The sequence below is a fragment of the Pagrus major genome, chromosome 4, assembly GCF_040436345.1.
Source record: "Pagrus major chromosome 4, Pma_NU_1.0".
NCBI lineage: Eukaryota > Metazoa > Chordata > Actinopteri > Spariformes > Sparidae > Pagrus > Pagrus major.
The window spans coordinates 20,207,625-20,279,713 of record NC_133218.1 but is presented as its reverse complement, the minus strand read 5'-3'; the positions used below and the strand labels follow the sequence as shown (position 1 = coordinate 20,279,713).

At 39.7% G+C, this 72,089-nt stretch overlaps 2 protein-coding genes across 6 annotated transcripts; one reads left to right on the top strand and one right to left on the bottom strand.

Moving 5' to 3' along the window:
- Positions 1-5,335: 5,335 nt before the first annotated feature.
- LOC140994574 (BTB/POZ domain-containing protein KCTD12-like) lies at positions 5,336-6,893 on the top strand. Its single transcript, XM_073464281.1, has one exon. It carries the CDS (start codon positions 5,439-5,441, stop codon positions 6,234-6,236), a length of 798 nt encoding a protein of 265 aa, XP_073320382.1. The 5' UTR covers positions 5,336-5,438; the 3' UTR covers positions 6,237-6,893.
- An 11,118-nt stretch (positions 6,894-18,011) lies between these two features.
- Positions 18,012-50,106, bottom strand: lmo7b (LIM domain 7b). Of its 5 annotated transcripts, XM_073465214.1 has the most exons (30): positions 49,995-50,096; positions 49,802-49,905; positions 45,556-45,626; positions 44,927-44,996; positions 42,839-42,945; positions 42,421-42,451; positions 38,826-38,927; positions 38,595-38,742; positions 37,814-37,967; positions 34,571-34,630; positions 33,507-33,660; positions 32,507-32,643; positions 32,128-32,305; positions 31,403-31,999; positions 30,061-30,405; positions 28,161-28,275; positions 27,344-27,505; positions 27,034-27,209; positions 26,880-26,943; positions 24,364-24,389; positions 24,139-24,246; positions 23,905-23,994; positions 23,392-23,579; positions 23,106-23,150; positions 22,532-22,584; positions 22,276-22,447; positions 22,006-22,188; positions 21,779-21,887; positions 20,051-20,153; positions 18,012-19,163 (listed from the first exon to the last, which is right to left on the bottom strand). In XM_073465214.1, exons 2-30 carry the CDS (start codon positions 49,868-49,870, stop codon positions 19,141-19,143), a joined length of 3,840 nt encoding a protein of 1,279 aa, XP_073321315.1. In that variant the 5' UTR covers positions 49,871-49,905; positions 49,995-50,096; the 3' UTR covers positions 18,012-19,140. The 5 variants fall into 5 exon arrangements, with proteins under 5 accessions (XP_073321315.1, XP_073321317.1, XP_073321318.1 ...); XM_073465216.1 differs by lacking the exon at positions 34,571-34,630 and having other exon boundaries at positions 50,017-50,087; XM_073465217.1 differs by lacking the exon at positions 34,571-34,630 and having other exon boundaries at positions 50,034-50,062.
- Positions 50,107-72,089: the final 21,983 nt, after the last annotated feature.

Below are 72,089 nucleotides of genomic sequence, written 5' to 3'. Positions count from 1 at the left end.
AGTAGATATATGTCATATTATATTTAGATTGAATGCTGAGGTTTTTGCTACACTTTTTTTTATCTATTTTGGTATTTTAATTTTATCTTTGTGTTTTGATTTAACCTCATTGTGAAAAAAGAAAACAAGAACACGTAAACTGCCCCCTGCTATTATCTTCTGACCACAAGGTGGAGCCACATGGACTAAAAATAGGTACAACTTCCCATAACTTTGACATTTGTGTTGTTTTCTTCTCTGAAACCTATTTTACATAAAACATGATAATCTTAAACAAGATTAGGACTGTGACCCCTTACATAAAAAACAAAGTGTCATTTCAGAAATCGCGTTCCAGCAGCTCCATCCCACTCTTTCCCCTCCAAACTTCTCAGATGGTTCATTTAAACTGACTGAGGCCCACAGAGTTCAAATTATACAATATTTTGTGAAAAAAGGACAAATTTAGTCATTTACAAAGTGTTTTAGCAGAATTGTCTCCAACATTGCGAACAACTGGACTAAACTACGATACAGCACATAAGGTTCAAACTAGCACCTGCACCATGCCATGTCATGTCTGGGGGATTATAAAACAGAAATGCATTTCTTCCTTTGTCAAGGGGTTCACTTAGGATAAGAAACCTGCAGGCCCACAGCTATTATAAAGCAAGCCATCGTCTTGCACAAATAGCACTGCGCTCAGCCCTGATGCAGGTGACCTAATTGAACAGGACTTTTGATAGTCACACAAGTAGGTAGGAACACTCAAAGCTTCCCTCAATCTAAAAGAACAAGACAGCAAAGAAATCTCTATGGGCCGAGACTGACCAGAGTTTCTGGCTGCCACACTGTTAGGATGAGATCTGCTCTCTGAGATCTGATTTTGACACTACAAGTAAATGTTTCTGATGATTTCCTTTCCTTCCCTGTCCTTCCCTTTCCTTCCCTTTCCTTCCAACAAACAGTCTATGATGTCTTCTTTCAGGGTCGACAACACTCAACACAACATAATGCAGGCCTCAGAATTATGAGCTAAAAACTGCTGATAAATACATGAACTGATGTATAAAAACCATATGATGAGTAAATGAGCTGTCATATCTCTTCACCTTCAGACTCTCTTGGAAACGCCTGGGGAGCTAAATGTTACAACTTCCTCCACCCAATTATCTTCTGCCAGACTCTGAGAAAAACTGTAACATTTAAGACACAGACACAAGGTCCAGACTGGACAGAGGAGGACAATTTAGATATGGTGTGCACAGAGAGATACAATATATATATTTTATTCCAACCTGATTTTTTTTTAGTGTTATTAATATGAAAAAACACATCTCTAATAAACAAACATACTTCTGTTAATGGGCAGGATAAAGTAAAAGCTTTAGCAGAGGAAACGAGCCAAAGCACTGACAAACAGAAGAGCCTCACAATTCATGTTTGCTTAATTGCTTTTCTAATGGTGTTTCCACTTTTTGGACACGATAAGGTTTAATGCTACAGTAAACATCTCAATTACAGTAACACAAGAAACAACAACCTGCATCTTCAGTTATTGTCCACTAGATGTCACTGTAATCCAAAGATTATCTAGGCTGGGTTATATGTTTGTGCTCTGGAAGATCTTCAAGTGCCAAGAAAGCAACAAGTTTATGTGCTTTCACTTGAAAAGTTAACCACAAAATCATTATAGTGTGAAATGTAGCCGTACTAGTGGTGTGACTTTGTTTACTGTGTGTTTTGTGTTTATTTTGGCAAATAAATTACCCTCAAAATATGAGTATAGGGAGGTGGAGACAGTCTGTAACCATAACTTTTTTAAAAAGTGTACAAAAAAGAACAATTACACTCAGTTGCTTGTAATAATACTACCAGATAAACTAATGAACAAAAGATGCACAAAGCCGAGGATCTCTGGTGGATTATTCACGCAATATTATGTATTATTAAAACAATATCAATATTTTAATTTTAGTATCACAGTTATCATGAATATTGAGATATTGTGACACCCCTAGTTGGATTAAAATCCATCAAAATAAAAAAATAAAAAACTTCCTAATTACATAGAAAAGTTGATTTGGAAGTATGTTTTCTGCTAAAGTGAGCTTCTTTGTATTCATCGAGTTTAATTAAACCAACATTATTCCAGGATTTGGATCGACTCCCCAGAGGTTTTTGCTTCATCAAAATCTTAATCAACATTTCCACTGTTGCACAATGTGTCTTATCCATGAATTAACACTTGCTTTTTCATATCAGATTGGGCTAAGTCTCTAAATTTATTCCACAATGATGTTTATTTTAATTAATGTCACACCCATCTGATTGACTTTTACTCACTGCGTCGTTTCTGCAGGCTGCAGATGTATTTCTGAATGTTTCTGCCCTCGTTTGTTCCTGAGCAATATCATGACAAGTATAACTCCATAACTCAAATGGATCTTAATCAGCAATCTCTCTTACAAACAGCTCAGCATCTTCGACAACAAGCCTATTACATCTCACTCAGATTATGAGTGATAATGTCAGCGTCCCTTCTCAGCAGAGATACTGGTGTGTGGACTGAAATATGAATACAGCCTACACTGCGCTTCAAGACTAGATCAAAGAAATTTGTGGTGTTAAGATCAAATCGATCCTGTTTTAAGGCTTGCGTGGGTTTGAGGGAAAGTGTGGCCTCTTTTCAAGGGATTCTGGAGACACCACAGATCAGTCAGACTAGCTTTATCTTTAAAGCAGAGGTTTTTGGTACATCATGCATACTGAACTCTGTTACTCTGTTTTCAGTGGGTGTTCGCATAAAGACCCCAGGCACACATTCTGCCTCCCCTCTCAGCTGAACAGGAAAACTGGGGGTTCATTCGTGGAGTCCTCTTGCATTTCATGTTGGTAGGAAATGATTGACTCCTAGCCAAGGGGATGTTTTCAACCCCCATTACATGAATTTGATCGTTCCTGTCAAACCCAGTGCAGCTTTGCCTCTTTATGCAGTGTTCAAATTCCAACACTAAAACGTGGGAGGCCTAGGGATACGTTTAATTCCTGGGGGGCCCTGATGATAAAATACTCCGGGACAACTATGACAATTAATGTAACACTCCCCCGAACTTTAGCATGCACCCTTTTTGCATGGTTCCCAAAATAAAACCACAGCCACAGCAACACTTTGACGCCAATCATGCACAACAGCACATATATAATGCCTATAACAGCCATAGGACATTATATATACTGTATGTGTACAAAACAATCTCACTTCCGGGTCCATTTAGCAGGAGCTTTCCATTATATCATAGATGCAGTTTGTCCAGTTGTCATGAAATTGAAGATGTAAGTAAATGTAAACATCTATAATTCAGTGACAACCTGATGAGGATCATGTGATAGGATCAAAAGCTCCAGAATACCCACTGTGCTAAATAGATCCTAAAAAAAAGCTGTTTCCAAAGAAATAACAAATGATATGAGTCTGACCTACAACTGTTTAGAATCCCTCTACTCATTTCATGTGACAGATTATACAATGTATTATCAACATCCTGGAGCTTTATGTAAACATAATGGATGGAGAGTTGTTATGGTTGCCTTATTAATAACAGCTTGTCTGCTTCTAGTGAGTGTATTAATGTTATCTGAGAAAACTACACTGTATCACAGTTTCCGCAGCTGTATAGAGTAGATCTAGATGGAAATATCAAACATCTTTGCAGCATGCTGCAGGATGACACAAACATCCTGTCACACAGAACGCCACAACCTGACTTCACTTGAAGCTGTCACTGAGTTTGTCTGAAGGTAATACAGCAGATGGTAAAAACATTTACCATCCATCAAGGTTATAAAGGTTCGCAAATCTTTACCAATTGTTATGAAAAATGTTCGTTAAACTGAGTAAGTGTAGTACTTGATTGGCTGATATGTGCATTATGAAGGTTTATTAAGTCTTAGTGTGCGCTATAGCTACAGGACTCATTACATAAGTGGGTTTTGGTGGGAAAGTGTTGCCTCTACTTTTATTAAACATACAATTTTAAACTCCATTACAAGTAAAAGTCTTGCGCTTACAATGTTACTTCAGCAGAAGTACAAAAGTAACCTACGGGCAGTTAACAATTCAATTAAAACTTTATCACAGACTAAAAAAAGACTTAAAACAGCTTGGAGCGTACTGAAACCTGCAGCCACAAACAATTAACTTGGGTCGTTAACGTGGGGTCAAAGTGCCGGTGGAGTGCTGGTGAAATTTTATATGTCATTTATATGTTTTGTATTTAAAATCTTACTGTGTAAGGTAGGCTAACTAGCTATCAAAAGATGTAGTAGAGTAAAACGTACACTAGCTCATGTTACAATAACTTCCATTGTGAAGTAGAAGTAATAAATGGAGTGGTGTAGTTTGTAGTCCTGGTTAGCATTTTTTGCACATCCGGTTCCCGCGTCCAGAGTCAATGAGTTTTTTAATTGTTTTTTGGTTAAATGCCTGAAATGATTATTTAAGGTCCATGGTTTGAGATATTTACACAAATTTACATGTTCTACGACATAAAACATATCATGTTGTGTACCACAATTTAATTATAAAACGCTTACATGTCTTAAAAAAAACGGCGGATGCTAACAAGTGGCTAAATGAGACTACAGAAGTTGTCACGGACATTAAACATCATCACACCGAACACGGAGACTCATCTACTCACTAGTCCGTCTTTACAGGCCGACTGTAGATTTATCAATTTATAGAAAACGTGTATAGTAATCATGTAGTAGGACGCTTATAGTGGTGGTGACGTTTAAGTCATGCGACCGCAGTGTAGTTTTATAGCCTAACATTAGCTTTTTACTTGTAGCAATTTAATTAAGAACCAGGGCGATGCTAACATCCGGGTCGGCCTTCAAAAATGTGTAATCGCTACATAACTCTCTAAGCTACCATAAAATTGAAGTAGGCTTACTAAGGTAAAGCAAAAGGACCACAAAATTGTGCTGAATCTAGTTTTGTTCAGTAAAAAGTAGAAATACTGAAGGGTAAAAAACTTTCTTGGGGGTTGGACGAAGCTAAGCTAACTGGCAACTAATGTTACATTAGCTTTCTACTTTCTGTAAATCTGTTAGTGGTTCAGTCAATTTGTCTAACTCTTGGCAAGAAGAATAAACATATTTCCCAGAATGTTCCTTGTAGCAGTCGACAGCACCCTGATGATCGTAATGTCGACATGATTCAGTCTACAAGTGTTAAACAAGGAAGCTGAGGCTTACAGGAGCCCGTGAAGGCAGCACTGTGGTTCCTCAGAGCTGTCCAGTGAACAGTTAAGTCTCTGCTGGCCGTCCTTCTCCTTCTCCTCCCACACAGCCAAACCAATACAAACATTTCTGTACAGCGAGGAGAGAGACTCACCAACTACTCTTCCTTGTTAGGGCACCCACAGGGAGGGACACTACTGGAAGAAGAAGATATGGCACAACCCGACAAAACTTTCCCTGAGATCGTGGAGCTAAACGTGGGCGGGCAGGTGTATGTCACCCGACTTGAAACTCTCACCGCGGTCCCCAACTCCCTCCTGTGGACCCGGTTCACCCAGGGCTCCCCGCAAGAGCTGCCCAAAGACAGCAAGGGCCGCTTCTTCTTCGACCGGGACGGCTTTCTGTTCCGCTACATTTTGGATTACTTACGGGACTCTGAGCTTTTCCTGCCCGAGTTTTTCAAGGAGAGGAGGCGGCTGCAGAAAGAAGCGGACTTCTTCCAGCTGCCGGAGCTCTCCAGGCGCCTGGCGGCGGTCAGCAAGGACAGCTTGTGCGCGGAGGACAGCGGGGAGCCGGAGGAGGCTGAGCTGACGAGCCCGGTCACCTCCTCCTCCTCCTCCTCGGACAGGACCACCGTGCGCTCCCCCGGGGCCACCTCCGGCTACATCACCATCGGGTACAGAGGCAGCTACACCATCGGGAGGGACATCCAGGCGGACGCGAAGTTCCGCAGGGTCGCCAGAATAACCGTGTGCAGCAAGATCTGTCTGGCGAAAGAGGTTTTTGGGGAAACCCTGAACGAGAGCCGTGACCCGGACCGACCACCTGACAAATACACCGCCAGGTATTACCTCAAGTATAACTTTCTGGAGCAGGCGTTTGACCGGCTGGCCGAAGCTGGTTTCCACATGGTGGCCTGTAACTCCACTGGGACGTGCTCGTACGGCAGCAACGACCCGGGGGAAGACAAACTGTGGACCAGCTACACCGAGTATGTTTTCAGCCGGTGAACAAGAGCAACTCATCACCAGTCAGAACAGTTATTATATTAATTAACACCCCAAAGTGTCAGTTCAGCCTTATATAGTTGCAGTTTCCTGTGTATTTTTGGCTCTGCTTGGGATCAGCCAGAGTTTAACCTTTCTGCCATTTTTCCCCTCTGGTTCTGTTAGACAGACTCAAACTCAAACATACATCTGATTGGTCAGAGCAAGTTACTCTTCTGATCTGTCACTGGGTCCATAGCTGGGTTATTTTTATGCTTCTTGACCTTTAAAAGCCTCCACAAAGTCTGTTTTGCTCAGAAGTGAACGACATGGATGGTTACTCAGGGTGGCAGAAATGTTAGGAGCTGGTTTATTTTGATCCTCGCTGATCTGTGCCTGCATGGTCATGTTGTTGTAGAAAGGCTTTTGATGATCTGAACACATTAACCAGGGCATATGTACTGTAAATAGCCTGATGTTTGGTCTGTAACTTCCCCAAGTCTTTCTTTTAATCGTTATTATTTCTCTTGTGTTTAATTTGACCACTCGTACAGCGTCACTGCCTCTCAAGATGACACCTTTGGACTTTTTCATAATGCTACAAGTATACTGTAACGTGCCATCGATGAGTTGTTGTCATTGTTTTCTCTTCAGCTAATAAAGTGTGACGGTGTAACACTATCCACCTCATTGTCCCTTTGAGTTCGAGTTACGTGTTTTTCAAAATGCTTCCCTCCACATGCAGCACAAACATGTTTTTCTTCTCAGCCGGCTTGTGGGGTGATTTTCTTGGTGAATTTTGCCAAAAAAGAAGACATTTGCAAGAGCGTCTCATCCGTCTTTCTGTGAAAATGTAGTGATCTAATTATCCAGCAGGGGATTTCCCTCATGTGATCAGCTGCACTGACCTCCTTCATACTTTAACAAATACAGACATATTAGAGATCAAATCCAAAGGCCCCTCCTGAATGAGCGATGACCTCAGCAGACTATAACCTCACCCAAATGGGTTTGATGAGAATTTGACATGAATTAAAGTCACATCATATTGTTTTTAACATTAGAAATGACCTTTATCCGATGGTGGAAAGATACTGAGAAGCCTTCGAAAAGAGTTTTTGTGTGTGTCAGTATCTGAGGGTTTTCATTGGCCTGTTTGTGTTCGTAAAGCCTTATTGGCTACAAAAATGCAGATGAAAGGTTTAGATATGAATTGTACTCAGAACTCAAAACAACTAAGTAGATTACGTTGTGTAATGCACAGTTAAGTACGAGTAAAATTACAGACTTGAAAAAGTGCCCCAAAAACATGACTTAATTACAGTAATTTGAGTAGATGTAATTAGTTACACTCACCCCTGCATTTCTCACATCAAAAATTCAGAGGTCCCTGAAGAGAGACCAATGATGATGATGATGATGATGATGATGATGAACTTGGACACAATCTTCTATAAAGTCATGTGTTGTTAATTAAAGTGTCGTGGTACAACATGCACTAAAATACACAGATGTCAGATGAATTGTCTCAATTCAAAACTCCATAAGGATTTTGCTGTTTTTTTGTATATTGACAACCCGAATTTAGGAAGAGTGACTCTTTCCATTCTTATTCTTGTACATTTTACTACCATTCCAGTGAAATCACTTCTCCTTAGAGGAGATTTTATTTTCAGTTGAAGCTAAAATTGAAATAAGTGCCAGCAAATTGTTGCCAAAAAAAGAAACTTGGTTGCCGTAGCAGAGTGTCCTTCTCTGCAACACAGAAGAGCTCTGTTATCTCCCCTGAGCAGGATGGGAAGGAGGAGGAGGAGGTGGAGGAGGAGGACGAGGAGGAGGAGGGGATTTCTCTTTGGCTGACAAGTACAGTAATCAAATGTCTCTTCCCTTGTGGGATCCTGGGGCACAAATCCAAGCTATCCCAGGATCGAGTCTAATACAAAAAAGGCTTTGTGTGGGCTGTGTAAGAGTGTACTTGAATAAAAAGATTTGGAAAAAGCAAAATGAATAATATTATTGTCAGATGTCTGGGAGACGTGCCCAGGATCAATGAAGCTATTACTGTAAAAAATATTAAAGGGGATTTGTTCCCTAACTCCCTTTATGAAAAAAATACACAAACAAAGATGCACAAGCACACATGTGTACGCACCCCCCCATCAAACCAACCACCCCCACACACTTCTGCTACCAAGGAGCTTCATAAGAGCTTCAAAGATACATGTCTGCACAAGAAACCTTGTATCTGCTGTCAGCTGATGCTGCCATCTGGACAGGAAAAAGGAAGGATCGACTGCAACTCTTCCTCTAGTGTGATCTCCAGAAACAGGACGTATATAGTGCTCGCTGTCCTCGACAAAATCAGACACATTTGTCCTCATTGTACATCTTACTTTGCGTGTAATTGCCTACTATGAGAAAACTAAATGGGTGAGAGGAGAGGATGCCCTCCAGCACCTCACGTCTTATATTAGACAGAGAGCTGATGAAACAATTGGACAATTGATGGTCAAAAGACACATAAAACACTTAATTCATTTGAATTTAATTTTTGGTTCCTCTGAGGAGATTATGAGTCTCTCTGCCAGGCAGCTATTTCTAATACAGACCTTTTTGTGTGTCTCTGTGTGAGTGTCCTTCCCTGGTGATAAAACACCTCCAACACAGATTTCACTAGATATACAGTATACTATTTTTTTCTGTGTACACACACACACACACACACATAAGTGAACACTCATAGCGCAGGAGGGAGACAGATCAAGAGAGCCAAATTAGCCAATTTGCAGGGTTGGAGATAACACAGACACACTGGCTTTCTTCATATCTGCCTCTATGTGCTAAATCTTTCACACTTTCTCTCGCAGTCTCTGCCTCTAGCTCACTGCGACCTGCGTGTCTTTAATGCGGCTTAATTTGCATTCGTTCCATCTCAAGCTCTCAGACACATCACACTGTTTGCTGCGAGAACAACACATGAGAAATTAACCCAAGCTGTGTTTGTCTTTGTTTAGCTCAGGTGTGAGAGCAGGAGATAAAATGTGTTGTCTCTCAGCTGAATGTAAGAACACTTAATTTCCATGTTATCTTAAATGTCCTGTTTACAGTAGGGCGTCTTCACATCTAAAGACAGCAGTGGCTGCTGCACTTATAGGCTATTTATCAATACCAAGTACTGCAGGATTCTTAAGTACTCAGTTGTGAAGCATACTGTAAGCATGTGGGAGCCATTTTGAGAAAGTCAACACTGACTGAAGATTTGACGATAATTAAATGACTGAAAGCCTCGTAAAGGTCAAGCAAGATGTAAGGATGTTGTTCTCTACATGATGTTTTCAGACTTGGCTCTCTGATCTTACAAGCATTAGCAACGTAGCCGCCACGGAGCTAACTCTATACTATGAGGGAGACCACAATGAGCCAACTGTGAAACATTTCACAATCTTAAAGCCTCTTTCAGTCTACTGAAAAACAGCAATAAGGCTTTATTAATTAAACAAGTTCTGACGTCTATGTATTGTGTTGCTGAGATATCTATTGAAGTAATAATAATAATAATAATAATAATAATAATAATAATAATAATAATAATAATAATAACAGCTAGCCTTTAGCCACTTTGTACCATAAGAGGTGATAATCCGATAGTAAACAACACCAGCACTCTCCCGGTGCTCTGAGCTCCCAGGCTGAGCAGAGTCAGCTAATATAACTGTTAGCTACACAGTAACTAGCTCTGCTTATTAGCTCATGGCAGCTACAGTTGGCAGCATTTAGCGGTTACTCTGTGATAAACTACCCACCATTTGTTTGGAGTGTGAATTTGACAGGTGGCCATTTATTATACACTTCACCTTTAAATATGGAGCTATAGCCACAAGGCAGGCTAGTTTAACTTAGCACAAAGACTGGAAAACAGAACTTGCTGTTCTTTACTCCTGTAACTTACTCATTCATCTGCTGAGTTTGTCCTCGAAATGTGGAGACTTTCCATGATTGTGAGCACCTTTAGGACATCCCAGCAATGTTTGCTTTAAAGTTGAGCTTGACATTTCATTCTTCAGCTTTGAAACAACAGTTGGCAAAACAATCTCACCTCAAGATCTACTTTCTCGCTTACTGTAGAGGTTTTTTATTGCTCCTTCATTTCCTTGGTTATCTTGGTATCAGTAGAGCAAACATTTCACTGTTTGAACAAACCCTGAGAAGTTTTCCCAGCCACTGATTGCTAATGTAAAGTGCACATATTGTAACAGACCATCACAGGCTGACATCACTGCAGAGTCAGGCTGATAATGTTTGCTAACCACCTGAACACATAATTAGCCCAGTTAAGTGTTTGTGTTACCAAGCAGTGAGACCATTAAGACTCCAAGCATTTGTTGAATCATTTACGGCTGCATTTGTGTCTCATCACAGTGGATATGATCTATTAGAAACCTTTACTGTTTCTCCACACTCCACCAGCACTTTCTCAATCACACATCCTCTTTCACAAATTTCTCTCTGAAGCAACAGTCTGGCCGAGTCACAGAAATGAAGTTAAAACCACAATCTGTCATTTAGAAGCCACGCCTTGAAATGTGACACTCTAATCTATAGCAATAAGCTGCAGACATATTTTATTCTGTTGCATCATTCCATTTTACAATCTAACAGTGATGTTATTGTCATCACGGATCCCGGCTTTATTTGACTTTATTTCCTCTTCAGTTAGAAGAAGTAACACATTAAGCAGGGCAGTACATTCTTGAGTTAATGTTTTATGTGTGTGTGTCTGAGTACAGTATAAAGTTCAATCACTGCACTGGAGAAAATGTAATAAACTCGAGTCAGAACTTTACTCCCCCTGTAAGACAGCCTGAGATGTGTGTTTCATCTAATAAAACTGAAATCCCATGAATAAGACAAGACCTACAAACCTGCACACAAGCCTTTGTTCTTCTACTATCCTGTTTCTTGTGTCTGAAATCACAGCAATGCAACATAAAACGTTAATAAAAAAGCACAAATCCGATCATGACATCATCATGATAGCATGACGCAAAACCCTCAAACAGTACAGCCTAGTTTAATTTAATAGAAATCACTCATATAACAGCAGCATTAAAGCTGCCTGCCTGGCTCAATAAACCTTAATGGAAGAATAAAGCTGCTTCCTGAACTACTTTTTTTTTCTTGTGAAACTGCAACTGACTTTTATCAAGTTTGTGTTTTCACAGCCAGCCGTGCGCAAGAAGCAAATATGAACCAAAAATGATGTACAAATATATAGGAACAAATATGAGTTAAAGGACCAGTGTGTAGGATTTAGTGGCATCTAAATGTAGTGCTGTGGTTGCAGAGTGCAAACTAACGGAGCACTCCTTGTATCACTATTGTCGCTAATCGCTATCGCTATCACTATTGCTAAAAATGCAATACACACAAAAAGCCCTCTCTAAAGCCAGTGTTTGGTTTGTCCATTCTGGGCTACTGTAGACACATGGCAGCGTGACTCCACCAAAAAAGGACCCGCTCCCTCTGTACATATGAAAGGCTCATTCGAAGGCAACGTGATTGTGATTGTACACAAAAGAAAACAATTATGTTTGAACTATTATTGATAATAATGAATATTATATAACATTTCTGCCAATAGATTCCCCTAAATCCTACACTGCACCTTTCATTTATGTTTTTACTTGTTTCGACATAGAGCAGAAATTGACGAAGCACTGGAGGTAAAATGTTCTCAATTTTAGCTTAAAACATTCAAAAATTAACCAACATTATCAACAGAATGTGACGAAACAACAGTGTTGATGTTATGTCAAAGACATCAGTGCATTGTGTTGCAAAGATATTTACTGAAGTTAGCATGCTAACCAGCTAGCCCAGGGCCTGAAAACCTCTTTCTCCTAGCAAACCAAAGCTGGTTTGCAGGCGGTGTTAAAACACTCTCCCTGTAGTCCGGCTAAATGCTTGGCTAACTGAGCTAACAAACTAACTGTAGATAAAGTCATGAATGTATAAACAGAATACAATTAGCAGCAGTTAGCAGTTACTTTACTGAAATGCGGCCCCTATTTGTTGGGAGCATGAATTCAACAGGTGGCCAATACATATACATGAATCACCTTTAACTGTTTACTGTGTCATTTGTAATGCATCAAATATTGAGTAGTTAAGTACATTTTGGAGATTACAATACATGTCAAATTCTTGTTTTGGATTCTGAATGCAGCTTTTTTACTTTTGAAATGCTTTAACGTTGCACGTACTGCCATCAGCTAAAAGGAGTAAATGCTGTAGCAGCTGACAGACAGATTACAATCAGTGATCCACCAGTCGTCATGTTATCTGTCTCCTTCAAAGACTAAACCTCATTGCTTCTGACCAGAGCCCTCTCTCTCCCTGTCTGCTCTGTGTAGTTTAGTCTGGCAGAACCAGGGTGTAAATGTCGCCAGTCTCAGCTGAGCTGCTCTCAGCGCCCAGCAGCAGGCCGGAGATTGGTACAGCTCCCAGCGACAGGGCTGAGCCTTGCACTGTGCCGGTAAACTGAAAGGTAAAAGGCTGCCAGCATCAATCAGCTGCGGGGAACAGAGAGGAAGAAAGGGAGCATCCTCCTCCCCTGCTGTGGCTGCAGCGGGCTTCCTTTCACAAGAAGTGCAACTCCCCCCTCCCTCCTTCCCTCTCAGGGCTGTTTGAAAGGGCAAGATGTGGAGGAAGCTGATTCGGAGTTGGACTGTGAGACTAAGGTCACTTTAATTTGAGTTGTAATGCCATTTCATGCAAAGTAAGATACTGCATTATTTTTTTTTCTTGGTTCAACAAAGCAGTATTTCCTGTCTGTAACTGACACTGAGGGGAGAAGTTGAATACATTTTAAGACTTTCCACCTCAATGGATATACAAACAACACTGGAGCACCTGCATCTGAGATCCGAATAAAATGGCCTATTTAAAGCCAGCGGCATGGCTCAAGGGATGGCATTAGATCAGTCAGCCGGTCAGTCAGTCCATCACTTTGGTCCAGACGGAAATATCTCAACCATCAGATGGATCACCATGGAAGTTGTGTTCAACAGGGGATGACTTCTAATGACTTTGTAAGCCCCAAACTTTTCCTGCAGGTTGACTTTTCTAGTTTTTGAATGCAGTATCTCTGCAGTTATTGGATAGATTTCGACAAAGAGAAGTAACAACAATAAAGGGGGATTCTGGTATTTTGAAGCCTGGGCCCTATATATACAAGTTTTGGTGTGTTAATGATTCATACTTTCCAAAAGTTATGGAATCGGTCCAGTAGATTGCCTCAGCTGGCCGCTACAACACCTCTGCAATGGCTGCAATATAATCTCTGGGGCAACTCCAACAAAGTCAAAGTAAAGTCCACTAAAAGTGGAAAACTTTTTGGAAAACTAAAAAACTTTTTGGAGCCAGAAACAAATGTCTCATTCAAGGAGAAGTCTTACTCTTAAGTGTCATGATAGGTGAGTTGCTGCAAGAAGACAATGGTGAGTCATTGGAAGTTGGAAAGAGGCGTTTGGAGTACCTAGAGACACTGCCAGCAAAACTTAGTTTCAAAAGTCATGGCTGACTAATGCTTTTGAGGATCTCGATGAGGCAACAACTGTACCAACACACCTTTTTTAGAGCAAGACCTGTCCGTGAACGAGACTTGCATTTCTGGTTGCAAAAAGGATCTCATTAGTCTCTCTCTGTAAGAATTGTTTTCGTAATGTTGTCAGCCTGTCAGCAGCAAAAACTAGCACTTTTAGTGGACATGTTGATGAAGGTTCTCAGTCATCCAGGTCATGTGTGAGTCGTTAGGGCCACTAACGACTCTGAAACTCAGAGCTCACACGACTCTGTAAGGACACTCCCACACAGAGTTTAAAAGCCTGCAACTCCCCTCCAGTAACTTAGAACTGAAGAAGCCTCTTAGATGAGAGGCGAAACTTCTTCAAGAAACTGAATCACGTCCAGTTGCCTACAATACAGCACTTTTAGTCGACACAACGTTGTTAGTTGGAGTTGCCCCAAAGGATTATGTTGCAGTGATTGCAGCCATGTTGCTGTTGCCAGCTGAGGCAATCTGCCTGACCGATTCCAAAACGTTTGGTAAGTAAAAATCATTTACAAACCAAAACATGTAGATTTAATAATGCCAGAATTCCCCTTTAATTTGCCCCTCAGTATTGTATGGTATCAAAGAAGTCTTCTTTCCTAATAGTGCAAATAAGTACGGAAGAGTGGGGACGGGTGTAACACTGTAACATTTCACTTCACAGTCACAAAGTACGCTTATTTAATTACTACTAAAAGCTATAAATAAATTCATCAATTGAATTCAAATACAAGAAGTTGAACTGTTACAATCAGGTAAATCGTAACACATTCGAGGGTAAGTTGTGACGGTAAATGAGTAATAAAAATAGCAAGTTATTAAAAATGGCCAGAACGGCTGTGGACTCTCATCTTGTGGTGTGTTCAGACAGGAAGTGAAGCAAATTTTCCACATGTCCATATCACATACAAAGTCAATGCAATGATGCGAATGGATGCATATTTGTGGCTATGAAAATATTCAGCTTCCAATGAGAAAATTTGCGTCACTGGGCTTTGCTGGTTGTTTGCTGGGGAGGACCAGGTGGAGCGGGGAGGAAAAGCCGGGTCTAACCTTCCCAGAGTTGCGCAACTCTGTAGGAGAGAGTTGTGTGCAGAGCCAGACCTTTTGGAGGAATAAACACCTGGAAGAAGCTCAGCGATTAATTTAACTTTTGGAATTAAAAAGTGGATTTATCTTCACTCCTGTTTATCAACCTGACTGCAGTGGCGATCTGTGGAGATGACCTCCATTGTTGGGTGTGAATTTATCATGTTGACTGCCAACCAGAGCTGTTGGGGAAATATACTTTACTACATGATTGTTATGTTAAAAAGAGCAGAAGGAAAAAAGAAGAGAGAGAACTGGAGTCTAATCTGTTAAGTGTGACTAACCAGCTTTTAAGAAATGTTATAGTTCTACTTGTTATGTGTGCACCTCATTTTGTTCTTGAAACATGCCACAAAACATCGTATTTAGTCTTGATTACAGGATTGAATTCCAGGTCGTCCTGCTCGTCTTTTATGTTCAGCTGCACGTGCCTGTCTCTCTGCCTGTATGTTTGGGCTCTGGACAATGTTACAGCAGTTAGAGGACGCTCGCCAGATATCTGTGAGGCACAGACACGCCCACTTCTTCCTCGCTGCTTCCTGTGTCGCAGATAGACAGTCCAGATAGTGCAATGGTGACAGATGATTGACAGGTACAGACAGAGAGGGTTAGTGCCACACTTGTAACTTGAAACCATTTCCTTTTGTCGTCATGCTTTCCTGTTTGACACATTGAGCCACAAGTGTGTTTCAGTCCGATGGTCAGTGATTTAATGGCAAGCTATTTTACAGACACTTGAACTGTTAGTTAGTTATGAAATGTTATAAGTTGTTTAATCTTAGAAAGAGCAGTTTGTATCTTTCGGACAAGGTCTCTTATTCATAATAGAAAACCACTGAGAGGATCTTAGTGTTTTTAAAACCTTTGATAAAGAGGGTGAACCAGGACAGAGCCAGTAGTCAGGGAACTTCTAAAGAATGACTATGGCATGAGAAACTGCTCTGAAGCCAACAGGACAAAATGTTTTTTAAGTAGTACTATAAATAAGGGCTTCAGGGCATCCTCACATTTCTCCCATTAACAAAGAAGATACTTAAGATACTTTGACAGGCCAGGGTCAGGATTTTCCGCTTGGCTGCTCAGCAATAATGTCTTAAACAAGAAAAACAGTAGCTTTCTGAGAACATCCCATGGGTGCTTATTCCCGTTTACACTTGTCCGTTTGACAGATTTAAAAACGTACGTCCGCCTGGCAGCCTTCTTATTCAACAGCTGTCCACTTGTTTGATATTCCCGATGTTTTTAGCACATTTTAGGATGACATTGATGTTTGAGTGCAACCTTTCATTAAGCCCTGCAGATTAGATTTTGCTCATTCAGAAAATAGATGCCCCGGGCAGCAATGGAGTTTTTAAATCTCTGGTAAAATAATGTTTCAGCTGTAAAAATGCAGCAAAATGAAGACACAGTTATGTTTGACTGTAGTTTGGATTTAATCAGTGGGGAAGAGTTCACATGTTGATGCACAAACACAGTTTAAAAGGATTAGCCATTACTTAGAAGAATGTTCACTGCTCTGTCAACATCATCCACAGAGTCAATTTGGTTAATCTTTAAAAGCTCTTGAGCTAAATTTGAAGTAAATAATGTCTTTGTGGCCTGCTTGTTCAGGTTGACCCTCTGCAGCTTCTGGCTTACTGTACTTCTGGCTTTTGAACGGGTCACGCTGGAGTCAAAAGAGTCATCCTAAACAGATGGAGCATGTCAGAAAGTGAAAAATGTCTCCACTCATGCCTTCAGGGAACTGAACTCTCCCTTCGAAAAGACCAGGTCACAGAAAACCACCAAAACATTTCCATCCATCAGGCCAAGAGGAGCGCTGGATGACATCTCAGTTTGACTGAGAGCTCGGAGCTCCAAGAAGTAATAAAAATATATATTTTTAAAAGGTTAAAAAAAACGTCAGTGACCTAGATAACATGATCGTAACACTTCTCTCACCGCAGATCTCACTCATTCATCTCCTCTGTAAGCTGACGTGAAGACAAAAACTGACTGCTCATCATAACTGTCACACAACCTCAGACTCTTCTCTCATTTGCAATGTCAGAGCCCGAGTCAGCCATTTTAGACATTATGGCACTTCCCCATTTGAAGGCCAGAGGACAGAAGACTTTCTGTTCCTTTTCCTTCAGTTTAATTTTGCTTCATCAATTTCCTGTAAAAGGTCAGTTCTCCCAAAAAGCAAAAACATTTTGGTAACACGATGGAGGTGAATGGAATTTCATTTCATGCTTAAATCTGAAACTCTTTTCAACAGAAATAACAAGCTTTTCACGGGTTTTGAAAAAGTTTGTGGAAATGGAAATAATTCTCTCTGCAGGGGCAACTGGTGTTTAAACGGTTTTACAAACCGGCACTCTGAAAAGCAGAAACGGTCCCTTTATCTGGTAGGAAAATACTGTGGCTTGCACACTGTTTCAACAGTTTATAAAAATAGATACCCCCCGTTATTAACTGTTGCCAAAAATGGACTTTAAAGCATGTAATCTTGTCTGCCCTCAAGAGAAATACAACACAAGATTTTGGGGAAAAAAACCCCACAGATATTCCACAGTAAATATTTAGTGATAAGGTGCTCTTTGTTGAAGCAAAGACGACTGTTGTAGAGTCCAGATAAAGAAAGAGGAGTCCTCATAGGGCTGGGCAGTATATCAGCATTATATCATCATTATGTTATGAGAAGATACATCATCTTGGATTCTGGATTTCGTTTCATGTCATAACTGTGGTCTTTTCCTAGTTTAATAGGCCGCATTGCAGTAAACTGATGTCATTTTTGAACTTACTTGTTCCGATACATTATATCCACATTACTGATGATTATTTATCAGAAATCTCAGTGTGTTACTATTTTTTAACATAGTGATACAATGCTGTTGCAATATCGACAGAGGTAATTGGTAAAAAAAATACTGTGATATTTGTTTTTGTCGCCCAGTTCTAGCATTTTTTTAAATGCTTTTGAGGAGATTTCAAAAATAGAGATATACATTGTTGCAATACAGTGTTGCAAAATAGCCTAAAATCGCGTCATTGTTTTTAAGGCCATATCATCTAGCCTCATAAAGTCCTCATAAAAATGAATACAAGACAAGTATTTACACAAATAAGTTTATTGGTAGCAAAGGTAGGAATCAAGACAACAGAATGAATTACCACTAGACTTCAGTTGCAAAAGTACTTGACACAGGAAAATATACGTACTGATTATCTTTAGAGGTTTATCTGCAGCATCTTACCCATAAAGCTGACTAAACAGGAGCAAACAAGCACAGAAACGAGTTCTGAGAAATGTTGATGCATCACACACGACATGTTGTTGCAACAGATCGGATGATCAACTAAGGTCGCCCTCTTTCAGAAATCAGGCAAGGCAGAGAAACTGGTTTCTACTGATAAGTCTTGTTTAGTAAATAGACCCATATTTCTTGATGCCACTCTGATTGTGCTTCGGTTTCAGTGACACAGAGTATAAAAATAGAAGTTGTTTTGTGCACTTAACCTCAAATAATTTGGTCACATTAAAAAACATGACATTTCTACCTTCAGTATGATGCTGACATTTCTGTTTTTACTATGAGACCAATGATGCCACCATGTGGTACATTAATGAATAACATAAAAACCCTTAAAAGGTGATGTTCAGTGCACTTAATTTACAAAAGCATTTCAGTTAAGATGCCCATTTTCACATGAGAAATGCATGCGTTTTTCTTTTATACCACCGATTTATCCCAAAGTGCACTTGGTGAGATTTCAATAGAGAAAGTGCCGCAGTACAAGTTTAAATGTGCCTCCATACATTAACAACAAATATCTGATATTATCTTACATCACAAATGCACTACTGGGCAAATAATCAAAAGTAACACAAGGATATGGCAGAGAGCGACACAATTATTAAAATAAAAGCATTAAATCAGACACTAATAACAGCCATCACTACTTTATTTCATATATTAAATCTAAATTCTCTTGGAAACAAATTAGCAGAAAGAAAGGAGAGACAAACTGAGTAGCATATCAACAATATTTGATTTAAAAAACAGCCATTAAGGGTCTAATTTGATTTTACATCACATCACAGCATAGAGTTTGCAGTTTTACCAACGATTAATAATCATGGCTCGGTTGTGTAGATGATGTCTTCACTATGTTTTCCATCCAACAGGTATCCCCAGTGACTCCGCTGCTTACTCCATAATGTGGAGGACGGCGTGTTGATCACATGGAGGGGGCAACAGAGGCTGAAATGTTAATAAACAATTGAGAATAACAGAGTTAGAGCAAATTAAACACAAGTTTCCTGGACAGTGATTAAAGGGACAGTTCACCCCAGTTGTAGTGCTGACATCTTGTTTGTTGTGGTGTGACATGTTGAGGCTTGGAGACATCGGCCTTAGACATGTCTGCCTTCTCTCAAATATAATGGAACTAGATTGAACTCGACTTGTGGTGCTCAAAGCACAGAAAAAATACATTTTAAAACTCAACAGCAATGTGTCTTTCCAGACATCATGACGTGGTTAATCCACAGACCTTGGTGTGAGCAGTTTCATGTAGGAACTATTTTCTTTCTGCCAACCATATCTCCAGTAATCGTGCATCTACTCATGGACCACAGGCTAGCTGACTAAGCTAGCTAATGCAACAGCTCAGCCAAAGAGGACGCCATTCATGTTTACATCCAATGCTGTCACAAGCTCAGAGTAGTTTGGCAAAAAGATAATAGTGCCTACGTGAAACTGCTCACAACAAGGTCTGTTGATAATTTTGAGCAACCGGGTCATGATGTCGGCAAAGAGACATTACTGTTGAGTTTTTCAAATGTATTTTTTGGCGCTTTGTGTAGCAGAAGTCGAGTTTCCTCTAATTCCATCATATTTGAGAGGCAGACATCTCTGAAGGTCGATATCTCCAAAACTCAGCAAGTCACGCCAAAACAATCTACAGATTAACAGCAATACAGCTAAGAGGAAAAATATGCTTTTTTCATATTGGGCTGAACTGTCCCTTTAAGCCAGGTCAACACATCTAGTTTTAGTGTTTTTCCACACAAAGAAAACTGGACTTAAAAGTGAGAGAATTGTAGAGGTCAGTCGAGGTCATCGTCTCAAAAAAGGTCAATACTCACCCTTGAGTTGGAAATAGCAGGGCTCACAATACAGCTTCCTGTTTCGGATTCGAACCTGGACTCCAGTCTCAGCTCCTCCGAGATGTCGGTGGCAGCCCACACACTGAATGGAGGAGAGAGACATGAGAAAGGAAGAAGAGAAATCAGGCTGACGTGTAACGTGGGCCTTTTGTGTCTAAATTATTATTATAAAAAATTATCTCACCAGTTTGTCTGCCACCCAAGCACAGAACAACCAAGCATTGTCTTTCCATAAAAACACATACAATATATAAATACTCTCAGAGTGCTATGTGCGTCTGTAACAAAACAGAGAGTTGCACAAGTGACTCAACTTCAGCATCTACATGCTAAATAGCATAGGCCAACTAAATGTGGGGGTCTTCTGCCAGTGAGATTTTCACAATAAGCATCTAAAAGCGAAGCAGGACATCGTGCTGGCTCCTTCCACTCAACCAATCATAGCAGAGAGACTGAGACAGAAATAGCACAGCGACCACACCAGACTAAGAAGCAGGTCAGGGAAGACAAAAGTATAGAAAGGTGGCAGACGTGCTCCTGCTGGCAGGTGGCTGTAAAGGTGATATGATTGTAATGTGGAGATATGAGACTCTTGCTGACCTTATTAAAGGTACGGTCACATTAGTCCGCAGTCTAATGAAAATTTCCCACAAGCACCAAAAAAGGATCTCATCGCCACGGTCACGGTGTGATGCAGATATTGGCAGAATGATTAAAAGGTGTAAGCAGTCTCTAGTCAGGTGAACATCCAATTGTAGAATAAATCTAAACCAATTTCAAGAAAATCGGGAAACTAAAAGGCTTATTATAAGAGCTATACCGAATAGTTTGTAGCCTCTTTTATAATGTTGACATAAAAATTAAAAAATCAATATTTGAACGTTTTGCAGTATTATTTTCTGCTCTGTTTATTCTGTTTAAACACAACATTTCTACACAGCTTCAGATAAGGATTAGGTGACACTGACATTAAGTATTAGAGCCTGACCAACATTAGTCTATCACAGATATTTGGTATCAGTACATTGTAAAAAACAGAAGCTTCAAAAGTAAAAAAATATATATAATCTATAATAAAAAATACAAAAAATTCGGGACATTCGGGAAACCACCACTAATAAGTTAACACCCACTACTGTTGTGGGAACATTAAGAGTTGATTCATGGAGATAAACATGTGGCACTGATGATTCTCCAGTCGGGTACGATTTACTAACTATTGCAGGTGAAGAGGGCTCGATGAGGTGACCTCAATAAAAGAGCACCATGAGGAAAACGTGATAGAAATAATGTGGCTCATTTGTTTCATGTATCCATTTATGTTTTAATATCAATTTAATTAAACTTTGGGCGACACAAACTGTTTTCTATAAACAAATGTGACTGACTTGACTTTTTCCCTGCTGCCTTTTTTCATCTCTCCAGAGGAACAGAAGCTTGAGTGATAAGTGTCTCTCTTCATTTACTTCATGATTTATTTGCCGTTTCCACTGAATTTTGTTGCATTTCGTTTTCATCAATACACCAGCAGAATATGTAAATGTGCAGAAAAACAGCTGAAAAGGTAAAAAAAAAAACTTTGAGAGAAATGTTGCCTTTCAGGGTCCAGTACACAAAAACCGACAGCGAAGACAGTGTTTGCAGGGATCGGAGCTACCGTGACCGGAGCTACTGTGACCGCACCTTACTCTGGTCATGACCTCTCACCTGGAAACAGGCGAGGTGGAAGCAGAGACTAAGGGCCTCTATGACCATGGCTGCCCCACTACCCAGGAAACGCTCACACACACAGCAAGTCCTCCAGCCACCGACCATCCTGGGGCAGCACACGTTAACAGTGTGAGGCCAAAATATACAAGAAGACATAGAAAATAACACACTACAGCATGCACAAGAGAGGCAGGCTGTACAGTATATTGGCAAGAACTACATACCCGCCATGATGAGAGGGGTCCATGGATGCATTCCTCTGGGACAGCATTGCTCCGGTGCTGTAGCGGGAGGAGGAGTTTCTGCTCGGAGCGTAGTAACCTGCAGCAGCTGAGTGTGGACGAGGGTAACTGAAGGATGAATGTGGGTACTGACGCAAAGTGTCCAAGTTGTCCAGAGACTCAAACCTGCAGAAGTTCAGAAAAGACGATAAAAGGAAAATACAGGAAGAAAATGTGTCAAAACAGCTGTCTGAGGCGCGGTGATACACCCACCTCTTTAGAGGAACCCCAACATAGATGGGCTCCTTGTAAAAGCTGCTGCTGCGCTGACGGATCCAGCTGTTGTCGGTCAGAAGCTGAGTCCTCTTCTTCATCTCTTCCAAAATCTGCTGTCTTTCCTTTTCAACCTTAGACACAGACTGTTCTTTTCTTTTCCTCTCATCACCTGCATCAACCAAAGGTTTCTGGCAGTTAGCTCAGTGCATCACCAGAACAGACAAAATACAATGATAAAGAGGGGTAGACTTGCCTCTTATCTGTTTGTAGGGACCACCTAATGCTGGGGTAGACAAGGACTTTGCCCTATGGGTGGACACACAGACATCAATTCACAAAAAATTGCTCATCTTCTTAAAAATAGGGGTTTCGGTGTCTGCGCCAAACTGGTTGAAAGCTGATATGGCTTCAATGTGTCTCCAGGATAAAAATGCTGGCAGTTAACATTTCTGCAAACCACTGATACATCTACATTTGTACATGTGATAGGCTAACTACCATTCTGACACTTCTACAAAAAGGTTGCCAAGCCACTGACAACAATTTGAGACTGTGTTTCTGCATTTGTAAGTGTGAAACCACTGGATATTTTTAAGGAGGCTTTTGGACAATTTCTTGCTGTGTTTGGGGTGACGTGAAATTCTTTATCTAACCCTAACCAAGAGGTTTCTGTGCCTTAACCTAATCAGATCATAAACACAATGTTGTCACCACATAAAATAGTAAATTGAACCTAAAGAAAGTTTCAACATATCACTATTTGACAGGACCCAAATCATACTGTTTGAGCACAAGGGGAATCTGATCAACGACAGTCTTGTTCTGACCTGTGTGCAGGAGACAGCTGAGCAAAGCCACAAGAGTCCTCAGCCCTGAGGTTCAGCATGAAGAGCATGAGCAGCAGGAAGCAGAGCAGAATCAGCAACAGCAGCAGTGAAGTAAAGATCATTGCAACTCAGAAATATAAAAAAAAATTGCTGAATAAAAGTACTCAGACCTTGCTTTTACTAGTAAGCACAATGATCACACATATAAAACTGTTCGCACTCAGCAAGGATGGAAAACTGCCGATGTTGATGACAGAAACGAGGGAAGGAAAAAAAGTTTATTCACCAGGCCTGTTCAGTCATCCTGTCATTCTGCACTCCCTGTGCATTACTTTGAGGTTTTGATGCAGCTCCTTTCAGCTTATTCCTGTCGGGGCTCCGCTCCTCTTCTCTGGTTTTATTGGTCAATCCATTCACATGAGGCTGGACGCTGGCAGGACGCTCACCCCCATTTGTCATCTCAATGATGTTCTGCTTCAAAGACATGAAAATAAAGAAAAGAGGTGACAGAAACAATCTATAGAACTGACATTTCCAGCTGCTGATTAAAAATGCCAACTTATACTTTAAAAAGTCTCATATCATCTTGAATATTGAGGAAAACAACAAAAACAAAAATGTTTTTTGTACGTTTATCAAATTAAACAAAGCATCAGGGCCTTTATTCACACTTGAAGTAAACTTTGATGAGCTCTTTTTCTATGACAACTTTATGCAGGAGAATCAAAGACAATTATTTTTTATGATCAGTTGTAACTATAAATGCTGGGATAAGGCACCAAGGAGCACACATCATTACCCCTGACTTCCTACATGACTCCCCGATGGCTTCTTGTTGAGCCCTCCGCCACTCTGCCTCCAGCCTCTCCTGATCCCGCTGGTATTGCTCCTGAAAAACAAGACGCGCGCGCACACGCACACACACACGCACACACGCACACACACACACACACAAGTTGCTTTAGGACTTAAGATGAAGATCAATATTATGAAGGAGTGTTAAAACCTCCTTGTTGGTGAAATCAGTCTTCACCTGTAGGAGGCGCTCCTGTTCTTCCTGCCATTTCTCCTGACGCCTTCGATCCTCCTCACGGTCCCACGACCAGCTGGATGAGGAGGGGCTGAGGGATGGCACCTGGAGCTGGTGATGCACAAACAGACTCCATCATGATCACAGTGCAACACACACACACAGACAAACACACGGATAACTTATGTCTGAACATGCATAGGAACATCTTTTGAATTGGTAACTTACATCAGATATTGCAGATTCTGAACCTCCTGCGTGAGAAAATAACAAGTCAGCAAAGACGGCATCATACGGTAGCTCAGAAAGACGAACAGGTTGTGTGTAATATGCAACAGGTCACACATACACCACACGAAGGCTGGGGACACATTAGAAGACAGAGAATCCAAAGAATTTTGAAAATTCACTGGATCTCACAATGGATGATCTTACGGATCATGCTTGGTCTCACCCGAGATAACTGACAGACAAGAGACTAAACACTATACTTCTATACCTCCGACTCTGACAAATCTTTTGCAGCCAGAGCCGGAGGTTAGCACGCCACTTTATAGCAAACATTTAAGTATACAGCCGAATGAATGCAGTTAAAATTCTGTTTTTTGTACAGTTTTTTTAACTGCAGGACTGGCTCGAATATCTGGTCATAAACATCAAACACCAGGTGACTCAAATGTCAGTGTACGTGAGAGAAGTCAAGATTAAATGAGTAGATCTGTCTGTATGTAAACCAGCAAAATGATCTACTAATGTATCCCCAGCTGAAAGATACTCCAAGCAAACACTGAAAAAGAGACGGTTGAGCGAAGAGTTAAGCCATAGTAAAGAAAAATTAAAAGGTTATTCACATAACACAAATCTGCTTTGTTCACGATTCTCCACAACAACTGATTTTAGAGTAGTCAAAAATCAAAAACCCCACACGCAGTGCAAACATTTACCACACAAGTAAACCCATGAGCTGAATCCTGCAGAGCCTGAAGAGAGAAGGAAGCCATTGTAGTGAGACACAAATCAGCCATTGTGCAAAAGAATGAGAAAGCTGCCAATTAAAAATTACAACCCGCTGACACAAAGAACGTGGAATATGTCAGAAAAAGACGCATCTCTTGCATGTTGCACACTGTATATCATGAACATGCCCTGGTCTGCAAAATGCATTTTGACTTTTGTACAGATTAATTTAGAGAAATGCTACATCTTTAATAGTTGGTATAGTTTGTTCGTTGTTAGTCTGTTTTGATTAAAATGCTGCTTAAGTATTAGATTCATGTTAAAATAAATCCTATAATTTGCATTTTTTTCCCCTTTTAATGAAAACTAGGGATGCACCGATTCATCAGTCGAACATTAGTGTCGGCCGACATTCGCCTTGTTGACTGCCATGGATCTATCAGCAAATAAGATTGGCACTCACTGACGTTCATCTGCTGTGTCCCATCAATTTTGCGCTGGGTACACGCACCATCAAACCTCGCCCTCCTGCCGACCACAGCCATTACTTTCTCCACGACTCATTCTTGCCAACCTTTCCGATTTGCCCAGCAGACTCCAGTTTTTCATTGCCCTCTTCCGGTTACCACCTGGGATCATAATTCTCCCATATTTCTCCTAGTTCATAACAATTTTTCACACTTTCGCCTTTTAGTTATAATCATAATCCATTTCTGCCACTCCACAGCATGTAGTCTGCTGTACTGTTGCGCCTACATAAAGACTGAAATGAAAGGGCTGTAAAATCTGTTGATTTTTCTGTCAATCACAGAGGTCGCACCCCGTCAATTACCATCAAGAGGCTTATTGGTTCCAAAATCTCCATATACTTGTGGTTTCAAGGATGGCAAGTATGCATGTCGTGCAGATGAGTGGTTTGTTTTTATATAGAAGTGAAAGAAATGTTGGACCTGTGGGTATCAGTGACTTGCAGTTTGCAAGATTTTCCAGTGGCATTTGCTGACACGATGCCCTCAGTAAGACATCTTTAAGATGGAGGCTGACACAGACCACGGTGTTAAAACAACAAAGACTGCATTATTAGAGGCTGTAAACAAACCCATCCCATATTCTATTCAGGGCACGCTCCACTCAAACATAACATGTTTGAGGAGATTCTGGAGGAAATGAAACAGAAAGGATAATTACGAGGCATCACAGCAACTTTGGAACCACTTTTACCTTTAATTACATTAATTCATGCTTCACAAAAACAATGTTTTTGTTGGGCTACGTGCAGAAAAACTCCCCTCATTGAGCAGGTAGTTGTAGTGTTATTCATTTTTTTTTTAAATAATCTTTTTCATGGAAAAAGTGGTTAAATTAAAGGTTGTTTTATACAATTGTATGATTGAATTTGTGCTCATTCACAGATAGTGTAATGAAGGGCTGATTATAAAACTGTTCACCTCTTCTTTTATAAAAGAGGATTTCTTTGTTCCCTTCACACAAAAGGGATCCAGAATTTCCATATCGGTGCATCCCTAATTAATACCCAACAGTTAACAAAGCCAAGCACCAGCCACCAAAGCTGCTACACAACGAGTCTTGAGTTCAAACTTGAAGTTTACCTGTCTGTCTGAAAAAATCTGCCCTCCTTTTCTGATTACTCCTAATAACATTACTATAACCTACACGTAGAGGAAGGACGGACAAGGTGAAAAGATGAGTTTTTCTTAAAAGGAGACGATTGTCATGTTTCAATTTGTAATGTTATTGCCATTACAGACTTTATTGCCTGTTATTACCTTTACTTCTGGCTGTCTCGTGGTTGCCAGCCAGCTCTCCATGCATGACTTTACATTGTAAAACCTGGGCAGGTAAGAGAAGATTCACCTGATGAGCTGCACTCTCAGAAGCAGAGCTTTGTATGAAGTGACAAGCAGCTAAAACATTGCTCACATTGTCTGCCTGCCCATTGAATTTGGACACTTTCCTGACTGTGGCATCTGTAGAGGAGCCACTGTTGGCAAGGTGATCTGGGCAACCTATCAGAACGGGCGCTGTGGCGGTCAGATTGAGGGTCATCCTGCTCTGGCCTGGCTGGTTGAGATGACTCCCCTCACTGGTGCTCCAATCTAATGAAAACAACCAGCCATCAAAACTAACTGCAAACCGTTTGTGACCCTCTGGTTAGAAGTTTGAGGTCGAATTATCACAAATCATTTCAGAAGGTGGTAAATGACTGTCTTTTCCTGGCTCACTGTCTCACCCTTGTTGCCATAGCGCCGAATGTCCATGGTCAGACTGCCAGTTTGCAGGGAAGATGTCATTTTATCCTTCCACTGGGTGTAGTTCAGGTGTGCCACTGCGACTCCATTAACGGCCACGATCTCATCGTCCACACACAGCTGGCAAAGCTCCGCCGGACTGCCTGAGGAGGGAAGGACGGGCAGCAGAAAGATGAAGAAAGACGAGGATGAAGACAGAAAAACACTTTATAAAAAAGAAGTCAGGAAGTATTTGTTTGCAAGCAACAGTATATTGAGGACAAGGTTGCTGTTCCGAGTTAAAAGGTAGGCCAGTAAGCCAAAACTACATAGCAGCGAGTAAGTGACACCTCCTCTAACATCTAATTAGAAATTCATGGTTGAGTTTTAAAATCACTCACTTAAGTGAAGTTTAAAACAGTGAAAATTAACATCCCATTGACTATTTCACTGCACATGCATGCTGGTATTATAATGTGCCTGGTCTGTAAAAATCTTTCATATAAATTTCCTTTTGATTTTTAGCATAAACATAAAAAAAATACAAGCAAATCGCTTTTGTTGCTCACGTGAGAGGCTGCTTTGTGGAAGTGAAAACTGCTGAGAGCTGTCAGTGTCTTAAAGTACTGTTGTGTCTAAGAGCAAGATACTAGAACAAACTTCCTCTTGAGAAGCAAAAACAACAAAACAAACATTGTAAGCAGAATGTAGCGTCAACATCACCATCACCAAAGACTTGATTTACCAGCCTAACCATAAAGTTGTTGTTAGTGAGACAAATCATCAGCAATCCAGAATTAAATGCAAATAAAGTCTTACCAGGTTGAATGAACTTGACTCTCGCTCCTGTTGAGTCCCAGTGAGTCTGGAAACCAAAGTCTGGTCTACTGTTGGGTTTGAGAGTAAGGCTCACTCTCATGTCACTGTGATCCACCTGACACACACACAAACACACAGGTAAAGGTGACACCCTGTGATCCAATGTCCCGCGCTTCCTGCTGGAAACTAGATACGTCAGAGGGCAGCTACACAGATACAGCGAGGGAACAACTTCTTGTGTACAGTGTGGTGCAATTATCACAGCAGCCCTGCACCAGGCGCCATCTTTGTGAACTTAATGATGATCAGATTCAATGACATGTTTATGTTTGTGGCTTTCTTAATCAAATATGGAGGGCAGAAAGAAAAACATTGTCCAATATTGAACATTATTAGCTTCAAAACAATGAGCTAGTAACTCACTGTGAATGCACATATTAGGCATTTTAGGGCCACTACTGTTTATAGTCCCACTTACCCTGCTGATTAAATTAAGGACAGTTGCAATTAGTAGCCGACAATGCTATTTGCATCCCAGGTGGAATAGCCAATGTGGCTATTTAGAGTGGGTAACCTAACAAATTAGGTCGTTTTGTCATCTAAACCTGACCGAACTAAAAACTTTAAATAATTTAAAGAAAAAAAACACCTAAAAAAAAAAAAAAATCACGTCAACATTATCTTTTTAGCCTTCAGGTGGGACACAAACGAGTCTTGTGTGAGCCGCCTGTGTTTGAGCCATTCATCCACCACAACCCAATTCATAAACTTCTCCCAGTTGGTCGCGAATGAGTTGGCTCTATGGGCTGGCTTCTTTAAGCGAACGATGGGAGCCATAAATAAATACAAGACAGAATAAGAGGATGATGAAAATATCTGTTAAAACAAAGCTCCAGAAACGCGTCACATTGAGACCCTTGGTGAGACTTTTGCATGTTGCACTGGTTGCAAACATACAAAACACAGTCCAATATAAATGTAATTTAAACATTTTCACATTTTGAAGGTATTCATGCCAAACACAACGTAGAATTATGATATTCTGGAAACTGAAAAGTTTAGTATAAATACACTGAATAATTTAGGTGATAAAAAATACCCATCATAGGTCAAAAAATTGCTACATTTGGTTGAAGGAGTGGCACTAAATGAAGAACAATTTGGGAGCCGAAAGAGCCGGTTCTTTATGCTGAGCCGACCAAATGATCTGGCTCACGACAAAGAGCTGGAAGTCCCAGCACTATTGCACATATATACACACACACATGGTGCTCCAATCTCAAGGATGTGTTGAGGAACAAGCCAATTGCTGCACAGTATGGCAGGTATAGGTGGAACACTCTTGTGAACAAAAAGAAATGACGCTGGTTTTTGTAGAGTGGGAGGTGAAGGGGCCAAAACAAACTTCTGCTTGATATCGGTTTACAAACGTATTCGACTTGCTGTTCCAAAGTATTTAAATCTTGGCCTACGCAAGCCATTTGAAAAACAGCTCGATTAATTACTACTCGTTATGTTACAAGCACAAAATGGAGAACTTTGTCTTTCTCAGTCAAAATTCTGGATTGCACCTTCTCCTCGTGATACTCAGGCAGTGTTCATTCATCTGCCTAAACATCTTTACAACTGGTTATTTTAAATCAAGTCAAAGTAGCAGCTAATAGATCAGTGCCTGATCAGTCCGCCATGTAAGACGGCTTATAACTACTTAGAAAAGTGATTATTTTTCTGTCCATTTGCCCGTGTTCTTCTTAGCCCTCTCTGACTCATTTAGTTTTTCGACCGGCAATGTCAATGATAGTGATAATACATGCTTAGAGTACAGTTTGATCAAATGTCATTAAGTCCTGGATTCAAACATTACAAGTTTCAAAAGGTAACATCAGTGTAAACATCTTACCTTTGGGTGGTCTGTGCTGCCATTAGACGGGAGACTGGAGCCTTTGATGTGGCGGGCCTGCGGCGCTGAATAAGGCTGCAGTAGTAGCTGGGTTTGGGTGGAGGGCTGATGATAACCATTGGTCTGGAAGGATGTCTGGCTGGAAAAAGTGGCACCTTTCACCTCCTCTGCTTGTTCTGCACCATTCTGCTTCGCCTGGTTGGCTTTCTTCTGTCTGATTGAAGCCTGGTACTGACCCCGCAGATGGGCGGTGGCAGTCTGTCTTTTGAGCAAAGGTTCAATGGGTGGAGGAGAAAGAGATTTCTCTTTCTCACTTTTCAACAGCAGCCCCTGGTTGTTGTCTACCTGGAGGTAAACGAAAAAAAAAAAAAAAGTGTCCAGGGGGACAGCACGGATGCATGGGATTTAACAGTTTTATTCTGCAGCGTTGAAAGTGACTGAACAACCTACAGAAAATAAGTTGACACGGTTTACAATGGTGCTGCAGCATTTCTATTATTAATGAGAACGGCGATCCAAGAAAACAAAGGTAACACAAGCTGGTGGATCCTCAACACTTTTCGAACACTGGAGAATATTTTAAAATGTCACTGCACAGACACAAACTGATCTACTCTCCAACCATCGTATCCATCACTGTTATTCACCAGCATTTTGAGATCGTCTTGATTTCAAAATTGGACACACTTCCACCTGAAACAGGATGTAAAGCCTGAATAAATCATGTGAATGTGCTGTTGGAAAGTGATGTTGTTGCCAATATAAAATCCATCAGTGTTCCAGATTTAATTTAGGGTTTAGGAAAGGGAGGATGGTAGTTTAAAAAAAAAAATAAAAAAAAAAAGTTGACAGTGCAGGTTTAATGTTTTATGTATGCCTACTGGTATGCCAAGAAGTAAGCAGTAAGGTGGCATCATCCATCTTTACACTTTAGTGGAAAAAACAACTTTTACCTTGTATTGTTTTCTGCCATGGTGCTGACTTAAAGACTAAGTCGCCTGTGAATCTAAAGTTTTTGTTCATGTCAACAAATCCCACGAAAAGACAAACTTTTAACTAAATCTAACACTGATGCTGCCTAACCTTTTCATTTGGTTGCACCCAATATCACATTTTAATTCAATTTCTGAACACATTGTGAAAATAACTAAACAGGAAAAAAGTGGAAATACTTTCTTTTTTCCTTCTTCGTTTAAATCGCATGCAACAAGAAATTGCGACAATCTCAATTCTTTGAAATATAAAGCTCTAAATCTCAGGTGCTCTGATGCGACCAGTCAGTCAGTCAGTTTTTGAGGGAACCATACAGTTAAACTCCACTACTTAAATACAGTGAACTCACGTTGCACAGTCTCGGCAGTGAGGACACCCTTGATGGCTTGGTCCCAAAGGGTTTGGCTGTGATTGCAGTGGAGAGACGGGATGAGCCCTCGGACCTCCGGTATCCCCGAGGAAGGCTGGCTGAGCTGGACCACGACCCGGAGCTGGACAAGTACTTGTAGGTGCCTGTGGCCTGCTGGCCTCTGCCTTGTTCCACAGCTGGTTCCCAAGATGTCTTCTGCTCCTCTTCCTGAGACTTGTGGTTCTGGTGGTCCTCCGGAGCATCAACACCTGCCTGATTTATGGCATCAGTGCAAAAACTTGGAAATTTTGGATCAGCGCAGAATGGAAGTACCTTTTGACTTGACACAGAAGATTTTGTAGTCTTGTTTGGCTGTATAGTTGTGATCAGAGTGGAGATTTGGCGTGTAAAGACATTTTCAGATGTGGGCTGGAAAGGAGCCGGGCCGCCCTGGGCTTTGACTTGTGTCTGGGAGCTGAACGGGCAGTCAGGAGAAGGTGTGGTAACCCCTGCTCCATCTGAAGCCAGGGAGGCAAAGTGGCTCTCTTCTCCCAAGATGTTCCCATCAGAGGCAGGCATGGCTCCAACTGACGATCCCTAGCAAGACAGAAGTCCACACCACGCTGTTTGTGAGGAGCCTTTTCTGGTATCATTCAGGTGTACTGAAGTAAACACAGCCAGGGACGTTCCTTAAGGTGGAGGAAGTAAAGCATAACAATACTTACCTGAGGGTGGGCTGATTGATGGGGGCTAAGCGAAGCTGTGGGGATGAAAGGAGCCTCTGTGGCGTAGCTGCGGGCCAGCAGAGCTCGAGTACGCGGCCGCAGATCAGAGCTTTTTGATGGAGGAGAGATGGAGTAGGGTCGGGGGGCAGAGTTGTGTCTGCGTGGTGACTGCTGGTCTCTGGGGATATTGCCGTGTAAGGGAAGAGGAGTGGGCGTAATGAAGGAAGCAGAAAAGATGGCGTGTCATATTACATGACTTCACTGAACAGTTATCAAGCTAGGTGAGCCGCTCCACACCCACACACACACACACACCCACACACCCACACACACACTTAAAAGTGTAAGATTTTCCATGACATTTTTAGCAGGTTTGTACCTCTTTATCAATCCTCCCGCCTCAAAGCTGGTCGAAGCCCCATTGATCATCTGGTTGATGACGTGCTCCCTGTCTTGTGACATCCTGCGGAGGTCAGACTTGGTGCTCCTGCGACGGTTCTTCCACTTTGTCAAATCCTGAAACAAATGCATTCATGGCAACACTGTATAGCGGCATACAGACACAAGGCAAGTCAAAGTGCTTTTAGGGGCCTAGAAATAATATAAGGCTTTATGAAAATGTCTTTTAAAATGCTATTTGAACAATGAAAACAAAAAAGCAAATCAATAGGTGCAAATCCAAAGGTGCAGTATTTAAAAATTTGCCACCTGTTGAATTCATACCCCAAACAAGTAGGGGGCAGCATAGTGCAAGAGTCACAGCTAACTGCTGCTAACCGTGGCAGTTCAGGTGGGGACAGGAGTGAAGAGAGGAGAAAAAGAGGAGGTCAGGCATCAGTCAGCGAACACCTCCACAGGCCTGAGCTTGAGGTACAAAGTGGTATTAAACTAACAAACTTACATACTGCACCTTTAAACAAGAAACTGCATTTAAAATCCAATCTTAAGTACCAAATTAGCAGCTAGACATAAATTATGCACATAAATTATGGTGACACAGTGTGATGTCAAAGTTACAGAATTAAAAGCGGGGACTATTAACGAGGCGTTTCAGGAGCAGTGTTTTCTGTGGGAGAAGAGAGCTTTTCTTGTACTTTTTAATTTTCAAGATCTTTTACACACACAAGAACCTATATAAAATACTGAAGGAGAGGAAAAGGAAAAAAAACTGGATAAACTTGCAATCTCCAACATTTACATAAGCTCTGTAGAGAAGTCCTTACAGTACTCAGAAAAAACAAAAATTGAACATCTGCACCAGCTACTAAATGGACGTTGAAGCCGATTGTTTCATCGGCATCTTTTTGTTGCAAGACTTAATTTAGATTTACATTTAGGGCATTTAGCAGATGCTTGCAGTCGCAGACTTCTAGACTTACATCCTGCCACTTTTCTTCACCATCCTTGGCAGCAACGCTATACTTGCGTTTGTCTTCTTGATTCCACGGACCTCCCATGCCATCATGGATGATGTTCCCATCAGGAACTTTACGTACAGGGTACACCATCGGGATGTCACTCAGTGATTTGCTCCTGGTTCAGACAAACAAAGAGGCAAGACAAGGAAATAAAGGTTACACAGAGCAAACGAGGATGGTATTTCAAACACTGCAGTTGCATAAAAGTGCAAGTGAAGCAGAACAAACATGATGAATAGAAGTATTGCAATGCAGCGCACACCAACACGTCATCTTACACTGACAACTTTCTGTATGTGGGTCTCACACACACACACACACACACACACACACACACACACACACACACACACACACACACACACACACACACACACACACACACACACACACACACACACACACACACACACACACACACACACACACACACACACACACACACACACACACACACACACACACACCATCACACAGACACACCTTGCACATGACAGGCCAGTAAGCCACAATATTAACAGCTGCAACGCGGCACATTCTGCATCCAAACAACAGAATCCTTAGCAAAGTGCGAGCGGGAGAGTAGCATGCAAGTCAAGTAACGCAGCAGAACAAATGGCAACAGATGTTGCTGTCTGGAAAAACACAACAGCCATGACTTGTAACGAGTAATAGCACTGCTGTGGGCGACAGAGGATGTCAGTTGTGACATTCAAATAACTTACAGCAGCATTTAGCAGGTGGTGAATCAAAGCTGTGACATAATTTGAAGGGAGGAACCAAGACTGTGATTAAAAACAGTCCTGTAGATTGTCATATATTCTACTGTCAAGTCTCTGCCCAGAAAATTAGTAGTGGGCGGTAAACCAAGTGCTCCATCTTTATGAAAATGCAAATGATGTTTGCAGAATAATTTCCTTTGTAGGTAGGCTGAATACAAACAGCACGTTCAGATGAAGCAGCAACAAAGCAGTTACGATCTAAGCGGCCTCAGACAACTTTATGCCTCAAACTTCAGGACTTACCAAATCCAGCCAGGGTTGACCTGAACCTGTGTCTCAGGTCTGACCTGGATTTGATATGTTCTACAGAACCAAAGAAACAGACACGAAAACTGATTAACAGCATCTAAACATTAGGTTTGGAAAAAATGTATTTATGTTGAGGAGTCACTGTATATATTACTTACAAAAAGGCAATGTTATTTGACAGTTAACCACAGATGTAATACAAGCCTACCACACACACAGAAGATCATAGCTCAAAGAGTGTTTTTAATGCACAAAATCATCAGCACAACACTTTATTTTACCACACCAAAGCCATATTAACACAAAACGTAAACTGGAAAACATCTGCGCTGACACATACGGTGTTATAAATATCATTATTCTGTTATGGCTATCAAAACATGACGAATGACACAACGCCTGAGTCATCTGCTTAACCATTATAAACTAATGAGTCACTCAGCATGTAGCCGTCATAAAAAGTCCTCACATCATCAGCACTATAAAAAAGGTGCCAGAGTAAATGCCAGCAAGCATTAACGGTGTAAATTCAAGGCACATTTAATTTTCTTATCTACTTCATGAGACATCCTTTGGATAAAAAGAGCAACATTTGCATATCTTTGCTGAATTACGCAGTTTGCTGATGGATTAGAAATTTGCAAATGCAAAAGTAACAGGTACACTCGGTACATGAGGAGATAAATAGAATAGCACATTAGAGCTTGTGTTAACAGTCTGTTACAGTGTGCACGGTTAGTGTGTGCGTCAGGTATGGATCTTCAGGACAGTAGTGAATGTTGAGGCTTGGAGAGAGTTTCTTAGAGATGCGTCTGAGGTTCTTCGGGGATGTTTTGTGCAGCTGCAGATGTCACGAGCCAGGAAATGAAGTCAAACTCTTCCTCAGAAGAACCTAAAGCTTTATGGCTTCAGTCAAAGAAAAGAAACACAATGTGATTGATTGCTCATTTTCATGTTCATACTTTTATTTTGGGTTAAAACTAGAATAGGTTTACATGCTTTAGTGCTCAAAAAACATCAGTTTTCTCAAGCTGTGTTTAAGCTCCCGTCTCTTTAAGGCCCTCCTCCTGAATACCCAGTCTGCTCTGATTGGTTCGCTCGCACACGTCTGAGCAAGCACTGCTAACAACAACAACAACAACAACAGAGTAGCTGTGCTAAATTAATTTCTTAAGTGCCAAACTAGCGGTGAGGCGTCAAATTGTGCAAATGTGCGACATGGTGACGTAGTCTGAAGTCACGAAATTAAAGGCGAAACTATTGACGAGGCGTTTCAGGAGCAGTGTTTTCTGTGGGAGAGGAGCTTCTGTTAGTACAGACCTTAGCCTTTTTTACTTTCAAGATCTTTTATATGCACAAGAATATATTAAACACTACAGGACATAAAAAAAAATAAAATTATAATAGGTCTCTTTTCAGGGAGAAAGAAATAGGATAGAAATTTGCAAGATGTTGGGTTCAGCAGTTACGTCTTTGCAAACTAGCGCTAGCTGTTTCCCTGACTAGCAAACCAGGATTTAGTTTGCTGGTGTAGTTGAGCTGGATTTATAAACTAACTAATAGCATCACACACAAAAGTTTCATATTAGATTTGACCAGAGGAGGGACAGTAAGTCAAAGTCCAACCTGTCAGCCATGTAGTGTTTTGGCTTCTTTAACGTTACAAGGATTACTTCAAGCAATGCATCAACAACTAGCACAGTAAGTAAACAGCAAAAGAGCAAAACTTCAGCGTCAGCTTTGCCTTGCATTAGCTCACGACTAAATTGTAAAAGCTTTCACACTTGCACTAGCGGTAAAAAAAAAACAGCCAACAGACCTTAAGACCATCAGTTTACGATACCATGGTCTTCTCTGGGAGCCAAGGTAGATCGTACGCACGCGAACCTCCTCTTCTGGTGTCCAATTTCGGGGTAAGAAGCGGTCATAGCTGGGATTGGTAGAGGTCTGATGAAGGGTCTGCTGCACTCGCCGCAAATACAAGTCATCCAGGACTGGGTCTGCCTCAGTGTAATCGTCGTCGGAGTCTTCCTCATACAGAGCTCGTAGGAAAAGCTCTTCGTTGAAGGTACGCTCAGAGGGAGACACAGTGAGGTGGGGTTGAGTGCTGCAGCAGAGAGTGGTAGACCCATGTCTATGTTTATTCTCAGGTGGTGGTGATGATCACACAGACATCGCTTTGGATAAAACAGTTACACCAAGTATCTCAGACATGATCCGACAGCACAAAGCTACTCCGAAATGTTAAAAGGCAGAGGTGGGACTGATGATTAATGCATGGAGGCAAATTCACTGGGTCTTTGAGGATAAGGGTTATGGTTATATAATGCTTTTCCATTTCCAAGCAGCGGAGTTGTAGTTAGTGTGGTAGAGTAAGAGCAAAGCCATAGACATCCACAGCTCTTTAAAACACACACAGAGCTTCCTGCCGACACCTTTCCACATGAACTATTGTATTAACTCGCCTACGGCCAAACTGACCCTCCAGGTGATCGGCCACCAAAAGGAGCGCTCAACCTGACATAGTCTTCAGCTCTATGTTACCATAGTGACAAGAGGCATGAAGAAACTCGCTCAGAAGAGGCAAGTCGGCCCTCAGTGATCCAGACTGAACGATTAGTGCAGGTTTTCAAAACACCATTTTGAAAAAGCTTTATAATTTATTCAGTTCTTTTTTATGTTTTTTTATTTCATTTATTAGCATTTACCTAGTTGTCTTTGTTCTATATTATACTTCAAAGAGTGCTGAGGATGAGTCTCACAGCGTGAGGGAAGAAGCTGCTCTATAGTCTGGTGGTACGGCACAGAAAGAAGTTTGTTTCACCATCGTCACATTACAGCCACAAATGAATAAACTACATCATCACCCTTCATCATGCAGGTAGCGGTGTTTCAGAAGAAGTGCGAAAATATGCTGCATTTCTTTCACATCATTTACACCCACTGGCCAGATTTAAGATCTTAAGATCCTGTGGAGAAAAGTGGTGGTGCTACCACTTTTGTCCACAGGATCAACAAGAAAATGTAGCTCCATTAATATAAGAAACTTTAATCTTAAGGTAGTGCAAATCAATTTGCAGACAGTGAAATCTGGTACAAAATGAGAAAGGAAAATCTTCAACCAAGGACTTGATGCTTAAGAAAAATAAAAATAGAAAAATCCTTTAGCAGCTACAGATAAGTAAGTTAGTATCAGTGGATGAACTCTCTGTGCAGTAACCAACATATTTGCAGTACCTGGTGAGTGGACTATCGCTGCCCCTTCCGTTCTCCACTTGTCCTTGTTTTCTCCGTAGGAGCGGTGCTGGGACATAACCTTTGTTTAGCTGGGTCGGGGGCTGTGTGCTCTCCATCTTGAACACCTGCTCAGCCTCTGCGTCACTTCCACAACCTTGGGACCACACAAAAGTGGAAAATGAGCAACAAAAAAAGATTCAAGTTTAGAGAAACATGAGCTTAAATTAACTAAAATAAAAAATGAGCTGAGCCAAGAATGTATTGTGCTTCATATAATAGAGAAAGAGAGCATAACAGAGGAACCTTTGGTGGGTGACTGAGTCTTCACACAGCCAAGCCTTGAGCGAGCATTGTGCCAAGTACTTCACCCTCTCCCATCACACACACTTTTATCACCACAGTGAGGAACTTGCCACAAGCTATCACTGACGTGCACTGAGACCGAGCACAGCAGAGTGCAGACAAATTCAGATCAGCAGCTTCCTGAATGTTGATCCAACAATTAGGCTGATCAAACCTAATAACATGGTTGCACAACTCATGAATATTTGATAAAGACATTTATGTGTTGGCAAGTTCTTTTGCAGACTGACTTTCATCTGTGTACAGGAAGTGTAGTCAAAAGTTGCTACAGCAGGTTGTTTGGCATCGATATGAGCAGGATTAGCTCGAACAAAGAAAAGAGCCCAAACATTAGAAACTTATACTGCATCAAAATCAAGGGTCAAACTTCAGGTGGTGTGGTGCACAAATGACTGACTAGAAGAAGATTGTTAAGTACCTTCGCTGTTTAGGTGGAGGGCTCGGGAGTCCAGAGAGCTCTCCCTCTTATAGCCCGGTCTCATACGCAGGTATTCCTCCCTCTCTGGGTACCAGCACTCCCTGTACCCGCTGTCTTTCACAACCACATTACTACCCTCATCTAGAACCTTTGGAAGGCAGGGTTAATGTAGATTAAAAAGATTAAAAAAAAGAACTACAACTGTGTTAAAAGCTTTGAAGAGCAGCTTACCTTGGACAAGGCACACCCTAACAGCCCTTCAAAGGCCTTGAAGTTAAGCTGAGGCCCACTGTAATAGGTATTGCGGCCTAACCAGTAGATTGTGATCAGAACCTGAGAAAGAGAGGAAAAAGCGACATGAGGGGTACGTAAATCCAACTATACACAACTTCCTTTTTCTTCCCTGCTGAACAGAAAAGTGTAGGGATTCCTCTAAAATTAATCTAGCTTAGCAGCCTGCCTCTCCTTCCTCACTTGTACATTTATAGTTATGCAAAATAAGATGTAGGACAGGCACCACGGTGGACAAAAAAAACATAAAAACAGTTTTAACTAAGTAGTAGGAGAAAGATAAACGTTAAAATGACTCAAACCAACTAAAAATATACAGGACAAAACAAGGTCAACCTAACTGGCAGCCTGTCCCAACAGCTCCAACAACAATGTCCATCAGCATTGGCTGACTGTTTGCATTTTCCTTTGACTTTTTAGACGTCCAAAAATAAAAGCTGCTGAGCGTAACACTGTCAAACCTGCTATGAGAGGGGAGAGGCTGTCAAAATGACAGAGGTGCATGTCAGTCTGAGCCTGGCAATGTTTTATTTTCAGTTGACTCAGAGGAGGAGGATAAGCTGTGAAAGATCCAAGAGAAAATGCTGAGCGGTACTGCATTCAGAAAACGTTTAGAAACTCGTTCTTAGGGGAGAAATGATAAAAAAATAAATAAAAAAATAAAAAAAACAGGTGTTGCTAAAAGGATAATGCACATACAGATTAATGCATTAAAGGGAAAGTTCACCCCAAAATCTTTACTCTTACCTGTAGTTCTATTTATCCATCTAGATTGATATAATGGAAATAAATGGCGCTCAGCTTGTGGTGCTGAAAGCACCAAAATACATTTTAATTTCAAAAACTCAAACAGCAATGTTTCTTTCCAGATATCATGAGCCGGTTACTCAAAATAATTAACAGACCTTGCTGTGAGCAGTTTCATGTAGGAACTATTTCCTTTCTACCAAATGACACCTGCCAACCATATCACTGTGCAGAAGGAAGCATGCACACATGGATGATAGGCTTATGCTCCTGTTAGCTAGCTTTGTTAGCTGGCCTCTCATCCCTGAGTAGATGCTCACTTCCTTCTGCACAGTGATACGAAAATAACATAATTCCTTCACTAAACTGTTAACAACAAGATCTGTGGGTAATCTTGAGTAACCAGGTCATGAAATTTAGGAAGAGAAACTGCTGTTGAGTTCACATGTGTTTTTGGCGACATCTCCAAAACTCTACATACTATGCCAAAACAATCTAGTACAGTTTGTTTATTCAGTCATGAAAATCAATAAGTGAATATTTTTCTCTTCTCTTAAAATGTCTACATAGTGCACCTTTAAGCAGGTCAAATGTTCATGTGTTAGCATGCTAACATTTGCTACTTAGCACTAAACACAATGCACGACTGAGGCTGATGGGAATGTAGTTTGATAATTTGGCACTGGACATGTACACTTTAGACCTGATGATGATTATGCGAGACGAAAAGTCACGGGATTACAATTCTGCCTCAGGGTGACATGAAAGTGTGTACCACATTTCACAAATGTCAACCTCATGGTGACGCAAGAAAAGTCAGGGGGTGACCGAATGTATTAGGAATACTTCTCTGGGAACCATGAATGTCTGCACCTGACAAACATTAGTAAAGACAGAAAGTAAAGGCTGTGAAATAGGAGTCTCTTCCTGTTTAGTTTTATATCACAACCAAAGCATTTTGGACACAATTTATTTCTGATTTGCCTCGAGGGAGGGATATTTCTTTGACGGACTTCCTCCCTGGCAGAGCAGCAGCCTGTGCTGCAAAGTGATATCAACAACACGACGTGTCAGAATTTCTTTATATGTGCATCTTATCAAAGTCATCACAGAGCGGTCAGCAGATTAAAAAAAATCCATGAAGGATAGAGGATTGAATTGACCAAATACTTCAGAGCAAAATGCTAGTTAGATGAGAACGGCGATAATTTTTGTCTGTATGGATTCTCCATTATGCTCATCCAGTGTCTGTTGTGGTCAATAGAAACAATTCACTGAATGTTGAAATTATCTGCCAGGTCAAGACATCAATGTCACTGCAGATTAAAAATATAACCTATAAGGGGTTCATTTTAATGATGTACAGAGACACACTATAATATGCAGCTTTTTAAAAAAAATATAAGCAATTCTGTTGGAGCCAAAATTGGTTTCAGTGTCGCCTCATTTGTACAACCTGAGAGAAAACCAGCCGTGAGGTCTTATTGTCAGCCTTAAGCACAGGGACAGGATGTGTTCATTATTCTCTAATAGTCTACCTGCCTCATGCAGAGGAAATCATTACACTGCAGGCGACAGGGTCATCACAGGTTAATCCTAGTTAATGGTATTATTAGCCATGTATGATTTTACTTAACAATGGCCCCAATTCCCTTCAGAGTTCAGTGCAGAATGGCTCATGGTTTATATTTTAGGAATAAATAGAGGCTGGACTGTAAAGATTCGTAATAAGACCCCACCATAATGAACACTGATCATTATCGCATTATGTTTTTCTGAGGCAACGTGGCCAAACACTCATGTTTGCCTTTGATACAGATGCACAGGCACTAAAGTAGGCACAGCAAAGGAATTGAGTTAATAAGTTCTAAGTTATAAAGTTTTAATAAATAATCATTATATTGATCTTTATAGTAGATTGTGGTAAAACAATGAAAATGACACATTTGTCCATGCTCTCCATTCTCTCCTACTGAGAATTGTTAAATCACACAAAATCAGACATTGAAAACATTTAAAAAGTCTCAAAACAACTCCTAGGTGTACTAATTTGCAACCCCTAAATAAAAATGTATGTAATGACGTGATCCTACCCTCTCACTGAAGTTACATAGTGCACAAACAAGTGATAGGGAGGCGGAGTGGCTGAGACAGAGACACCATTCACCCTATTACAAGTCACTGTACCATCACAATGATTCTGAAGTTGTTATTTTAAGGTAAAAAAAAAAGTTACATAATGTTGTTGGTAATGGAATGTTCTGTTTAGGGTGCCACGGTACAGGTCAACATTAGTCCACATTACATCACCACTGCATACAAACACAGAGATATTTGTGTATCTGGTTGGAGTCCTGCATGAAAACTGGACTTCAATGGAGGCAAATTAACCCTAATTGGTTAATTTGAGGAAAAATGCATTTCAAAAGAAAGAGTTCTCTGACAAACAACCTCATTACCGGGTCCAAGTTGTCAGCTTTTGTGTGATTCAAATGAGGCCTCCCAGATAACCAAACAAGCTCATGAGCTTCGAAACATGTAAAATACCAGGAGTGCACACAGGCGTGCACACATACAGTACTCGCATGTTCCACACACACACACACACACACACACACACACACTTATTGCAATTTTTAGCAGGAGTTTCAGGCATAGTGATATAACATAAGGCCATACATGTGCCATTCTAGGAGAAAAGGTGATAGTGTTTGGGGTAATTTATAGGTTAAGTGAAGCAGGAAAGACTTGCCTTTAAGATTTTATTTTAAAGAGCAAAAAGACTTACATTTTTGAGTCTTCTGTTGCTCTCATCTCGTCTAAAATAAAAGGAAAGAGAAATAAGAGTGACACTCCTCATGCTGCAATTTACAGAAGGACTGCACATACAGTTACATCACTAATAAACACGATAGAGAGCTGTAAGGACAAAAACCTGATGTGAAATCTCATTTGCAATGCTCTACTAATCAGCTGCTTATCATTATTTATAGAGAACAGGCCATCAATTCGTATAAAGCAGCAGCTTGTCGGGCAAAGATACATTTTTTTTATGAATGCAAAGCAGCTGTGAGACTCTATAACCCTTTCCAGCACAGGTATTGCAGTAAAAACACCTCAGTGTTAAATGTCTTCAACACAGCCAAAAAGAAAACCTATACCTCAGACACATACATTTAACCTCAGCTACTTAAAGACAATTGTACCTGAGCGTTGCACGAGTGGACAGGTCCTGCAGGTCTCCTGGATCAAACCGCTGTGACACATTCAGGCCCAGTTTCCCGCAGGCTTTCAGGAAGACATTCACATTATCCTGGAGATTAAAATGAAAAGAGACCGCGAAATTAAATCATTTAAAAATATGGGTTTGTAGAAAACTGGGAGAGAATCAGAAGGGATTGTTGATGATGATGTTGATGCTGTTTGGCTTCAACTAATGCCAGGAGAGCTTTTCGAAATGCCACCGCCAACCTCACAACCAACAATAAAGAGTTTACAGTAAAGTACTCCTGTATTACCACTAAGACTGGGACTGCTGTTATCAATAACTACTTACTTATCAATCACCATCTATTAAACTGCAATTTTAATGATTATATTACTTACAAACCTAATCTGATATTGGTCGATGAAGGTTAAGCCAAAGCCAGAAATTAATTTACTGTAGTTATAAGACTCCATTTTTTTTAAACCACATTTAATATCAGGAATCTTTTTATATTCAGGTGCTGACCCTTTGCTCAAGCATATAAGCAGCAGATTTTATGCTTTGTAGCCAACAAACATTAACAGTGGGAGGTCGATTAAACTTGTCTGGAAACATTAAACTTGCTCTGCTTGGTGCAGCCCTTAAAACACCAGACTTCTCTTTACAGCTCTGCAAGCTGGGTTGCAGAAGCCAAAACCTAAGTTTGTGAAGTCAAATCAATACTCAAAGCTAATAATAGGATCATTCAGCTTAAAGGGTCGCATATTGTAGAAAGTGAGATTTCCATGTCTTTCAAAGCAGCTCTATGTGCTATATAATACTGTGAGGGTATCAAAATGATCAACTCATGAAGAAATGCACAGAGGCAGCATTCAGAAACTGTGCATTTAAATTTGCGGTTAGGACTTCTGTAAGGTTTGTGATATCGGTACAGTCATCGCCCTCAGCACTGCCCTGAGCATGGGCGTAAAAACAACTACGAGAGCTGATGGTGAAAAACAGCTGGTGGTGCCTGCTCAGGCCTGTGAGAGCTGACCAATCAGAGCAGACTGGAATTTTCTGGAGGGGGGCACTGTTCAGACAGAGTGACGACAGTATGAGAGAAATAATGTGTATTTTCAACATTAAAGCATGCAAACAATTTCTAGTAGACGTACAAAATAAAAGTATGATCCTGAAAAATGATCATAATATGGGCTCTTTCACGATGTCTGATTCTACTTGGCTATTTGTTTTTGTTGTTTCTGAAAATGATTAAGGAATAATTCTATGTACAACTTTAATGTCCACCCTCTTACTTACATGGAGGATAAGTCAGATAATGTTTTGGCATCCTCTACTGGCAGATCTCCAATCGCCATGCAAAGACTTTCCACAAAAATAAAAGGAAGCTTACCATCTACTATGATTAATTACCAATGTCAATTAAAAGGGTTCGAGGTTGTACAAACAGGATATTGATTCTGTGCTTATTCAAACAGCTGCTTGAAGGGTAGAAAAATCATTATAGACATGGATGTTTTTGCAGCAATGTCAAGTATATTTGACTTGTAAGTTAAAACATGCAGTGCCAGTATGGTCCTTTAGGCAGTCACAGTAACTGCTGAGTCTCTGATACATCTGCATCTCACACCCTACCATCACCACCATCCACTGGTGGGCTCTGCCTATTTATTGGCCCCTGATGGGAGATGGTAATTGATCCTTTCGTGCCCTTGCTTTGGGCGGTTTTTGCAATTATACGTGTGTGAAGCCATCAAAACACATCCTGAGGCCAAAATATACATCTGCATTTACCTCATGAACATTTTTTTTTAACGTATTCAGCAGCTGGGTCGTCACACTGATATGCAGTTTCAAGTTGTGGCAACACTGTGCCTTTGACAGGAAACCACAAGAAGTGTCAAAACTTCCTGGCTAGCAGGTGCCTTCCTATGTTCTTGTATTTTAAGCAACAAACACATTTTAAATGCTTTTTTTGAATCAGCAGAATACAAAACATTTGAAGAGGTCTTTTGAAATCACTGCTTGCATCACACAGTCACACAAACATACATACACATGGTAAGGACTTTAAAACACTCACCAGGCCAGCGATGGGAGTAGAAAGTCTGTTCACTTTCTTGATGATGCCAGGTTTCAACTGGTTGATCAAACTACAGGTCAAAAAACATAAAAACCACTTTATGCTGGACAAATCTGAGATGCAATATATACTACATTTAATTTAACATCAGGGTCCTATTCCATAAAAGAAGCTCAATAACAGTTGAGCTTTAGAGCTAGATTTTTACTTTAAATACGAATGTTCACTCACTTGTGAACGCGCTTTATTACATCTTAGACAAAGAATCAAGAGCTTCTAGACTTCTGGGCTAACCTACTAGCTTTGGTTTGTTGCCAAAATACCTCTTATTTGCTGACCTCATTGTTCTTTTGTAGCTACAAGTTGACGTTATAAAAGTCATTAGTTAGTTATAATGTGCTTTAGGAGAAAATGGCACAAAAGACTGTAAAGAAATGCAGAAAGTTGGTGTACAAAATAGTTTTTATCCAGTGGTCTGTTTTACATGCAATTACAAAAGAGCTTCACTTCACTTCACGTCAGAGCTGTTGAAGCTAAGCTAGTAAATTAAAATCTAACCACAGGTTTGCATGGTAATGGAAATTAAAGCTTGACTGTGAAAGTCACTAAATGCATCAAAATGTACTCACTCGCACAGCAGAACTCCATTCTCCAAGGCAGCGCGGAAGTCGTTGCAGCCAAACGATTTTCCAGTCACTTCCTAAGAAAAAAGTTTGGAATTTATCCATTGAATATCACACGTGTGCGTTCAAAGTTTCATTTTACTGGTGAGATTTATGATTTCAAATACATTCAATCTCCAACAGTTGAACCTGTAAAACTACATGGTAAAACATCCTCATTGGTGGGACCTGCCCACAGCTACATTCTTAGATCCTCATTATATGAAACATGCATGCCTTTCTGCATATACTGTATTCAGGCAGGAAAAAAAACAAAACGATGAAAATCAGATTTAAAACAACACACATCAACTGCACTGGTTTATATACTGTATACTGTATTTCAATTAAAGTAAGTAAGTAAAGTTTATTTAGCATAGCAACTTTCACAGAGCAAGGTCACAAAGAGCTTAACAAATAAAATCAATTAAAACATCAAGCCATAAAAACAATAAAAGTAGTATACAACAAACATAAGCAACAACACATCGCAAATAAATAAATAAATAAATAAATAAATAAATAAATAAATAGGTCCAGCAGCTGGTTCAACTGTTGGAGAAGGAGCTGGTCTTTATGCACTTCTGGTAATGGACACAAAGCTGCTCAGTGGCAACTAATAAAGCAAAAAAACAAAAACAAAAAACTAATGAAAAACTAATAATTTTTTAGTTTTCAACAGTAAAACAAAGTAAAGTTAATGAAGTGCGCTGGGTGCTATTAAGATTTAGCCTAAACAGCTGAAACCTACAGCGACAACTACCCACAAGAACAAGGCTTAAATTTTCTCTGAATAACCACATACTATAAAGCAAAACAGAGGGCCATAAAATGTATGTGGACAAACATTCCCATAAAAAAGTCTCAGTCAAATCAAAGAATACAACATCACCTAAATGACTTTACATGGCAGGAGCAAGCACAGGGCCAGGGGGGTTTATAATGAGGACATAAAAATGGGGCTATTAAGGCTCAGCTCCATAACTAACAGAGGGCCCCAAAAGGCTATTCTTCTCACTAATTAATCCCCCCAGGAATCCACCATCACAATTCTTTTTTGGTAGAGCTGGGCACCAGGCATGGACGGGACGCCTCTCAGCGCAATCAAACAATGCAGTGCCAGGCTAACTCAATAAAACACCATCATGGAGGTCAACATACTGTCTGTTCTACAGCTCCAACACTTTAATTGGTCATTTCAAAAAACAACTGCTTCTAGGAAACACAGATTCAATGGATTTCAACCATATGTTCCTAAGTGCTCTCTAGACAGCTTCAATTGTTTGAGAGTTTCCCAAATACAAGAGGGATGAAGCCATTTACCTGAAATCATCACTGAATAAATCTGGCCCAGTTCTAACAAAAATGAAGGAATTAACAATTTATCAAGATATTTTCGTAACTGCAATATCTCAGTTGCAGGAGTTGCAATTTTTTGCAAAGGTAAAATGTGTCACAACATACCATTATAAATGTATAAATGAGGCATTGGGGTGCTACAGAGGGCTGCAACTAACAATTATTATTTCATTATTGATTAACCTGCTGATTATTTTCACAATTAATTGATTAATCGTTGAGCCTAGACATTCCTTTTTTTTATTTTACGTGAAAAATGCTTAGCACAATTTCCCAAAGCGACATCTTCTAATTGCCAATTGTCCAACCAAAAGTCCAAAACCCAAAGACTTTTCAGACTTTTATTTGGCAAGTCTGTGTCCATAAAACATTTTGAGCATTGACTCTGATTCGCAAAAGACAAAAGCCACCTCAAACCAGCGTACAAACTTTTTAGCAAATTAGAGGAATTTTTTTTTAATTTTTCCATTTCCATAAAATTTCTAATTCGATATTCTTCAAACTGCACATAAAAATGCTTTATGGAAACACGGCTAGAGTTTACACCATTATAACGGGAGCTTTGAACTGTGGCAGGCCAAGGCCAGCTAGTTAACATGCTAACTTCAGTGGATATTTCTGCAACACAATACATAGACATCATAACATTAAAACTTGTATTTCTTGACATTCTGATGACAAATTTAGTTCATTTTTGTGCTTTCAACTGAAATCTTAGAAATTGCAGCTTTGATTGATCGATTATGAACACCGTTGGAGATTAATGTACTTTCAATCGACTGATCGATTAATTAAGTAATCTCGACTTCTTCAATGTGAAGACGTGAAGCTTTTTTGATTAAATGAAAGTGAATATCTTTGGATTTTGGACTGCTTTTTACGATATTTCATATGCTAAACTACTAATTAAGTATTTGGAGGACTGCTCGCTAATCGAAATAATCATAAGTTGCAAGCTCTAGTTGAATTAGAGGGAAAATGTGCTACATTCAAGAGATAATTTCCTCTAGTTGAGGAGATGTCGGATATTGTTTTATTATAGAAGAACACCGGCTTAAAAATTGTGCTGCTCCTGTTTCACCAGAAACTAAATGGCCTGTTTACATAATGCAGAGGAGGGCAATCCATTCTTATTTATTCTCCAGTCCGGTCGGCATTGAGCAAACATTTAAATGTAATTGCTGCTGGTACTGCTGCTAATGATAAACAGCAGCAGTTTCTGGACACTTGAATATATGGAAGCTTATTATCCTGCAATCTGTAACACTGGATGTTAGTGCCAACACATTCCCAATGCTGTTTGGCACAAAAAGGCATTTATGAAACCATTTACCATTTCCTTAAAAGCAATACGCCTTGCTCGCCTTCTCTCACTCTCTCACTCTCACACACTCACACACTCACACACTCTCACACTCTCACACTCTCACACACACTTTCATCCATCAGTGCCGGAAAATTGGCACGGGCTCACTGCCAAGAGAGCAACATTCAGGGCCCACTGTCTACCAGTTGTATTCATTGGTTATGATTTAAGGATTACAACTTTGACAATGTTTGGACAGCAGCAGCCTTTAACAGCCTAGAATTGCATTGCTTTAAAACCACATCCTCCACTGCCTGTGGATGGCAAGACCTGCAGACTGAGTGTGCCTGCCTCACATTAACTTCAGCAAATGTGCAAAGGGCTCTAACCAACTAATCACAAACAAGTCACACACAGAAACAAGAAACATCATAAACCTCAGAGCTGCTGCGATCAATCGATCGATCACGTCAACCACCTGCAACTCTGATATTTTTGAGAGAAAAAAATTCTCTGATTCCAGCTTAAATGTGAATATTTTCTGGTTTCTTTACTACTTTTTGACAGTAAACTGAATATCTTTGTGTTATAGACATACAAGACATTTGAGGACGCCATCTTGGGCTTTGGGAAACATTGATCACTCACCATTTTCTGACATTTTATTGATGAAACAACTAGTCGATTAATCAAGAAAATGGTCAACAGATTGATTAATGATGAAAATAATTATTAATTGCATCCCCTACGTTGAGACGAGCTCAACTTGCAGTTGCTTTTAATTGTGCGCATGTGTTGAGTTATGGACTTGTATGTATGTATGCAAGTCTGTTTTCCCCCGTGAAAAAATAAAGGATTTTTTTTCTTCTAATTATCTGCCTTCCTTCTGTGTGAATTTCCCTCTGAAGCTCTGTAGTCAAATCATCTTTATCTGGACGACCGCAGAAGATCCTCACACAGGGCTCTCTGTGTCAGCAGGTCAACTCCTACCTGAGTCTTATCGAGGTGTATTTTGCATTCAAACTCACAGATAAGTCTGTGAAGGTGCCTCACTGTAGGTGAGCTTTAAAAAGGTGCACTTTGTAGTTTTGGAAAAGAAAATTTAATCAGAAGCTAAAGATCTTCACTGACTTAAACAAGCTAAATAAACAAACTATTTGTTTTAATGTCCGGATAAACAAACTTTTTCATACCGTATTACTTTGTTTATAATTGGCCGACCCTGCCACCTTTCTAGCTTCAAACAGTGTTTTCCTCTGAGAACAGCTGAAAATAAACATTTCTGAGTTTGTATCATTAGCTCAATAATATTAAATATAAGAAATCTGAGTTTGGATTTCTTCTCTGAAACTACATAGTGCCCCTTTAATGACACAAACAATGGACAGGTGATCCTTCATGGCTGCCGCCGACTGATAGAAAACATTTCCTGTCTTCACACGCGGTTAAGTGTCTGACTGGCCACATCTTCACACTTACTCACACAGGGGGAAAAAAGTCTCTGACGCACATGAAGAAACAAATGAGAGGTGAGAGTGAGGCATGTACCTCAATCCAGCGTTGAGCCTCGATGAAGGCGTCTGCACAGCTGACACTGGTCTGCTGGCGCCACTCCATCTTCTTATCGTCTGAACAGGCTAAAAGGCTCAAATCTAAGGAGGAAAACAAAAGAGGAAACATTCTGTTAAACCGAAACCAAAGCTGATTAAAAAAAATAAATAAACTCAATGAAGGTCGCTACCAGGTGCCTCCCGCTCAGTCACCTTGTGCAGCTGCTCACCGGTGAGACTTCTCCTCTGCTGATTGACATCCAGCTCATCACCGGACACTTCAGCCACTGACTTTCCATCACTGACAAGTTCCGCTTATCGGGTGAGGTGTGGAGGAGGAGGAGGAGGCTGCCCGCCCACTTTGAAACTACAAAACTTTGTGAGGTGAGCCGAGACATCCAGCAGGGAGCTGCTCGGCCCTCTGCTGGCCTGTCGGTGTGTGACACTGTGAGCCACACAGGGCCGCAGCCAGACACCACGTGACATGGAGCTGATCTGAGCACCTCTCAAACACAGAGGCAATGTATGGTGCCGTAAACAAAGGAGTAGATAAAAAAAAACAGTAAAAAAAAGAAATATCTAAGTACAAGATGACATAAGGATGGCAGAATCAGTCACTTCATTTAAATCACTTGTTAAAACCCACTTAGGGATAGACGTGTTTTTATGTGAAGACACCCTTTAAAACTGATTTTTCATCTTTCTATCTTTTTGTTCCTTTTACTGCTCTCGTGGGATGTCCCTTTCTCGCCGCCCTTTACTGCTTTCATTTATTGTTAATCTATGTATTATCCTTTATTCTTTTTATTGGTTGTTAATTCCTCTCATGTGATGTCATCCTCTTATCGACCTTTATTGATTTTATTCTTTCATTTATCTCTATTTTTGCATTACTTTTCCTTGCTCCTTCTTCTCCTACGATCCTGCCTGTTTTATGGCTTTTAATGGCCTCCTTGTTTTAACTCACCTTGGACTCCAGTGCTTAGTGCTCCAGGTTAAGTGCAACAACTGAATCAAAGGTTGTCCACAGATTTTATTTTGATTTTCGATCAAATACTCCCACTTTTTGTTTTGTTTGTCACATTTTAAGTGTGATTTATTTTCCTATGGTGTTTGAAAGGCTTGTCCAGGGATAAAACTCTGGTGGATAAATGCTGAATCCTTGATTTATTTATTTTATTTACTTATTTTACATACTGACTTGACCTTCATTGTTGTAAAAAAAAGTATATAAAAGTCATACTTGAATAAAACAGATATTGTGTTGAAATACTTTTTGGTGAAAGTGAAAGTCAACAATAGAAATAGTACTTAAGTATCTCATATTAAATTTACTTGAGTATCAAAAGAATGAAAGGAAGTGAATGTACTTAAATGTCCACTGCTTTGAATTTAAGGGGTTTAGGGGGGTCTATGCATGGAGAAGTTGTAAGACATAGATATGGTGGGTGTTAGTGTGTTTCTCCATGCATCTACCATTGACTTCAGTACAGCTGGAACCAAAGTCTGGCCCGAAAGAAAGATTCAGTAACGTAATGACCCTTCCTTCTTTTTTAGGTTCCTCGGTTTCGACTTCTTTCCTCGCCTCCTCTCCTCGTGTCAAGAGGGGAGGACTCCAGGCAGCAGACATTTAACCAAATGAGACATCCCCACCTTGAAGATGTATATTAAAGAAACATCAATTACATATGACGTGTGGCCCAGCTGCATCATCTGTCCATTGTTTTGTCACAGCCTGTTACTGGTTTTCATCATCTCTGTTAGATGAGCTAAACAGCTCATGACAACATAGATTTACTTTAATGCAACTCACAACGTGGCACAATGTGACATAAATAATGTAGTTTTTTTGTTCAGGATCTCTTTTACAAGGGACTCCTGGCCAAGACAGCAGCATAACGATTTTCACACAAAAGAAACAAGCAGATATGAAGGTGAGTGTCATCAGGAGTGTGATTAGAACAGCGCTATTCGAGGCACTACACAAACAAAGAAGGGTAAAAAGTTTAAATGCGCATTTGATCATTTTAAATGAGTTATACAACTTATAAATAAAAAGGAACACAATTGTAGAGTCCACCAAGGTTTGTTTACTGATGTGTTGTTTCTTTTTGTTATGGGTGCCGAATAAACTTCCTCAAAGGATACACCTGTGCATCTTCACATCCTTCGTTTGTTATGATCTGTAACCTCAATGCTAGATGCCACTAAATCCTACATGCTGGACCTTTTAGTATTAAAAGCACAAGTAAAATTATATTCCACACATATTTGCAAAATGCGCTACTTTGACTCTGATGCAGCGTGTAATTGCAAAGTAACTAGTACATGCGGTTATCAGATGAATGCAGTGAGTAAAAAGTACAATATTTGCCTTCAAAATGTAGTCGAGTGGAAGTTTAAAGTAGCAGAAAGTGGAAATACTCAAGTAAAGTACAAGAACGGCCAAATTGTACTTAAGTACATTACTTGATTAAATGCACTTAGTTACAATCCATCACTGTTGGTCTTATGGTAGTCATTACATTCATCCTAACCCATTTTTACAATCATTTTAATGTGACTGCACCCAAACTGTGATAAATTCTCAGAGGACATGATCTCAGGTCCTCTGTAGCAGCTGTAGCCTCTACAACAAGACCTAAAAGCTAGTAGACGTCTGCATTTTAGATAAGCCACCCTTGTACTGAGTTTGGTTCCTCTTGCCTGCTTGAAGAGAAGAGCTAAACATCTGATCTCACAGCCAGGAAATGTGAAAAGCCTCACGTTACCCATTAACTTCAGAAGATGATGAGCATTTAAAAGGCAAATATGTAAAATAAAATGCTTGTATAGGCTACAGATACAGATATGTAAAACATCAACTTCATTTTTTCTGTTCCTTTATTGCCTGTCTCTCCCTGTAAAGATAGCTGATACTGTATGCAAAATAAGACAGTGTGTTTCAAGGGCAGGCCTCTTCACTGGCTCGCCTTTAAAATGAAATGATGAAGAATGGTCTGTGACAATTTCATTTTTACACATGAACTGCAAATGTCTACGAATAGATTTTTTTCATGTGTGTTTTTTTCCCCCACATTTGAAAGAAAAGCATACTAAGGATGTGGTGAGTAGGCTTCATCATGTATTACAGCAGCTTCTTACTCCAATCCAATTTTCCTGCCGATGCCCAAGGAGGTGCACTACATGTGGAACAAGGGCACTGATGGAATCACAGAATTTCAAAGTAAAATGAGGTGCAGAGCAATAGGACACTGAAGGAAATGTAATGAGATGACTATTAGGAGCACAAAGGACATTATGTGAATCAATAACTTCTTCCATCTTATTGGCTTAACCAGGAAAATTCAAAGATAATTTCCCGCACCATTTGGTAGTATTATTACTTCAACTGAACAACAAGGATTATCTTTTTGTTTCAATCCTAAATCCTCTGGCTCACTTTTGTAAGTATTACAAAAGAGTGTCGCCACTGTTCTGAGATTTCATTGAAGCAAAACATTTGTACAAAACATCTTTAAAAATACACCCAAGGACACATCCACAGCCTCCCTTTAACCCTTTTCCATTCAATGCTGAAAACATGGACATGGACACTCAGAAGAAGTAGGCTGTGATAGAAGGGACATTTACAGGATATTCCTTAAACACATTTATCAAGGCATACAAAGAAATCTCAAATGTGTATCGGGAATGGGTTTTTTTGCAGGTTAAAAAGCATTAGTACCAAATTAAAATCCTTAAAATGACTTTCTCCCTCTTTCAGAATATATAAATATGCAAATATTTTTCATTTCACAGGTTTAACAGTTGCACACAAGATGTCTCCTACTTCGCTTTAAAGCTGGGTAAAGCTTCATAGTCCACAAAAAATCTCTGGAGCTTCGCAGCAAAACAGCACGGTAGTATTCTTGTTTTAAACGTACATTTTTTTTTATTTTTAAAAAAAAAAACACCCATATGATGGCTCCATACAGCTCATCTGGCGTAATCCAAGTTTCTGGAAGCCCTGAGATCCCAAACTGATTTAAAAAGACATTATTTACACCCTTTTTAAAGTCGACATCTTCACTGTATAGCTGCCAAGTTAAAAGCGTTAGCAAACAACCAATGTTAAGTGTGTGCATCACTGCGCATCACCAGTGAGCTGTAGGAGCCATTTTTTGTTTTTGTTGTTGTAACATTTGCAGTTCTGCAGTTCTGTTTTGCTATGAAGCTCCAGAAATGTTTTGTGGACTACAAAACTTCACCTTGCTTCCCATCGGCATCAGGGTGAGTAGATGATGACTGAATTTTCATTTTTGGGTTAGGGTTAGGGGTTATACTTATCCTTTAAAGCAAAGTATGAGACATCTTTTCACCAGCAGTTAAAATATTTTCATATTCATATTGTCTGGATTTTTTAATGAAAGAGAAAGACACTTTAATTTGGTAATCATACTTTTTTTTCTGCATAAACACCATCTCCGATACACGTTACAGAACTTTTTGTATGCCTTCATTCATGTGTCAGATGGGGATCTCTCGGGGAAATATCCTGTAAATGTTCCTTCTGTCACAGCCTACTGCTTCTGAGTGAAACGTTTGGTGGACTGCGACGCTTCACCCGACTTTCCATCGCATGGGGGAAAGTAGGTGATGACTGAATTTCACTTTTTGGGTGAACTTGCCCTTTAAGTCCATTCTCAGTGTATGTGTACCAGAGGCTTCAAGTCTGCACATCACATCCCTACATCACACAAGCTTCAAAAGTATTTGTTATGTTACAAATCATGCTCAAAGACCCGCCTCTTTGAAATCTGATTATCAATAAGCACAGAGAAAATGTACACTTTAAGGAATGAATGCGAAAGCCCTCAGCACATTCATCATTCTACACAGAATGATGAATGAAGCTCAAACATTCAACTGCAGGAACAGGAGAAACTGATATTTTCTTGAAACTGTTGCAGTGTGTTAGATCCTGTCATGTTTCTCTGTCTCTTTCCAGGCAGGAAGAAACAGTACTCCACCAGCCCTGCACGTGTGATGTAATTGATGTTGAAATTGAGGAGTGGCGCGCTTGAGAAAACAGATTGATGCTCATCATCTTTATTACAGGAATGGGCGTTTGATGCCCATACTGATCGACCACTGATTAAATGAGGAATAAGATTAGTCATCATCAGCCCGAGCATGAACAGCTCATCAGCTACAATGATGCAAACAATAGCAGCAGTGCTGTGATGATTCACTCAAACTACTCTGACGCGTGTTTATTGTGTTTCTCCAAGAATTAAAAGAGCTGAGAATAAAGCCTGACAGTATGGTTATAATCTTGAACTTAATGTGATTGAAGGTATAATGATCACGCCCACTGAAATTATTAGTGTAAGTCAAGTAGACAGTGTTATATATTGTACAATAGAGTGCAGGATTGTTCTTTGATATTGACACTGGATTTATAAAAAGAGGTAAACGTTATGTCTGTTATGTGATAATATAGGGTTAAGATAACTTATGTAGCTCATATACACAGCTGGTTTGTTATTAAATGGAATGGAATAAAAATACCATTCAATAATCGTCATCTTTTCTTCTCTTTTCTCTTTTGTTGGTATTCCATGCACGACGCTTCTACCACTGCCTCTGCCATGCCTGTCATTTTTGTTCTTGCAGCTGTCAACGTTTGCAATATCTTATCTCAGAGAGGGACTGACTCTTAACAATGAGCACCAACAGCACAAAAAAGTACCAGGAAACATAGCAGCCCAGAGATTAAATGCATTTCACTTTATTTGTGGCAAGTTTCCCTATGAATACATCTCCTTATCAGAGCTGTTGCATGTATTCATGATGACCAGTAGGTGTTGCTGTAACTCTGCATCTGCATTCATCATTTGGGGAGGCTGTGGGGGGGAGTGACTGAGTGAAATGGACAGTAACGACAATCTGATTTGCCTTCACATGAAGCAGTTGTTTCCCATATTTCCCATTTGTGTGTTCCCCTGGGTCTAGTCTAGTGTGAGGAGAGTGATGTGATGCTGCTCAGAATACTCGGTTTTCAATTACATCCACTATCATTACTGTTATCAACAGCAGCAACATCAACAGCTAATCTCCTTTCCATTATTTTTCCAGATAGAATTTGAATTGGAAACAAAAAGATTCGGACTTAAGACTCTCAACACGGTACAAGATAACATTTTTAATAATTCCACACAGAGATGTCAATTTACATATCTTAACCACGTCACTGCCAAAGCCTTTCCATGACTACTTGGTGTTGATGTAAAGGCACATAAGCAGAATTTGTAATGTAACAAAGGTGCCCTTGCAATGTATAATTCACTATAGCTTTTACTGTCCAGTATGTTTGCTGCAAAATGTATTCATACAATGTTAAAAATTGTCAATATTACATATTTTATATATAAAAAAGCATAAATGTAAGCAAATGCAATCATTTGAATTGCATCGTATACAAATTAACAATGTGCATATTGTTAATTCACATTCCTTCCCAACAATTAAACAGTTAAATGTTGCACCATTCGATTCATTCTCACTCCAACTGCCCTTACAGTGGCATCAACCTGATATGTCTGTCTGCATTGCCCGAGGACTTTCTGTACTGTATTATATGAGCTATTTTACACAATGAGTGAGCACTACTATAGTAATGTTATACTTGGAGCGGACTGCATTAGCGAATCATTAGGGTCATGGTACTCAAATTTGAGATCATTAGCTGGAGGGTTTGCCTTCAGCACTCCTCAGTGAACTGTACATAAAGTACGAAGTGGTGAAAGTCTCCCCTTCAGATCGCTGTTTAAATATTATATTATAATTATAAAACTAAAACTAAGATTAGCATATTTATTGACTTTTAAATGTATATACAGTATGCCCATGTGCACACTATTACTTACCTGCAGTACCTGTTGCCTTTCTTTTCTGATTAATCAAAAAGAGAAGGAGAAGCACTATAAAGTTCTGTAGTATAACTATTAAAGGGTAATTCAAACCAGTAACTCAAAAACCAATTTTACACATAAGTGTGCTCACAGGAAAATGTAGAAGAATTCATGGAAGGAAATATATATGTGTATATATGTATATATATATATATATATATATATATATAAATATATATATATATATATATATATATATATATATATATATATATATATATATATATATACATATATATATATATAAATATATATATATATATATACATATACATATATATACATATACATATATACATATATATACATACATATACACATATATATACATATGTATATATGTATATATATGTATATATATACATATATATACATATATACATATATATACATACATATACACATATATATACATATGTATATATGTATATATATGTATATATATACATATATAGTGGCCTAATAAAAAGTGAAAATTGAAAATTGAAGCTGAACTCTGTAGAAACAGTTGGGGCTTATTGGCTGTTAAAAACTGCTATCCTGCTGTTATCCTTGCACGGATATATAAAGGATTTTCACGACAAATGGGGCTGCAATTTTCATCTTTCAGGGTCTTTAAGGCAGCATGCCACCAGTACATTTCTACTCTCCTCCATAATATGAATTCGACCACGGAAGACAGTATTAAAGCAAAGGATACAGTGTGTTAATTTGTTACAGGCAGAGGATCAAAAGAAAAAAATAAATATTCATTGTTTTATAATCTTCCCTTAAGCAATAGCCTTGAAGCATCAGGCTTATTGTTTAGCTTCTTCACCTCCACTGCCCTCTCCTCCCCAGTGACTGCTGTGTGTTGTCCCTGCCAAGGTCTGAAACATTATCACAACAGGATGTGGGCTGGGATAACACTGAGAGTGCTTCCTCTGCAGTGCCAGTCACCTGGGAGATTCTTCAATTATCATTGCATTTTAATGTTATTTCTGAGTCTGAGCCGTGCTGCAACTCAAAGGAACCAAAAGGAGGGGGCAGCATGGGCATTAGACTTGTAGGGAAAATGCTGAATTGATCTTTTTGCCTTTCTGATTTCCTTCAAAGTGGTTTTGAACCAAAATCTTTAACGTAAATGTAGCAAGTGCTGCATGATTACTATTCATAGTGTTAAAATTATAGCTTGAATATCTCACTTTTCAGGCAGTTTTCATACAAAAAATTAGAAAGTACAAATATAAGTTGACCTCAGCCAACATCAACTGAAATTACTGAAAAGTAACTGAAAAGTCCACTCTGGCTGTGTCTACTAAATGTGACTGCTTTTGTAGCAAACTAAACTTCATATTGCTTTTACAGTATGATGTTAGTCAAGAATAAACCAGTGTATCTCCAGACCAGCAAAATCACCCCTGATGTTTGTTTACCTTGAGAGACCTTGGGAATAGTAACTTTTTATTTTTTCTTAAATGTTTTATTTATTAACTTTTTGGTTTTAAGCTTTTGAAAAAAATGCACCAAGATACTTTTGGGACACTACCAGCCAGAAAAACATAAAATGTATGTCTCAAAACTCAGAACAGCATCAGATTAGGCCTACACTGGATGTTCTCTCCTGACGCCTGACAATTTTGATGGTGATACTTTTGCATGCTCAAGATGGTAGTCTGCCAGTATATTTCACAGGTTTTGAGGTTAAAATACTGTTATATTAGCCATATAAACACATGTAAGAGTCTCCACTGGGGTTATGTGTCTAACAGAGATAAAGATAGCTTATAAAGCCTATTAGTCAGTTTTCTTATATATAGGCTAAATGTATATAATTATTGTCATTGTAAGTTTGTGTGGAGGTCTACAGTACAAAAAGTGATGTGTTAAAAACGACACGTGCAGAATGTTAACACACGTGGTGAGTGTGTTCAGGGACGATGCACTTTTTTTTAAATGTAATTTTTGAATTTGCTTCGTCAGCTTTGTGTAGGATTTCTCTTAAAACGCTGAGGTTGTCCCACATTTCCAGGCCTTTTATTGTTTGTTTTTAGTCTATAATTTCATTTAACACATCATTTAGCCTCTTCATGATTATATAAGCAAACATCTTATAGTCAGTATTCATAATGGTAAGATGTCTATTAATATCTATATTAGAAGCATCACCATTTTAAACAACAAACAAAGCACACCTTCCTCTCTGTGCAGACCTTCATTATACACAGAAGTAGGCAAGTTTATAACACCATTAATATACAGCTGAAAAAGACGACCTCGTCTTGTCTTATTTTTATTTATTTATTTTCTTTCCACAGATACCACTATTTTTTTTATGGAGTCAATGAACTTGCTTTTAAGTGTTTTTGGTCCAGATGTAATAGAATGTCAAAAATGTGCTCTTTTATCTATTTCTGATTGTTTACATATATTATAAATTAATGTGTCTTATTTGTGTCTTCAAGTTTAACACGTTTTTTCACCTATAGTTGATCTTTAATTTGTTTAATTCCTTGCTTTTACATTTAAAGAAATATTTTATTCTATACATCAGTATTTTCCATGATTTAGTGTCAGATTTAACTAGAATATTTAATTGGATCAGTTCATATATATTACTTGTTTTAATTCAGTTATCAAATCTTTTGAGTTCTGCGTATTGAGTTTCTGGAGTCCTCGGTTAGCAGAGGTCCCAGTTGAAGAGGAAGGTTAAACCGAGATATGGTCAGAAAAATCATTTCAAACTTTTCCATAATGGGTGACTTTATAATTAGAGGACACATATATGCCGGCAATGTGGGTTTTGGTTTTTGAATCAAACTTAGTAAGGTTTCAAAAGGGTAAATGACTGTACAAACATCAATTAGCTTGGCTTCTTCACAAATTTCTTTGAAAAGTTTACCCTCAGGACTCAGTTTGAACACTGTGCTGCTGACCCGCTCATTTTCTTGAGTAACTGTATTGAAATCTCCACATAAAATAATGCCAGAAACTACCATAGTTAACTCTCTAAGTCTTTTAAATAACTGACATTTCTTACGTGCATCTGGAGCAGTATGAAGCTCAATAATGCGATATTTTTCACAGTGATAAAACAATCCAATAAAAGAAGTCTGCCAGGGATGATATCTCTTTAAATACTCTCTTACAACACCATCAGCCTGTGGAAATTACACTTGTTCCTTTTCACCATGTATTAGTTAAATCATCAATATCACTATTTGTGCTCAGTCTCACTTCTAGAGTCGAAAATGTCCGAAGATTTTTTAGTTTTTCTTTTTCTGAAATTATGGACCTGGATTCCACAAGCGTTCCAGGTTCCTACTTTAAGGAAGTCATGTGTGACCGTCGCTCTCTGAGATACTGAGCCACATTTAAAGGGATACAGTACAGGTGAATAGGCTAAAATACTGAATTATATCACCGTGAAACTTCCCCAGTGGATCATAAAGAATTTTACCTTATGAACCTTTTTTTTAAAAAAAAATTTTGTCACAGTTGTTGGAGTAGAAAACTGGTTTGTGTTTTGTTTAGATATCTGCCAGTTTGTACTTTCTTGTGAACAAAAAAAAACAAAAAAACTGAATGAAAAGCTGAATGCAGAACCTGATGGGAACACAACCTGGATGTCATGTGAACACATGAACAGGTTGGAGCCTAATTTTAGCCTGTCAGGGTAAAATAAAGGACTTTGATAACTGAAGGATTCACAGGAAGCTGTTGTCACATTAAAGTAACAGGCCCTGGAGGCTAGACGTGAATGTAAAAGAAACTGTTGACTGGGTTTTTTGAGTGCCTTGTCAGTTTTCCAGAGTTACTGCATCAATGCAGCGTGGCATGGAGGTGATCAGCCTGTGTGCACTGCTGAGGTGTTATGAAAGGGCAGGTTGCTTTGATAGCGGCCTTCAGCTCATCTGTATTGTTGGGTCTGGTGTCTCTCATCTTTCTCTTGACAACACCGCAGAGATTCTCTATGGGGTTCAGGTCAGGCAAGTTGGCCAATCAAGCACAGTAGTACCATGGTCAGCAAACCAGTTACTAGTAGTTTTGGCACTGTGGGCAGCTGCCAAGTCCTGCTGGAAAGGGAAATCAATATTGCCATACTGTATGGAGATGTTGATTTCCTTTTCCAGCAGGAGTAGTAACTGGTTTGCTGACAGTGGTATTACTGTGCTTGATTGGCCAGCTTCTGTGGCTGCAAAAGGAGGAGCTCAAGGAGGAGCTCAAGGAGGAGCTCAAGGAGGCCAAGAACAGGATGTGGCAAACAGCTCGATGATGGAGGAGTGCGAGGCAGGGCGTTGTACTGTGACCTCGACTGCAGACACAGTGGTGCAGTGGAGGGAGCATTTAACGGACAACAGAGGGCTGTGGAGGAGGAAATGCTGGAGGACTCTGCCCTCTGTCCCACAGAGGTCACTGAGGTAGTGCACAGTGGCAAGGTGTTTAATCACTTCTCAAGCTTAACTTAGGAAACTTAGACTTCTTGGGAGTGCTGTGGCCTACCTCTGTATCAGAAACCTCTATCTTGCCCTGTTTCAGAATCATCTCGAACTCCTCGCACCACTGTCTTTGCTTCCCGTCGAGCGACCTTAGACTCTGTTCTGTGCTGCACATTACGGGATACAGCTCGCTCCTTTTGTAAAAGTCCGCCATTATTTGGTACTCCTTCTCTTCAGAAGTGTCTCCTGAAAGTAACAACATCAACAGTCAGATTAACATGATGACATAAAAGTCCTGCAGTATTTTATTATTATTTTTTTCACACAATCTGAATCTGCAAATTAACTAGTGCCTGAAAATTGCACTTAAGTATTGCGCTTGAGTAAATTATTAGCTACTTAAAATGTTTTCACCACTGAAAAATGTGAACCTGTCCTTTAATGCACAGAAAGCTAAATGTTGAAGTATTTCTTTAATGTTCTGAGAATTTAAGAGTTAATGCACATCAAGTAACTAATTAATTAATTAATGTCCAAATATTCACACAAATCCGACAGACATCTTTATAAACAGTTAATAGTGACCATGTGACTATAGGAGGCACTGCATACACCTACCAAATTTGTTGGAAAAGTATTAAAATGACTTCCGTTTAGAGATTTAGAGATTACATGCTACATCAGTTTTAAATGAGTACATGTTTAAACTGACTTATTTAATCAACAATTGGAAAAAACTTTAAACTTGTACTTTTGATACTTGAGTACATTTAAAATCAGACACTTTGGAAGTACTATTCGTAGGAGTGACTGAAATTGACATTTTAACACAATATCATTACTTTTACTCCAGTATCATTATTGGCCACTTTATACATCACTGGCTTGACACAAGTAAACTCAACTAAACTAAACAAAATGGAAATAAATATAAACAACAGACATTGTATCACATTTATGTTCACTGTCTTAAAAACTGTGAGCAAAGGATCGGTGTAATTGTTTCTATTCTGCTCAGATGTAGGATGAAACAAAATGCATCAATGAGACACAGAGCGACAGGAAGAAAACACGCGCCATCTTGGATTTCACGATGTTGGGATTTACCTGTTGGTGCTGATTTTAATATAACATCGTTGGTCTGTACTAGCCAACTAGCTAACTGAATCCTCCAGCTTCATGCCGACCCTGACTCGCTGGTCCGTTTTAAAGTTTGAAATAAGGACTCTGAGGAGAGATAAATAGGTCCCTGGCACATAAACTGGGCTTGAACTTGGGAAGCAAAGAAGTAACCATCTCAACAACGACAGCGACACCTGCTGCGAGCCGGGAATACGACGTTAGCATGCTAGCCTGTATGATACCTCAGAAAGCTAAGCCACCTCCGGCAGAGGCAGAAACATATAAAGAACAATTTTCTCAGTCAGAACCAACCAGATGTTGCCGACTAAAATGAGGACCATCTTTCCACTGGCTGAAGACAAAAGTTGGAGATCTGTTCCTGAGGGATTTATCCAGAAGGACTGCCACTGTCAGAGGAATGACAGCTTCTGCAGCAGAGCTGGGGACACGGACAAAGCAGAGACACTGGAGCTGAGGAGCTGTGGGACAATCCTTGAACCCCCTGACCTCTTAGTGAAGGTAAAGCAAGTCATTTTTAAATTCAACTTTGTGAGCGTGCTGCTGAGTGTCCATTGTGAGTGGATGTGTGTGTTGCTGACTTAAATATTTCCAGTTGTCGTCACTTTGTTTGGATTCATTTATTGACGGCTGGTTATAATTAGTTTGAGTTGTTGATAGCTTTTTAGCTAGCTGTTTACCGTGTTATTGACTGATCAACATTCTTGTTCGTGGGGGTTGATGACACTTTCTATTTGATTGTGTCTTCAGTGTGCTTGTGTTTTGTGTACCAGCCTGCATTTGGTTTTAATTGAATCAGGCTCCATGCCTATGATTTTGGTTACTTGGAGATTAGCAAATCTTTGTGAATTTCTGCTGTTTCTCAGGCTGGTATAAAGATGAAGACTAAATGAGAATAGCTTGTTATAATCCAAGCTTTTGAAATCACACCACCACTTTTAATGCACACTTTTAGGCCCACAGTTTGGTTGGACCCTCACAGTGCTCCCAAACAATTGTTTGTGGCTGTGATGCCACAGTGTTGTTTGTAACAGAACAGTTACAGCGGGTTTTGTTTAAAACAATTCAAATATCTTTAGTTTGTGTTCTGTGTCTGCATCTGTTTTTCTTTCTTGTCTGTGTCAGAGAAAACAGGTACAATGCAGTCCATTATGAAAAAAGTGAAAACAGTGAGCTTGTTAGCTTTTCTGCAGCTATCAAACTAATTAGAGAAAAAGCAGTGAAGTAAAAGAATAAGGTATTAATTAATATTATTAACAATATTAGGGAAAGCAGCCCGAGGCCATTTTGGCAAACGATCTCCTCATCATTCTGGTACATGACTGAAGCTATCTCTTCCTACTAGTGACTCATCTACATCACCTTTCCAAACAATATTGTACCAGTATAAAGCAAGTTTGTTGTTTTAGAACAGTATATTGACATACATAAGCACTTTAATGTCTAGCTGTTACCTTTAGCAGTAACCATGAAGACGTATAGAAATCCAGGAATGAGTCTGACTATACAGTCATGGAAAAAATTATTAGACCACCCTTGTTTTCTTCAATTTCTTGTTCATTTTAATACCTGGTACCACTAAAGGTATAATACAATGAACACGACAAAAAATGCAGCTGATCACATAATACTTTATGTCCTATTTGACATTCTTAAGCTTAATTGTATTCCCAGGGTATATAAGAGGCCATTTCATGTCATAAGCAGCACTGCACATGCAAAGGCTTAGAGTGGTTTCCTGCTGACATTCAAGCCATAGCACAACTCAGAAGTTGTCAGCTCTCACATAATGCCTAAAACAAAAGAATTATGTGAAGCCACAAAGGCAGCCATCTTGGCACTGCTGGAAATTGGCATGAGTGAGAGACAGGTAGCAAAAAAACTAAAGATCTCCAAGACAGCTGTTCATTACAACAAGAAAAAACAAGCCGAACACGGCACTACCAAATTGCTACCTGGCCGCGGCAGGAAACGTCTCTCTACCCCACGAGATGACCGTGCACTCGTCCGTTCCTGTGTCAGGAATCGTCGTCAGACCTCCAGGGACCTTAAAAATGAGTGGGCACTGTCGAGAAATGTGACTTGTTCGGCAAGGACAGTTCGAAACCGACTTGTTGAAGCTGGTCTGAAGTCACACAGAGCACGGAAGAAGCCCTTCATCAACGAAAGGCACAGGAAGGCCCGGTTACTCTTTGCTAGGGATCACAAGGATTGGACTGTTGATGATTGGGCTAAGGTTCTCTTCAGTGATGAATCCAATTTTGAGTTGATGCCCACTCCAGCTAACTTACTGGTTAGGAGGAGGCCTGGAGAAGCCTACAAACCAGACTGTCTTGCCCCTACAGTAAAACATGGGGGTGGATCAGTGATGATCTGGGGTTGTTTCAGTATGAGTGGAACAGGGCAAATGCAATTGTGTGAAGGGCGAATGAACCAGGTCATGTACAGGGCTACTCTTGAAAACAGTCTTCTTCCATCAGCTGGAAAACTCTTTCCTGCATCGAATGACTGGATTTTCCAACAAGACAATGCCCCTTGCCACACAGCAAGGTCAGTTAAAGCCTGGATGGAGAACCACAACATTCGCACCATGCCTTGGCCTGCTCAATCACCAGATCTGAATCCAGTTGAAAACCTATGGAAAATCATCAAACTCAAAATGGAGAACCACAAGCCCAAAAACAAAGCAAATTTGTTTGAATTTGTGCAACAGGAATGGGCTGCTGTGACAGCAGAACAATGTCAGAAGCTGGTGGAGAGCATGCCAAGACGCATGGCTTCAGTCATCAAAAACAATGGTTACGCAATCAAGTACTAACTCCTGTGTGTATCATGTGTTTAAAGCAAACAGAAAAGAAAACATGGAATGCTTAAAAGCAGTGTTTTTGGCAGTACAGTGCCATAGCTATTGATGTAAGAACTTAAGTGATTTTGGTTACTATCAAGAAAACCATGGAAAATGGCTAGATATCAGCTCTTAAATTAAACTCTTACGAGCTATTTTTGTTGTTATCATTATATTTGTCCAAACAAATGTACCTTTAGTTGAACCAGGCATTAAAATGAACAAGAAATTGAAGAAAACAAGGGTGGTCTAATAATTTTTTCCATGACTGTATTAGGTTGGAATCTGTCAATGAAATGAAAAGGTAATGTTATTTGTGTGCTCATTATGATGGACGTCAAACTTAAAGTCAGTTTCCATCAAAATGAAAATGCCATTTACACATAATTTAAAAAGTACTTTTTATCTGCATTTTCAAATTGGCAGACATGGAAATCATCATCTTAAAGGTTACACGATGCATCATGCAAGTTGGAGTGCTGTGTAATTCGTGCTGTTAGCCGTCGTTGCTGTTAAAGAGGATGCGCTCTGCCAGGACATAGCCTCAAGTCCTCATGGTAACTAGGTGATTATGCGCACCAGGTATGAACTTTAAGGGAAAATAAATGCAGCTCAGCATCATTGAAAGCTGACAGATAAAGCCAACAAGGTAAAGAGGTAGGATGGCAATCATACTGGACAAAATAGCTATAATACTTGCATCTCTGATTGTAACATTTGCATATGAAGTAAAACTATCAAGAGCGACTAGCTGCATTCAGGTGAAACCTACTAACAATAGCAAAAAATTCTTAACCTAAAACTCAAAGCTCCACGTCTGCTGAGCTCTACGTAGGTCAGATACTGTCGTTTTGGTGTCACCAACAACCACTCGTCTTTCCTCTGTTTCTTTTAATTGATGGTTAAATGAGCCTTCAAATTCAAATATACACAACAAATAATAAAATGAATTGTTAAAGGCAACATTAACAGTAAAATTCATTTTGAAGAGTTAACAGCAGCGACATATTGACATTTTTATTTAAGAATTGTAGGAATCCAAACTTCAGAAAATGAAGCCATTCAAACATTCGGGTACAGCAGTTTCTATTTTCATACTATGTCTACCAAAATAGTGTGCCAATATCAATGCATGTGTGGTATAAATGAGTTATGTAAGATTTAAACAAAGCAGTTAACAATGACTACTCCACTTCATTCATTTGACCTGAACCAGAGTTTTTCAAACTGTGAAGCAAGTTAAAAAACACACAGACATAATACAGATATTTTTGGATTGAGTGTGACTTTCTATCCTCAGGAAGTGTAAGTCACGCTCAATCCAAAAATATCTGTATTAGGTCTCTGTGTTCTTTGAACTCGCCTCACAGTTCGAAAAACTCTGGTGCAGGTCAAATGAGGATGTGGAGATGGATCAGACACCATCATGGTATTTCATTTTAATATTAATGTTCCTAAACCCAGCCATGAATAAATGTTGACTAAAAGTTCATGGGGATGTCTGCAGTTCACCTACAAAAGCAGAGAATGACGACACCTCTGAGGTAGTGGGCAGAGATTAATGCGAGGATTTGCTTGTGAGAGAACATGTGTGGAATTGTAAGAAAGGTGCTGCTCCTGCTCTGGGACAGTGAGGATTTAATGCAAATTCGATATGATAATGACTGACCTGAGATGAAAAGCAGAGGAGGCATTTAGATGCGTCAGCACCTTTGTCTCTGTCCTACATATGGAGGAGGAAGCAGAGTTTAGTTTAGCTATGGTAAATCTTAAGTTGTTTTGTTGCAGGTGCATGATTTAATCTTTGAGATAGTTCAAAAGCGTTTAGAAATGACAGTCACTTCTCAAAACACACTTTTTGCTCTCTGAGTTAGAGAACTGTTCCTACTTTCTTCTGTGACACTGAGGCCTTCAGAGGTGCACGTCAGATGTCACAACTTACCTTAAAAGAGGATTTATGAATTAGCTGCATTCTGTCTAAATACATACTGTATAATGTCATGAGCTTGTGGAAGGATCATTTTCTGGTCACAGACAGAATGTCAGAGCACAGGTAGTATTTTTAAAATGATTTTCTTATTGGTATAGGGGATTTGATTACCACTAAGCTCCATGGTTGTTCCAGCTACCAACAGGCTATAAATTCACTAAATGCCTTCGGCTATGAGAAATGAGAAATGACAACCTGTTACCATGACACACAAAGGAAGGAGGGAAGAAAGGAAATGCAAATGAAGAAAAGTATTTTAATGATTACATTAACAGTCATGAAGTAGTTCTAATTTCAAACTTACAATTAAGTGTCCTACATGGCTGAAGTGCAGAGGAGGGTTTGTTTTTATCTCCACCAAGCATGAGTGGGCGGCTGCTCTGTGCTCACTGAGAATACCACGATCCAGTGGGAAAAAGATAAATAAAAAAATAAAAACAGGCAATCCAATAGTTTATACAAGAAAGGGTGCAAGAGAGCACAATAACCCCTGTGCACTATGTATAAATTCTCTGGACGTGTGCAATCAAGCGCTGTTTCTGATTTTGAGCTGAGGGTAAACAGTGTTTATGTGCATTTACCCTCAGCTGAAGCAATAGCTGTAGTGGTTTTAATCTGAGTTATCTTCTGCTGTCACTTCTCTCTCTCTGTACTTTTCTGTTTGACTATATTATAACGAAATATGCATCAGTGTGGAATCATTATAAATTGGAAAATTTCTTCCACTGCCTACACGAAGAACTCATGCCCATATTTCATTAAATCCAATGATGCCTATGAGCTTGCACAGCAAATCCAGAAACGAGGCAGCAATAAATCCATGCAGTTCACCAAGTAACAGAAATTGTACAGTGTGCAACCAGAATATTGAATGTGTATTTAAAAGTAAAAATAGTGCATCAATGACTTGCCAATTCGATTATGCAAAGGGGGCAACACTGCTGCTTCACATGCAACACATTCTCAAGTTAGGAACAGATTGTTTTTCTCATATGTCCAGGCATGTGATATTTGTGTACCAGTTACAAAAAGCACAACATAGTACCACCTTGGTTGAGCTAATTTCACGCCTCTAGTTGCTTTGAATTTCAGTAGTGATGAATAGCAACACGTTTTAATATGATCATATTAAAGCTGCTGTAAGCGTTGTTGTTGGTGTTTTAGCTAACTTCCTGTCCATTTCGAAGTTAGCGATCTCCTTCCTCCTCTCAACGTCACCACACGAATGTGCAGTGGTAATCGCCAGACATACAGTAGCAGCAAATGGGAGATCTTGCTCACGAAACAGACAAGACTGCCTCTTTATGGAGTTTTCTGTCCTGAGTTGCAGAAAAGGGTTAACCCTGCGGAAAATTGTATGCAGATTTTCCGTATCGCCACACTTCATTTGGCATTGCACTGGTGGGAAAAGACTTTAAATAGGCAAGCTGTAACCATAGTAACAGCTGTGTGACAGGATAACACAAACTCAGTGCTTAATCTTACTTCAGCTGTGTCGGGGTCAAGTCAAGTTCAGAAAAAAAAAACAGAATGCCTATTGAGTTCTGATTGGGATTGATTACTCTCTCTAACTCGGGGTCGAATGTAGCTCAGGAAGTACAGTCCAGTATTTGGAAGGTCGCTGGTTCGAATCCCCAGCTCCCCCGGTTTCATGTCCTTGATCCCCTATTGCGAGATACTGAACCCCAAATTGCTCCTGTTGAGCAGGTTGGCACCTTGCACATCAGCCTCTGCCATCAGTGTATGAATGTGTGTGTGAATGGGTGAATGTGACAAGTGTTGTAAAGCACTCTGAGCGGTTAGTAGACTGGAAAAGTGCTATAAAGTCCATTCTACCATAGTCGGACAGAAAAATGCGACCAGCTGAACTTTAGCATGAATGGGTAAATGAAAGGTGTAATGTAAAGCTTTGCATAAAAGCACTATATAAATGCAGTCCATTCACAGTTTGAAAAATACGTATCTGGGATCGTTGTCGTGGCAAGTGAAGATAGCTATCACATAGTAGGTTATGAAACATTTGAGGTCATAGATCTGGATAACTAAATACTGCCTTTATTGCAACACATAACCGCTCAAAAGCACACTGTGTACTAAACTAGATGACTGATGGAGTAGAGGTTTGCCTGTTCATCGTCCCACCCTATATACTCACATGACAAGGCAGTACTGGATTTAGCATTGATAGCCTTTTTCATCCTTGATTGCAAAGAGGAAACCATGTAAGACAGAGTCCATGTAGTTATGGACGTCATTGAGTGAGCATAATCACAGTACAAAAGTTAGTATAAGCTGGCTTTTCTTGTAATTGTCAGCATGTTGTGCATGTTTTGTATTGTGAAGTGGTAGAGGGGGCCTGTAATCCATACCGAAGTAAAACAGAATTGTATTTACTCATACTGAATAATTCAGACTCTCTGGGTTTGAGAGAAAAAAAAAAAGAAGAAGAAATGTTTTGATTTCCTCAAAAACATTATTCATAACGCCATATGTCTAAAATCAATGCACTCCAAAGCCCTTATAATTCAGTTTAGACACATGCCAGTAATATCTGTTTACCTGATAGTGTCTATTGATTGTCTGGAAAAGACAGAAAACAGCAGTAGAATAAATCAAGGCCTTTCAAATAGGCTCTCCTATGGCTTTTGGATATAAAACACCATGATGCGACTTCATTACAGTAAAAGGAAAGTTGAAACTAAAGCAGAATGGTTGATATTGGCTTTAGCTGTGGCTATATTTGAAAATTTATTGCATAGAATTAGTTCCAGTCTAGACAACGATGAGACAAGCAGGGACACAATAATAACGCTGTTGTTCTTATTTGTGTCTCTCATAAATTCATATTCTTGAGAAAATCTCTCAAACGCTCAAATCATGAATATTCAGAGAAGTTAATCATAGTAATAAAGGTATGAAAATGACAGGAGTGTTAATTAAATACATATATTGTAAATCAGTAAAATTTGAAGACTTCACAGTTCCTCGAGCATGATGAGTCACCAATTCCAGTTGAATAGATCTTTTCATAGTTCATGAATGAATGCAGTACTTAACTGTCATTTGATGCTATTAGAAAAAAACATCGCTACTTCAGCTTTGAGCAACCATAAATTGCAAGCCAGCTGAAGCACTACACTAGACAATAACCTCTGAATGATAACAAGTCAATCAGGAATTCAGCCTGCGGCACCGTACCATAGCTTACTGTACTTCAAAGTCTTCCAAACTTTAAAAACAGCTTACTCTGGTTTGGAAGTTTGGAAGTTGCTGGTCCTAAATTCACATTCATTAAGCCGGTTCAGCTGCTTCATGTTTTGCTTTCTCTTGTTCCAATTTTACATGGAGTGGGTTTAATTGTTGTTTTTAGTGGCTGATTTAACATCTGGCCAAGGGACAGCAGGTGGAAAAGAGCCTTTTGGCAAACACTGGCACATTTACAGTGTGCATTGTCTCTGAAAACGAACAAATGAACTCAAAATTCATGGGTAACACTGTGAGGAATGCACTCCTGAAAATCTTCCTTTAAAGAGCAACACCTGATAGGTAAGTGAGTTGTTTTGTGCTCACAAGTCTTAACTTGTTAGTTGCCAAGGAACCAAAATATTTTTGATTCGCTGCAGTAACCTGCGTACCTTCTCTGTTTGACAACAAGAAAGTGAAAAGGAAATGTTAAAGTGATGCTTCTGTAATTTCTTATCTGTTTATTATCTTTTCCTCACAGTTTATACAGAGCTGTGAGATGATTCTAAACACAGAAAATGATTAAAATGGACAGCTTGAATGGCTTTCAAGGGAAAATAGATATAAAAATACTTTCAGTCATAGTTGTGTTAGCAACATTCACATCTGCATCCACATCTCCTCAATTTGATGTTCTTATGACTTTTCCTGTAAACCCAGAAGTACTTAATCTCCTGCTTATTCTGTGTGAGCGTGCTCATGATCCATCATTTTGAACTCCTCATGACTACTGTGTCATATACTTCTCGCACACACACACACACATACACCCACACACACCTACACAGCCAGCAATAATCACCTGGCTGAGCATAGATTATTTACATCAAATGAGCCAGGTGAGCCAGGGGTCATTGGCTCATCTGCGGTGGTTTGGATGCGGGGGCGAGGGTGAGTTGGAGGTTGACAGAGGTAGAACGGCGCTGCTGCAGTTAGAATGTTTGTCTGGAAAATTAAATGAAGCAAGGACAACGTTTTGAGCTGCTAAATTAAAGCTCACTGTCTGTTACTTCTACAGAATAAAACCCTACTTTGACAACTGACTTGAGATTCTATCACCAATGGCATGAATAAAGAAATGCATTGGCATGTCGAGAATTTTTTGACTGGTGTGGCCCAAGTGAGTCACAGACCCTTACCTTAATTTCTTAACACATTTTATAAATAGGAATAAAGGTGCAAATAAATGCTTTTCTTCATTTAAATTCACAGAACAGGAAATTGCGACAACCACAATCGTATAAAAAATAAAGTTAAGTGCTGATAATTAAAGTACTTGAAAAACTAAAAAAAACTAAATCAAAATCAAATATTTAAAAGAAAAGACAGCTCTCTTTGCCTCTTTCTTTTCATCGAGCGTCGTATAAGCCGTTAGTGGTATATGTTCTGCCATTGCCAGTGTAGGTACCAGAACGGGTGATCCTGCTCTCTGCGCCCTCCCCAAGCAGACAGGACGGCCTCTTTATGAAGTTCTTTGTCTTTGTTGGATAAGTGGGCAGGGACACCGGAAAAAAATCTTTTCTCTTTTACTGCATGTGCAACGGGAGGAGAGACATGGATTACTGACCAAACACTCTAGAACAGTGATTACTGTTGAAATATAGAGCTATTTAACACTCATATTAATAAGAAAATAACACTTACAGCAGCTTTAGTTTAATAAAATTGGGAGGAGTGGTTACCTCCGCTGATGA

What these genes read in the sequence shown, in the direction of transcription:
- LOC140994574 (XM_073464281.1), top strand. Translation starts at nt 5,439, where the DNA reads ATGGCACAACCCGACAAAACTTTCCCTGAGATCGTGGAGCTAAACGTG.
- lmo7b (XM_073465214.1), bottom strand. Translation starts at nt 49,870, where the DNA reads ATGGAGTGGCGCCAGCAGACCAGTGTCAGCTGTGCAGACGCCTTCATC. An exon ending in GTCAACCCTGGCTGGATTTG is followed by an intron (nt 33,661 to 34,570) that starts GTAAGTCCTGAA and finishes TGTCTGAACCAG; the next exon opens with GAGCAAATCACTGAGTGACA. An exon ending in GACCCCTCTCATCATGGCGG is followed by an intron (nt 21,888 to 22,005) that starts GTATGTAGTTCT and finishes GTGCTGCCCCAG; the next exon opens with GATGGTCGGTGGCTGGAGGA.